Source organism: Hyaena hyaena, unplaced genomic scaffold, assembly GCF_003009895.1.
Source record: "Hyaena hyaena isolate Hyena2069 unplaced genomic scaffold, ASM300989v1 scaffold_1727, whole genome shotgun sequence".
Classification (NCBI taxonomy): domain Eukaryota; kingdom Metazoa; phylum Chordata; class Mammalia; order Carnivora; family Hyaenidae; genus Hyaena; species Hyaena hyaena.
This window is the reverse complement of record NW_024082361.1, coordinates 133,024-205,112: the sequence shown is the minus strand read 5'-3', so window position 1 is coordinate 205,112 and position 72,089 is coordinate 133,024. Positions and strand designations below refer to the sequence as shown.

General features: G+C 40.5%; 1 protein-coding gene and 1 long non-coding RNA gene across 2 annotated transcripts in view; one reads left to right on the top strand and one right to left on the bottom strand.

Annotated features, from left to right (window-relative positions):
• The first annotated feature begins 19,204 nt into the window (after positions 1 to 19,204).
• On the top strand, positions 19,205 to 46,468 carry TBX18 (T-box transcription factor 18). The gene is made up of 8 exons (XM_039224706.1): positions 19,205 to 19,511; positions 20,688 to 20,892; positions 23,030 to 23,131; positions 26,956 to 27,127; positions 34,877 to 35,044; positions 38,014 to 38,078; positions 44,108 to 44,202; positions 45,744 to 46,468. The coding sequence occupies exons 1-8, from the start codon at positions 19,205 to 19,207 to the stop codon at positions 46,466 to 46,468; spliced, it is 1,839 nt and encodes a 612-aa protein (XP_039080637.1).
• A 22,197-nt stretch (positions 46,469 to 68,665) lies between these two features.
• LOC120226518 overlaps positions 68,666 to 72,089 on the bottom strand; it is a 3,913-nt gene continuing 489 nt past the window's right edge. Inside the window, exons 2-3 of the long non-coding RNA XR_005527038.1 lie at positions 71,398 to 71,555; positions 68,666 to 69,095 (exon numbers count right to left, since the gene is read on the bottom strand). This is a non-coding gene — a long non-coding RNA (uncharacterized LOC120226518). The remainder of the gene's footprint in view (positions 69,096 to 71,397; positions 71,556 to 72,089) is intronic.

Genomic DNA, 72,089 nt, shown 5'->3' with positions numbered 1-72,089 from the left:
CTTATGAAACCTGATTGACCTCCCAGTGCCTGGACTCCAGTATTCATGAGACGGGCCCTATACACTTGGGTTCTGCTGGGCATTTCACACCCAGCATTCCTATCCTCAACACCATTTTAGATCCTGCTCCAAATTGCATAAACTATAGAAAATGATGATCCTAACTCTCACCCAGTTTTGAAAACCCTCATTACCTAAAAGCCACCACTGCAGCACTTTTCCTTCCTCAACACACACACACACACACACACACACACAGTGGCAAAAGAAGTGTAGGCTCACACCAAAACCTCTTTCTTTTAAATCAATTGTTACTCTCTACTAGCCTGACCAAGTTGTTGAAATCACAGAGTTACTGCTGAATTTTTTTCAAAGTTTGGTTTTGGTAACTGTTCACACCAGTAATTTTCATAGATGACTTGATAGAGTAGCTCATTTATCATTTTTCCACGTGAATCACGTTTCAGATGCTGAAGAAATTCTCCAGGACTCAACATGAAGATGTGAATGGATGAGCTTTCCTTTAAACACGCTTATAGACTTTTCTATTTCTGCAGGTATATGCCCTGCCCGTATCTACCTCTGCTGGTGAAAAGGCTCTTTACAAGCTTCCCTCCACCTGGTAAAAGATACATGCTTGCTGGTTTCCTGCAACTGTCAATTTGGCAAACCGATTTTCAGAGAACTGGTCTACTGTCGCCACTGAGTGCCACATCCTACTGGAGTTAAACTGTGTTTCTATTCATAGAGTAAATGATTTCAGCAGCTGTAAGAAAATTTTTAGGGAAAAAAAAAGATCTTCACCAAAAATCACTGTTTTTACATATACTTGTGGTGCTAAATAGCATACAAAAACAATCACATCCACACCACTGCCACCCAGAAGTGTCTCTTGCACTAGAATAAGGAGCCCCAGCAGTTTGTGTGTGGATGAAGGGTGGGGGACAGATGAAGAAGAGAGGAGAGAGTACAGAATTAAGGCCTCTCTTTGCCTTTTCCTTGATGTAGCATTTTACCATCTTAACGCACTTTCAAATATACTGTTTCATCTGATCCCCACAGTCAGTTAATGTGTTTGCCAGGATCCACACTATTTTTCAGTGAAGTAAAAGGAGGCTCATAAAGGTTAAAGAACTCCCCCCCAGTCAGAGGCAATAAGTGAAGGGCTCTACACCAGAAAGAAATTCTCAACTCTTACTCCTTGGCCCTGACTCCTACTTGAACATTTTTTTATATTTCCACCTGAAAGGATATCAGCCAAATAATTTTACCTATATTTCCTTCAGGTATTACTGGTTCACCTCTGACCATGCTTATCCTGCTCTATTAATACAGTTAATTTATTTTTTTTATTTTTCATGCAGTTCATGTGGCTATAAAGTCTTGCAGATGAAGGCCAGATCTTCTCCATTGTCAGCATAGTTCACAACATATGTCTCTGGCATTCAACGGATCTACATTTAGTTTCTCTCTTTGGCTAGAGCTTCCTTGGGTACTTTATTTTTATTTATTTATTTTTTTGAATTTTATTTATTTCTAGGAGAGAGAGAGAGACAGCGTGCGCAGGGGAGGGTCAGAGAGAGAGGGAGACACAGACTCCGAAATAGGCTCCAGGCTCTGAGCTGGCAGTCAGCACAGAGCCTGACGTGGGGCTCGAACCCACGAACTGCGAGATCATGACCCAAGCGAAAGTTGGACACTTAACCGACTAAGCCACCCAGGCACCCCCTTCCTTGGGTACTTTAATGGCCAGTGAATACTAACCAATCCAGCAGTGTCTAAGGCTCTGGGAGGACTTCTAAGACCCACTCACATACAAGTTCAGGAACGAGAATAATATGTCAGGCTATTTTAAACAATAAACGCAACTGTTCTAAGGACAGACAACACAATGGTCTTTTCTAGTCTCTCTGAAGACTAGAAATACAGAACAATGTACAGTATCCATCATCTCTCCTAGAAACTGAAGATTTCAAGCTTTCTTCTCTTAACTATCCATCTCCTCTGGAACATTTGAGCTGATTGGTGTTGAACCAAATATCCTAAAATGCTATTACAAACACTGTTCAGTGAGAAGGTAAAATGCAAAAGCGTGTTGGGTAAAGAACTTAACGAGAAGGCTGCAACCGCTTTAGAAGTGTAAAACTCCTTCCACAGGGGAGTTGGGACACTAAAACTTCCATCAAAGCACATGAAAATGACATCAGTGGTCTGTTAGCCCCTCATAAATGGACCAGACCTGGGCAAAGATGTTTGAGCAACATCAGCCCTTGTCAAATCCATAACAAAATTTGACATCTGTTAAATCATTAAAGATACAAATAAAATGTTAACCAGGACCGAGAAGGAAGGCAGAGTGCTGAGAGTATGTATTAGGACTAAAAGTAAAAGGCCGGAAAAGATGTGATTAATTCCTGGACTTTGGAATATCACTATAGCTTGTTGGCTACACCTTCCCAAGTTTCAAGTCACTGGAAGTGACTCTGGTAATAAAAAGACTATGGAAATCTGTACTGGATGGGTTTAGGGCTTTTTCACACTGATATGGCTGTGTCCACAAGAAGGGGATATCTTTTGGCTCCTCACATCCTCATCTTCCTCCAGATACCCGGTTTCAATTTCACAGAATATAATTTGCCCTGACCTCAAAGAGAACTTTGTCCTTGAACTAGCTCCACAGAGCAAAGCCCAACTACTGGCCTATTGTATTCATCTTAGTGTTTGTACCTGATCAAACAGTGTTTTCTATTTTCCTTGTCCTGTGAGTATGGGTCACACTAGCTTGGAAGTTCCTTTGTCCAGAAAGGAGAAGAATTTTTCCTCAAAATTTGTGACAGAGAAAAAGATACTCAGATATCAAATTGTTTTACTTTCATTTTCCTGGGAAAACGAAATACTACATTTTCCATATTCCTCTGTAGGTACATGGTGTTTTGGGAATGATTTCTGGTTAACAGATTGTGACCAAAAGTCACACGTGTCATTTTGAGGCTGAGGTAATTTAAGAATGGGTATGCTTTCCCCACACATTCTCTTTTCCCTTTCCACATCAAACTTGGAAGTCAAGTTCTAAATGGCATAACTACAAGAAGGGGTCAGCCTAGGTCCCTGAGTCAATAATTGGAAGAAAGATGACACCTGACCCACATGGGGATCTTATGTAAGTGAGAAGTAAACTAGTATTGGGTTATTCCACTGTTATTCAGAGACTGTCTGAGACTGCAGTTAGTATTAATTTCTATGACTAATAAATAACTTCTAGGGGTACCTGAGTGGCTCAGTTGGTTTAGTGGTTAAGCTTCTGACTCTTGGTTTCAGCTCAGGTCATGATCTCATGGTTCATGAATTCGAGTCCCACACAATGCTCTGTGCTGACAGCACGGAGCCTGCTTGGGACTCTCTCTCTCCCTCTCTGTCTGTCCCTCCCCTGCTCTCTCTCTCACATGCTGTCTCTCTCTCTCTTAAAATAAATAAATAAACTTTAAAAAAAGAGAGGAAAAAAATAACTTCTAGAATGTTGAAATTTTCTAAAATAAATAAGTGTGAGTCTTACCTAATAAATTTACCATACATAGATGGAGATGAATATGCAGCCAGTTGACCTCAAGGAAACCTAACTGGCCCAAAGGGGAATAGATTTCAGCCTTCATATGTGGGTACATGGCAACTTATTGCACTACAAAGGTGCCAAAGAGGAGAGGTGCACAAGAAGTACTATTCCATACCCTTGGACCTGCCAATCAAAGAGGGAACCTTTATAAGGAATAGCCGGAGTGCACTAATTCACTAACAGGGACTTTTACTGCTGTGCGGGGGTGGGGCTGGGAAAGGAAGACAGAGAATCAGCAGGAGGAAATCTGGATCGACACAGCCCAACTCCATACCAGTAAGAGGACAATACGTCAGCAGGGCCTCCAACATGCAAGACCCAAGTGTGCGTCCAGGCCTGGCAATGAGAAGCCAGGATGACTATGGAGATCATATCAGTATCTTGAGGGCAGGGAACAATAGCAGCAGAGGCTGCAGAAGCCCCAGTGTGCAAAGCAGAAGTGCAAGACTGTGGAGCCAGCTGGGGCAGGCTGAGGCCCTGGGAGGGCCACAGTATGCAGGGCTGCTTGGATGGGCTCCAGCTGAAGGTGAGCATCGAGGATGGAGGAAGGGGCAGGGCTGCAGGCCCAGCGATCCCAACGGTGGAAGAAACACGGAAGTGCCTTTTTGTGAGAATTTACTAATCCTTCTCCCACCAGGATTGGTCTAGAAAACAGTTTACTGGTTCTGCGTTCAGCCATATTCCAGAATCTATTAAAGACAGGAAAGGAATCCAGATGCACATACTTTACAGGGTATGGCTGTCTTCTGTCTCTTCCTTTCCACCTCTCTTTCCCTGGAGAGCTTCAGGGAGTTGGCAAAAATGGTCAAGAAAATCATGCCACAGTAACAAGTAAGCCTCGCTGAACCCCCTTCATGAGATGGGTGGACCCCACTGCTGGCTGTATATTACATTGCTCAATACCCACTATCTACACTCATGAGGGTGAAAAACTTCTTCCTCATGTGCCTCTGTCTTCTGTTATCATAAGGTATATTTTCCTTCTGTCACATTCTGTGCATTTGCTAAAAAAAGGAGCTGGATATTTGTTCTAGATCATTTGGCCTGTACCCCAAAATGACAAACACAAGCCTGACTGTGCACCCTGGCTGACATGGAGATAAGGTAGCAGGACTTGGCAGAGAATGAGGCCTGGGTGTGCCAGCCCTCCCAAAGTTTTTAGCCTTCCCTCTTTTTACACCAAATTCGTGGATGTTATGAATAAAGGGTAAGATTTTATTCACTCAAAAATATTTATTGAGTACAGTGGTGCAAAACCCTGGAATAGCTCTTTTGGAAACACTGATGCAGACACGGTTCCTGAAATCAGGGTGCTTGTGGCATGACAGAGGTAAGAAATAGCTTCCAGGAACTTTAATGTAAGGAAGGATGTGTTATGTGCCTGAGAGATGGAGAAATAAAATGCCACGAGGGCTAATTCAGAGAAAGATGAGCTGACTCTCTGCTGGATTCACTATCATTCACAGTATTGGTGCTGTGTGGTATCACTGAGTTCACCTTACCTAAAAACTTTAGGTAGAAGCTAAGAATGTTAGATGATTATACAAGATCATGGAGCCAGTGACAGAGACGACAAAGCCTTGAGCCCCTTTCTTCTGAATCCCAGTTTTTGCCCACCCTGCTACACCATGCTATTTAGTAATGGGGCTGCCTGAAACAAATTGCCTGCTGTTCTAGCGTCAGTCAATCAATGCATAAACAGCAAGAAGTTCATGACTCTGGGAAGCTTACAATCTAGAACACGTCAAGTATGTACATATACATTTCCATACTTTTCTAAGTCACGACCAACCTCAGAAAATATAGACACTTATCACTAGATTGATATATTTAACCCAATATCAACCTGCAAGATTTAGCAGGAGGAGAAGGGTGAGAGTTTAGTGGGTATTGAGCAGGTAAAAGAGAGAAGAAGGAAGAGGGACAGAAAGAGAAGCTCTCCGAGGCCATTTGCCTGGGGAGCGCCAGAATGGTGGTAGATCCAGGCAGAGAACTGGCCTCCATAAAAACCTAGAACCACTTCTGAGTCCTCAGCAAGTACTCAGTTTAAAAGCTCTGCACAGTAAGAGACAGAGTGAGGGAGTATGGTGGAAAGGGAACTAGCACCTTATATTCTGTTCCTGCCCACAATCCCCATTGTTTTTTTAATGTTTTTTATTTATTTCTGAGAGTGAGAGACAATGTGAGCAGGGGAGGGTCAGAGAGAGAGGGAGATACAGAATCTGAAGCAGGTTCTAGACTCTGAGCTAGCTGTCAGCACAGAGCCTGTCATGGGGCTCAAACCCACAAACTGTGAGATCATGACCTGAGCCGAAGTTGGACGCTTAACTGACTGAGCCACCCAGGCGCCCCTATCCGCATTATTTAATAAAATGATGCCTTTCTGTAGTGACTTGTAAAACCTCAGTGCTCCCAACCTGCTCCAAAATAATACTCTGAGATCTATCAACCTCCTCTTGGAACTCATTCATACAGTGACTTATCCCAGTATCAGGCTGATCCAGGCAGCTGTCATCCACTGGTGACTAGGAGTGGAGCTGCTGTATAAAACCCACCAACAGACCTGCAGCCTCTGGACCCAGTCCTTCCCTTGCTGGTTCAGGACAAGGCCTATCTTACGAACACCTCTTGTGTATCCAGAGGTTTAACCACTATGGGCAAGAAAGGAGGGTAAGGGAACTCAGAAACCTTGTTCACTTAACTGTACTGAAAGATCTTCAAGTCCAGACTTTGGTATTCTCATTTGCTCTGAAGCCCAAAAGTACTAGTACCCTTGAATACTACATTGCTGTGGAAAAATAGAAAGGAACCTAACATTTGTGTTATGTTAATAACAATAAAAAAACAGCAGTAATAGCCTACCACTTATAAAAAAAAGTCTCTTAGTGCCCGGCTCTGGAATATTCTCTCTATAAACCTATGAGATAGATTGTCTCCATTTTACAAAGAAAACTGGGTCTCGGAGAAAGAGATTAAGAGCCTTACCAATGGTTACAGCAGAACCCTAATTGCAGAAGCACTGATTTTAGGTCTCTCTAATTCCAAAGTTCTTTCCAGATACCAAACTGCCTCTATGTAGAGAAACAGCTTTATTATTTACTTACTTACTTACTTATTTATCTACACTCAGTTTGGACCCCAACTCAGGGTCTTGAACTCATGACCCTGAGATCAACACCTGAGCTGAGATGAAAAGTCACACACTTAACCAACTGAGCCACCCGGGTGGCCTGAGAAATAGCTTTATTTTAACCAAAACAAAGTAAAAATATCCCAAAAAGAGTATCATGATGGGGGCTGGTGGGTGAGGGGAACAGCTGGTCTCACAAATGGAGCAGCATGTGAAACATGCTATGGTGCCTCCAGTATCATGGTTAGCATCACCACCACCACCACCACCACCACCACCACCACCACAATGTAAGGAACTGATATGATTTCTCCTTGTGCTCATTGAGGATCATGTTTCACTTTTCACTCTTGCTGCTACAACGTTCAGAGACAAACTTAAAGTTCCTCTTTAATAACTGTCTAGTACTCCACATACATCTGGATTCTTATTTTCTTCTTATCTTGACCTCAGCATGTGATTTCTATTTTACCTTGTTCTAATCATTTACTCATCATTTTCATGTTTATTTATTATGTGGATTCTCATGAGAGTCCTCAAAACTTTCGTGGAATAAGATAAGGTATGCATGACATTAATTAAAAAATAACTTACCTGAGTAGAGCTTTCATCTGTAGCATCACACAGATTCTTTAGTCCTTTGAATTCTATTGCTAACAAATCTGAAAAAAGAAAAAAAAAATCAAGACACCATCTGGCTGTCTTTGGAAAGACAGAGGTAATTCAGGTCTTTGATCTGCTCTGCACATGGACTGGGAGAGGCAGAGAGGACCAAATCTCCCTGACACAGACAATCACTTGCTTTATTAAACAAATGTCTTATATTATACACAGAGAGCAGTGCATTATGTGGATGCACAAGAAAAAGTTACGATGAAAAGTAGATACTGAGCATACTGAGTACTCTGGGTTTTGAAACATTAACGTCACAGCTGTTTCTAATAATTTTTCTCTAACTGCAAGCTTATTTCCACAATATGTACTAATGTAACTGTAACTGCCCCAAAATGTTTTTTTTTTAATTTTTTTTAAACGAAGTCTTCTTAGAAATAACTATACATCTGAGAGCCCATGACCATCTTTTAGATCACTACTCCATACACAGGTTTCGTTGCATTCTTTGTTTGGTCTGCTAGGAATGAAAGTGGGGCAGTTTGAAACAGCTGATCTGCTTAAAAACTTGTGAAATGTGCCTTTCTAAACAACAATAATAAAACAAACAAAAAGAGAAATCAAGAACGTTATTAGGTAGTGCGCCCTGGGATTTTAAATGGCAATGGCAATGGGGGAGAAGTTCATTCCTAACCTGTATCTGGGACGATGATAATGGTATCAGGTCGTGTGGGAAGCTGAGTGAAAACTATCTGGTGGCTGACTCAGGGCTTGGGGAGATTTAAGTCTTCTGTTTGAGGGTTGGGTTCATTACAGCATTAAAACTCTGGGGTTTTCCTGCATTCAAGAGCAAAGAAAATGTGTATTACTTAGTCCTTTCAGGTTCCTCCTTCTAATTACCTTTTATTTTCAACTGTCTCCATCCAGATAGATGCTTCATTTTCCAGATGATTTTTTATTTTTGTGAAGGGTTGGGAGGCTTCTTTCTGTAGAGACTCTCCGCGTAGGTTTGGCAGAGTCAGAAGCCAATGCCTTCTCTGAGGCTGGTTCTCCGGCGCAGCCCCGGGTGGTCTTCACCGCGTCCGCACGTCGGGACAACCTAAACGGCTTCCCTTTCGGCCTAGGTTGAGGAGGCCTACGCCCAGCTCCTGCCGCGGGTTGCGGAGTCCCACGGCTGCTGCCCGCCGCGGTGACGAGGTGCAGGGGTCAGCCCGAGTACGGGGCGCGGGGCCGAGCCCGAGCCTGCGGGACCTGCCGGGCCGGGATAGGGCAGTGCGGCCCACGCTGCCCAGGGCGCCCGGGGCCGCAACCCGGCGCCTGGGCCGCGCCCACCTGCCGGAAACTCTGCGGGCTACGCGGAGCCTAAAAGTCCATGAGCCCTCTCCCTCCAGGAGGTCGCAGGCCAGGGCCTGACTACCTCAACCTCCACCCCCCACCCCCCAAATCTGGGCGGGCTGTGAACAGGCACACAGAGGGACAGTTGACAGTCTCTCTGCCAATGCCTCTCCTTCCGCGTCGAGATATATTACCCCCAACAGTCGGGCGAGCCCAGCAAAGATGATCCCAGTTGTAACTTTGAGGAGGTTAAGGCGGGGACGTGGTCAAGGTCACAAAACAAATCCGTGCGGAATCGCGTCCTGAGCGCAGCCAGTTCTGCCACCTCCACCCTACCCTGTCCCTGAGTGCTCAGGAAGGGCGGATCACTGGCCTGGGCGCTGGCCGAGGCTTGAGGCCGGGGTGGATTGGAGTTTACGCCCCGGGGTGAGGAAGCGACGGGAGGCGCGGCTGCCGAGGTCGGCGTGGGCCGGAGATGGCGGGGCGGAGCGCGAGAGGGGCGTGCGTCGCGGAGCCTCGGAGCCACAAGGAGGCCCAGGCTCCGCCGGAGGCGGCAGCGCGCCTCTGCAGCGAGCGCGGCGTGCGCCCTGCCCGCGGGCGCTGCCCGCTGAAAAGCGAGGCCCGTGCTGCGCTGGAACTAAAGCTCCCCGCGGGAGGCGGGGGTCTCAGATTTTCACTCACTTTGTTCTGTAACCTAGTTTTTAAAGGAAATTGTTAATTCAAATGGATAGAAGACACGAACAGGCTTTTCTCCCCCGCCCGTTTCCCTCCTCGGCTCCACTGGGGTAACCGAGAGGGACAGCTCTAGACGAACCCACACGCGGGCGCGCGCACGCACACGCACACACGCACGCACTCTTTAAGCCTGGGGTCGTCGTCGCTTCCAAGGCTTCCCCCCGCAGGGTGGTGCGGCCGTGAGTGTGTGTGGGGGGGGGGTTCAGAGAGGTTGGATGGTTCTTAGGATTAGTCTTCCAGGAGGAGGCGGACGCCGTGCCAGGCGGTGGCAGAGGCTGCTACCCTCTCTTAGACAAGGGGAGGCGTGGGGGGAGAGCGCGGGCGCCCCCACTAATCAATAATCTCCTACGGGCTCTGAACAGCAGGGGCCTTTTCAAGACAGATGCCCCGGGAAATGATCTATTTACTGTTCTCACTTACTGTGCACTTAGCACCGCGAGGGTTGTTCTTTACACTTATCAACAGAAACCCGCGGCTGGGATTCCCTTTGGCCGCTGAAGCACGAGTCCGCCGGCAGCCGCTCGTAGCCGCCGTCACAGGCTGCGTAGCGTCTTCGGCTTTACGGTTCCAACAGGTGGCGAGGGCCTGCGGCGGCCAGTCGGGGCGCCCCTTGCCCTGCCCGACCTGCGGGTCCCGGGGCGCCGTGGCCAGCCGCCCCGCTCCCGGGAAGAATGCGAGGGCTTGGCAAGCGCGGGGTTCCCAAATGGGGCGTGTGCACTGAGAGGCAAATGCGCGGGCGGGCGCCGGACAGCCCCCAACTGCGGCGCCGTCGCAGAGACCTTCCCAGGGAGCCACCCTTGATTTCCCGTAAAAAGAGTTAATTGTGAATAGCTAAGAAGAATATTCCTTTCAAGTGACTTGAGCAGAGGAACTCCTCCGGGATCCAGACACAGTCGAGGTTGTTACTCCATGCCCGTCACCCCCCTCTCCCCCGCGCCAAGTTTGCCTCCCTTAGTCCTCTTTGATTTTGAACGCGCGCGCGCACACACACACACACACACACACACACACACACACAGGAGAATTCTTAATGGTGAATGGGGGGAGGGGGCGTTAAGGCGTAGCCATGCCGTTCTCCCCCAATGTTGTGTCGCTTTACTGGGATGACTCTGAACTCGGGGCCGAGTCCTATCCCCCCTCGGATACCCGCGGCCAAACCCCACTCACTTAGGCCAGGCGAGCCCAGCGGCTGCTGAAAGTCGAGGCTGCATGTTGCAGGCGCGCGGCGCCGAGCGCGCTGCGTCCCGAAGCTGCCCGTGATGCTGATTTATGCTTCAGCGGCTCACGAAAACCCCAACGCTTTGGCTGGGTTAATTTTTGTCAATTGTTCTTCATCACACTGAGATAGTTTGCAGCTTGAGGCGGGTCTTATTTATCACCCTGCACATTTGAAATACAGTCAGACATAAAAATAACTGACTCTGGGACTCTGGCGCAATATTGGAGCCGTCGGGGAATAATTTGGCTAACTGACTTGGACGTTTCACCTTCTAAACAGAAATGCAACTCTCAGTCAAACTGTAAATCAGATTGTCTTCGGCAACGGGGGGGAAAAGGCACTAAATCCAGAAGGAAACACAAATAAAATGAAAGAAAACGCAGATATTGACCAAAGCAAATTGAACGTCAGAAATCCAGACTGGATTTTAATTTTAGGCGTGGAACCTCATCGGAAATGTGAATTCCTAAATGTTTTACCAGCCAGATCAGTCCCAGAAATTCTAGGGCGCCCCCGAAACTGAACTGATTTCTTTATTTCTTTTTACTGTTACTGCTGTTTTTGTTATTAAAAAATGATGAATAATAAATGCTTTTGGGGAGGTCTCCTTGAAGAGCTCTAATTATAAATGTTAACGGGAAGGTGCAGAATGGTTTGGGAAGGAGACAATGGGAGCTCCAAAGTGACCTAAAACTTGGAGAAGAAGAAAATCAGAAATTGTCCTGGCATTCTCCTTGTTCACAAAGTTCTGTGAATAGATAGAAAAGAATCTGATATTCTTTTCTGTGCCTCAGCGATTCCTTTCTCTGCCTAAGTGGAAGCCCCCAATAATGAAAGTTCAATTTCTTACCGTCCCACGTAGACCAAGTGGTTAAAAACCTGGCCAGGACTAGCCTTCTGTAAGGAAGGAACTGGAAAAAGAGAGAGAGATAGAGAGATAGAGAGGGAATCCATGCAGGCGACCACTCAACCATTGATCACAAAGGGAAACTCAAAACACAACCAAATAAAACTTAAGCCCAGAAAGGGCGCATCTGATATCATTCTGCATTATTTCTACCCCAAGTAAATTTCATTCTAACACAACAAAGCGGAGATCAGCCTCCTGCTTTCACAGGGGGAAATCTGAGGACCGTTTTCTTGATCTGAACTCACAGCGACCTTACCTGTAGACAGTTGCCCCACTTTTAGGGTATTTAAACAACTATATATTTGTTTAAACTCCTTTTTGACCAAGCTCTTTCACATAACTTGCTTCTAACATTTCTCCAAATAAACTTGAACAAGAGAGCTGTGACTCTTAAAATCCACAAATTAAAATTAAACTTAAAGATACCACAGGGAGCTTCAGGTAGAAAATTGGAGGGATTATTTTAAAATAACTTAGAAGGTTTCAGGAAAGATACCTTGGTAGTTGATAGTACTTGGTATCCATTGATAATACTGAATATATAATATTATGATTGCAATCAAAATATGTAGTTTCAAAGGTGTTAAATGAAATAAAAGTAAATCTAATCTTTTGATGGGAAAAAATCAGAGAGTAGTTGGGTTGTTTTTTTTTTTTTCTCAACAGTAAAGTGAAGTGGTGTGTTTTTGACATTTGCGGGATCCGGTTCTTAATCTGGTGGTTTCCCCATCGGTTCCAAACTGGCTTTCCCCAAACTGACATCTCTGCTTCTTCGAAGAGGGATCTCTCTCAATAAATTCAGAACGCTATGCTGGCGGGCAATACCCCTGTTGTGAGTCATCCTTTGCCAATAGACGGTCTGATGTCCTTTTCAGTATAACCAGCTGGGAAATTAAAAGAAGCATGTTTGCTTCTCCACATGTTTATTTTTTGGGGTTTTCCCCCTTTATTCCTAACACATCAAGATGAGTTCTTTCTCATAGAATCCCAAACCACAAATATCTCCAAAAACGTGTATTTCAAAAATTAAATCTACAGATGTAATACATACTGTGAACCCTATAAAATGCGTTTACAATGCTGACTTAAAGAAAGAAATTTATAACTTTCATATGTACCTTCCTTGTGCAATAGGCAACTGCCATATGTTTCCGACTTCCATAATTCAGTTTTTCCTGGACATCTGTAGCAGGTAGTGAGTGCTTCTTAAAGTACATTTTATGTAATATGAGAAGGAACCCGCATCAAAGACTAAAGGTTAACATAAAAAAGCAGAAGTCTTTCTAGAAATGCTAGTTATTCTAAATTTACATCACCTATTACCAGTGGCCTGAGATAGGTTTTTTTCCTTCTTCTTTCTTCATGAGGCTGGATTTGGAAATACAGTATTGCATGCTCTGAGGATTCTTTACAAGCAGCATTTCCCAAACATCGAGATGTTTTGGTAGAGTTCCTCTTGTCATTACTAGTCTTTAGGCTTTTGCTTGAAGATTCTTATTTGGCTCTTCCTGAAAACCCAGGTTGAAAATGTATTCCAGTAAGCTTATTTTATTTAGACAAAGTTTAATATTTTTATATTTCCCTCTATAGTTTTAGAGGGAAAAGAATTCTAACCTTTTAATTTTCCATTTATCTTGATTGTTCACGATACACTTCTTAAAGAATGAGAGAGTTCACACAATTAAAAGTGAAAAGAAAACAACCAAAAGTCATGCAGAAACGTCAGTTTGTTGTCAAATTTTTTGCCCACGTGTTCAAATTCAGGGTTCATTCCCAATGCTAATAGTATTTTTCTGTAGTTCATTGCTTTTTGTGCAATTCCTGTGCTAACTTTAAAGTACTCTGGTAAAAATCTTTTCATTCAGCTGAAACTGAAAGGTCTCTTCTGTCAGTAGAAAAAGTTGAATAAATTCCAGTCACATTCTTCATTATTTATACTTTCAGCAGATTATATAAATGTGCACAAAATTTCCACTGTTTAAGAACTTTGGTATCTACGGTTGTGAAATATGAGAACAGGCCCCAATTTACAGCCAATTAGAGGATGTAATAATTTTTACAAAAAGCTAAAAACCATACCTAGTATTTCTTAAATGGAGCTTAGACAGAGATGCTTAGTTCCATTTTCAATTCATTTTAGTAAAGCAGCAGACTCAAGATAATCTTTGATTATAGGGAAATAGTATTATATATTTAATTGAAAGAATATGAAGGTATGTATTTTAAAAATAAATTTAAGCATAATATTATATAGCATAAGCTACTAAAAAGCCCATTAACTACTTTGAGGATATTATTTAATTTCCCTGTTCATTGTCTCAGTTTGATTTATATACAAATCGACCTGTTGCAATATTGGTATTAGCAACATCCAACTACCCATCTTTAGATATTCATTTACATCTGGATGTTAATTCCATTACTTCCTTCAAGCCATCTTATATTTGAATCAGGTTTTAGTGATAGAGAAAGTGTGGCCTTTCTTGAACATTTCCGTTACTACCCCATAACTGTAGGGTTGTGGGAGGAATGTGGGTCCATGAATGAGGAAGTGAAGGTAGCAATTGTTTTTTTAGCATAGGGTGAAAAATAATTGCAGTATCCTTTGTAGGCAGACAGCAGATACTGCTAGAAATTGGGCATGAATGGGGAAGCTCATTAGCCAGCAGAGTGAGTTTTGCTATGTACACATTGCAGGTCCAATGCCTCCACTTGGTAGGTCAGAGGCACCATTCTCTCCCTTCCTTCCCCTTCTCGATGCTGGAGGACTTGGAGATGAGAGGGACGGAAGAAGGAAGCTAAACCTTAGAGCATACTCTCCTTTGGCTCTACCAAAACTTTGGACCTCCTCTAAGCCCCAGTGAAAAAATGATTCTTGATTTAAAAACCAACACTACAAAAAAATCTCTCTGGGCCCTGAGGAGCCCTGAAGTGCTCCTTTGATAGGCTGCTGGAGTTCTTTTGTAGACGGACCTCTGTCTCAGATGATTAGAATTGGGAAGAGAGTGGTTGTGGAAGAGTAGAATGGGTAACAGTCGTCAACACATGTGGAGGTGCGTGTCTGTGTGTGCAGTGAGGGGGCAGTGAGGACTTGTGGTTCTGGATCGCTTTCTCCGTGGGGCCCGGGTTTATAGCAGTAGCCAAGACTCCACAAAGACGGCGAAAGCCCAAACAGACCCTGGGCACCTGAATTTATTCCTGTAGACTTTGGAAGCTTGCAGATTGCAACTTATTATTTTTATTAACCCAAATAAGAGGGAGAGGCAAGAAGAAGAGTTTGTACAAGAAGAAAAAAGAGAGTGGGGGAAAGTAGGGGAAGGGATGGAGGAGAGAGAGTCCTAGACCAAGTGTGTGGCGAAGTCTGGTGATGCTGGGTGGCTTCTGGCATCCAAAGCCCCCAATTAGGATAGGGCGCCTTCCCAGATCAAGTTACAAAGTAACTCAGCCAAATAAGAATCCCTCCTGGTAATTGGATTGGGCCTTCCCTCATCCCGACTCTCACCTCTATTACTCTATTTCTTGCTAGGTTAGTCTTTTAGCGAATAATAAATGTCTTTCTATGCGTGGGAAGGAAGTCCAGATCTTGCCTGTTTGGAAATTCCGAAACTGCGTGTTATGCAAAAGTTCAGGGGCAAAAAACAGACTCTCTTGTATGCCAGGGTAAACCTCCTTGTGTCAGATCTTCCGTCTAGGAAATCAGACATGAGGTTAGAAACGCTTACATCGATTGTCAAGTGTAAAAGAAAAACAAAAACAAAAAGGGGGAAAAGAAAAGTCTATTTAGAGAATGAAATCCTGACTCGTAGGATTTTAAGTTTTGGAATTAAAAATAAACAATTGTTTATAAATAAAATACAAAAATATAAAATACAGAACGAAATGCAAAAATATAAACAATAGTAGCTTAGGAAACAGACAGCAGCAAGCTATCTCCAAACATAGATAGGTATATAGATAGATACATAGTGCAAGTCTAGGCTAAAAGCACAGCAGGAGCCTACAGAAAGAATGAGCTAAAAAAAAAAAATTCTTTCTGAAGGATACAATTTTAAACTGTGAAAGAAAAAAAAAAGGAAGGAAGGCAGGAAGAAATAAAAGTAGAGAAAGAAAGAAACGGGACGAACCAGATATGCTTTTTAGCCTACCCGCGCCTAGTTTTGCTGTCTGGCTGGATACAGATTCCACTAGGTACCATTCTCCCAAACCTGGAAAGGCAAGGCTCTCGCGTCCTTTCCCCTCTCGACAAGTCTCAGAGACAGACTCACGCTGATAATGTTCTTCCCTGGATAACTTTTATTAGAAATAGAGCCTGGCTAGTCTTTCCAGAGGCCTGACAGTTTAATTCAGTTTTAATCATTTCCTTAATGTAGCACGACCTGGGAAAAGGCATTTTTCTCTCTTAAAGTGACAGGAGGCGCACGCTCCCTGTACATACGCTCTCATCCACGTTTACACTCGCGCAGGTGCACACACGCGCATCCGCACACGGGCACATATAGACGAGTGCACACGGGCGTACTCACGTGCACACAAGCACATACAGACATGTGCACACGCGCGCACGTATTCCACCGAGCTTTTCTTCTGTCAATTCGCGTCCTGTCCCCGTTTCTTTTGCTCCCTAGACCCGCGACTTGCAATGATGGCCCTGGCTCGGCTCTGGCACGCGCAAGCCACGCTTTTGGGAAAAAGCCTTGTAAGGGCGTTGGCTCCGCCATCACTGGAAAGGCCGCGAATGCTTCCCCGGCCCCCTCCCTCTCCCGCCCCGACCCTGCGGACTCCGGCCTTCTTTCCCTCTCCTGCCTGGGAGAAGTTCCGCGTCGCTTCTCCCGGAGCAAAGGTCCGCGTGCGGTGGGGTCTGCTACTTGCTGCTTTGTGGGGTCGAGTACAGCTGTCCTGCTATTTCCGGAAGCCTGATCCACGTTCGGCGCGAATCCGAGGCGGCTTGAGGCGGTGCCGGCTCTACGGTCATGGTTCCCAAAGCACAGCCTGGACCTGGACTAAAGGGACCGACGCTTCCCCTTGCCTTCGGCGCCCAGCGCATATACCTGGATTATCTCTATCCGACATCCTGGGCGTCTGTGAGGCTCAGCTTTCCAGCTGGTCGTCTATGTGGGCACAAGTTTTCCCGTGTCTGTGGGTTCCGGAGTCTGCGGTCCTTTCTGCCCCAGGTAAAGGAAAGAAGGAGCAGGGAGACAGAGGAGGCCTTGGAGCTGCGTGATCCTGACAGCGCTCTTACAGGCCGTCTAGTTCCTCGTACATGAATTTGGGCTTCGGAGCAAATAGATGGACAGGAACTTGTCTACAGAGCAAGCTTCGCGTCTGGAAATTGAGTTCGTCCCTGCGGCCTCAGGTTTCTCAGAATGAGCCGCTCTCTCTCGGGCCACTGGGCCGGAGTAGGCCCGAGAGCCCCGGCGACTCCACCCATGGGCCTCAAACAATCCTCCGAGGGCTCGAGGGCTGCTCGAAGGAGCCGCGGGTCGCTCCTTCGCGTGCTCAAGATCCTGGGCCTGGGGCTGGGCGCTCGGACCTCGCGCGCTGCAACTGCGGGCCTCAGACGGCGGGCGCGCGGAGCTGCCGGCGCAGCCTCCAGCCGCACGTGCGCAGTCGCCTTCCACCCCCACTCCCAGCGCAAGCCCTCCAGGTGGCCTCCGCGCCCTCCCAGGCCCGCTTCCCCTTCCGCCAGCCCGAAGACACCCGGTGTGCGCTTACAGTTTAGGCTGTATTACCCGCCTGGGGCGCCCTCCGGGGTCCGCACCATTCCAGACTGTTTGCAAAGACATCTTTTACAAATGCAAAACATCTCCTTCCAGTGGAATCGATTTCTTCAGCGTTTAGAAGAGCCCTCTTCCGCGAGGGTGTTGCTGAGTCGTTTTTGACTCCGGCTGCTTTGGCCCCGCAGGGCGGCACCGCCTGCTCAGTTTCCTTCTCTGCTAGAAGGTTACCTCGGAGGAACCGCGTGTTCCCGGGAGCTACGATACAAAGATTTCAGTGGCGAAAGCTACTCCCTGTATTACTCTACTGAAAGCTTAGAGAGAAGTCGGAGCTAAGGAAGCCGGCAGTTGTGGAGGTTGAATTGAGCGAGCGAGGGAACGAGAGCGAGCGAGAAACAGCCATGTGTCGCTTCTTTTATACCAAAGATTTAAGAGAGATATGTATGAGGAATTTTATTCTACACGAAATTTGGTCTTTATGCCAAACGCACTTGGGGCTTAACAAAAAAACCGAGTTGAAAGTACAAACAGTACAGATGCATGTTTGGGGTTATTCAATTAAAAAAGCGTTTTAAAAAAAATATTTTAAAGAAATAAGTGGGCTCTTTAAAAACCCGAGAAAAGAAGTGGCAAATTTTCTAAAGCAAGACAAATATGGAGTTAGGTTAAATCATAGAAACTTTTTGAAAGTTGCGATGGAAATTTTAATGTGCCTTAAAACTGATTTCACCTTGATGCGTTTTTGGGAGTTTGAAAGCTAAGTCCTTATCAATGAAGCCTTACATAATTAAAATCCCAAGACCTACGTTTTAAAATTAGTTCACATGCTTTGAAAGGAAAGGGAGGCTCCAGAAAGGACGTGCTTTTACAGACTAGTAAATATGAGAGATTAAGCGGTAATGTAAAAGTTTGCTCTCCTAAATATAAACGGCTTAAATATATCTTGAACTCCCACACGTTCCCCAAGAAAAATCCGCTGAGTAAAACATAAGTAAAGAAACAAACACAAATAAGCAACCTTACTGCCTTTCGTGGCACCGAATGGGCGCTACTAAATGCGGGAATGTTTAAATGAGGAAAGGCGGGCCTGGCGGTTGTGAATTGTCCCCACCCAAAAATGTTATGAGTTGTAGCAAAGTTAAGTGATAAGGGAATGGGGTTGGAGTTTAAGGTTTCTTGGAAGATTCTTGATAGTCTATGTTTGGTGATCATCTCGGTTTAAAACCAGGAGCCTCACACTTTCCAGGTCTGGGTGACGAAAACTAGAGACTCAGGGGCTGGAATGGGCTAGGGCAGCCAGAGAGACTGACCCGGTTCAGAGCCCCGGGCTGGCACTTCCAAGCCAGACGGAGGCGCTTTTCACTCTTTTTTTTTTTTTCCCCTGCGACCTTGTAAGGAAGTGGGCGCGGGCTGAGCGAAGTCGGCACCTCCTGATTGGCTGGACTTCCAGGTGATTGACAGGACCTCAGACTCCACCCCTGCCGCTTTATTGACACTAATGAGCAAGTTCTTCCCACCGCTCTCCTGCTTGGAAGTGCTGACAGATCAAGGCAACAAATTTCAATTACAATCCCTAATTTGTGTCTGCAGAGTGTTTTTTACCCATGTTAGTCCTCTCTGGCGCATCAGTCGAAGCAGATCTTGGAGCAGCAGGAGGAGGTGGAGGGGGTGGGAGCGAAGGAGTGCATCAGTGAGAGAGCGCGCGCGAGAGACCGAGGGAAGGAAACTTGGAGGGCGCGTCGCTGGTTCCTTGGATCCCGACAAGAGCGAGAAAGAGGAAACGCCAAATTTGTTTTTGCCCGCGGCGGGGAAGGGGGCAGATCGGCCTGCGGGAGGCCCCGAGAGGCGTTCAAATTTTGGTGGGGGAGTAGAGCGAGTGTGTGCGTGTGCCCGCTTGAGTGTATATGCGCGAGGGGCGGGCGGGCGCCAGGCGGCGGGGATGGCCGAGAAGCGGAGGGGCTCGCCGTGCAGCATGCTAAGCCTGAAGGCGCACGCCTTCTCCGTGGAGGCGCTGATAGGAGCCGAGAAGCAGCAACAGCTTCAGAAGAAGCGACGAAAGCTGGGCGCGGAAGAGGCTGCGGGGGCCGTAGGTGACCGAGGCTGCAGCCGCGGCGGTGGCGCCGGTGAAAAAGGCTCCTCTGAGGGAGACGAAGGCGCTGCACTCCCGCCACCGGCCGGGGCGGTATCCGGGCCCGCCCGGAGCTGCGCAGACCTGGAACGGAGCTGCGGCTCCCGGGGAGCCGCGGGTGAGTCGGCCCTTTCCCGCCTAGCTTCTTACCCGCGCGCCCCTCCGGGTCCCACCGGGCCGCGCGGCCGCGGGGGACCTGAACTTCGGCGAGTTGTAGGAGTACGCGCGCGCGGTGCCCCCCTGTGCCCGAGGCAGTTCTGCCACCAACGCATTGGCCTTGGGTGTCCGGGCGCGAAGCTCACGGCCGCCCTGGCAGTTCTTGCCGTTCAACTCTGGTCGCCCTCCAGACGGTTCAAAGGCCGCTCCTAGCCTCGCATTTCAGGCTGCCGCAGCCCACTTGGCGACCCGCGCCCTCCTCCGCCGCTGTTTTCGGCTCTCGGCAGTGCGGGGCTTTGCCTTCCGCATCTGCCTCCCTTGGGGATCCAGCCAATGGGTGCTCTTTTTTCTTTCCTAACTTTTAAAAGCAAGGGGGTGGGGGGAGCGACGGCATAACCCCCCCCCGAAACCGGAACGAATGCCCTAAACAGTTTTGGCAAACCAGGAAGAGGGCGGCGTATGTGCAAACGTGGTTTCCCGAGGGGTAGCTGAGCCCTTCCCTTCCCCTCTGGATTCCCGACACCAAGGCCGACGGCCACCGTGGGCTGGCTTTTGGCGCCTTTCTCGTCCCTCCGTTGCTTGGCTAAGGAGTTCAGGGCGGTCGGGGAGTTTGGCGGGAGTGCAGTCTGAAGAGCTTTCTAGAAGATGCCTCCGGCCGGGCCCAAAGCGAAGCGCCTCGGAAGCCTAACGGGAAGGGAGGCCCAGGCACTTCGGACCAGGGATCCAGACGCCAGGCGGTTTTGCAGCGTGCGTTTCGGGTGTGCCAGGGTTTGCACTGAGGTCCTGGACTCGGGAAGCCATCTCAGGCTCTTTGGGGCACTTATCCTAGACCCCGGCGGCGGCGCGAAACTTATTTTGGGGCCTTGACCCGCGGAGGCCCGGAGGGAGGGATGGACGCGGCCCTCGCGCTTTGGGCCTCGGGACTTGGGGATCCCGCTTGCACGTCGAGTCCTTCTGGCGGGCAGAGCGGTCGTCCACCCCTGGACCAGTTTGGTAGAGGAACCCGAAGACGCGAAAGCTTCCCCTTTTCTCCTGGTCTTTTCGGTCTCTCCAACCGCCCTCCGGGAGTCAAGTCTCCCCATCCGACTTCCCCTCTCGAGCCCTCACCGGTTACCCCTCTTTGCCCTTTACTGCCCAGGCGGCTGTGAGGACGGCTTCCTGCAGGGCGCTTCCCCGCTGGCGTCCCCGGGAGGATCCCCGAAGGGGTCACCGGCGCCGGCCCTGCCACGGCCCGGGACCCCACTGCCCTCGCCGCAGGCCCCGCGGGTGGATCTGCAGGGAGCAGAGCTCTGGAATCGCTTTCACGAGATCGGCACTGAGATGATCATCACCAAAGCGGGCAGGTAAAGGGCGATCCGACAGGGGTCAGGAAGCAGAAGGGCCTGCAGAGCTGTGGAGTCTCTGGTTAGCTCTTTTGTACAGACAAGACGAGGCCCGGGTTGTGGTTCACTTTTGAGGCTGGCTTTGCCTGTCTACACCGCAGTGCAGTCGGTGTTGGGCACAGCCCCGCCGCACTCTCGGATATTAGGGAGAAAACCACCGTCCCCGCTAGTGCGGTAGCGGTTGAGATTGATACTCCGTATGCTGGGTAGTTAGAAATTCGTGTTTCTGTTTACGTCTGTCTAGGCATTTATTTAGGCTCTAGTTATAGATTCTGGAACCACGAAACAGACGACTCTCCTTAACCTCTCCTTTTTTTAAAAAGCGCAGTTTACTCTTTAGAAAACTGATTTTTTTTTTTTTAAGATTCCAGACTGCCAAGTTGGTTCTTTATCAAAAGATTTCCTAGCAGTGTAAGAACGTCATGTGCTATTTTGATGTTACACTAGAATGAAAAGTTACTGGAATCATCAGTAATACGTGTACAATTCCTGCAAAAATAATTACCCGGTTTCTAAAAACCATTCTGTTTGTGGATCCAGTTTCATGGTTACATTTTTTTTTTCTAAATGAAATCCAACACATTCGCCTAAATTTGCTGAAGAGTACCACATACTCAAAAATGTAAGAAGTTATATCTGTTTTTTCAAAGTGTGAAATTTGCACATCCAGTTAGTAAAATAATTTTGTTGGGTAGATACTGTTAATTTGAGGAAAGCACAGCCATATTTGCATTTTAAAGTTTTCAGTTCATTTAGTGCAGTGAAATCTATGAATAATATCTTCCTAAAAAGGAACTTTAAAAAGCACAGCAACTCTTTCAGGGAGTACACATGGCAAAAACCTGGATAGCATAAAAGTATCCAAACTTATTAGAAATTACAAAAACATATTTTATTGAATCCATATGCTACCTTCTACATTTTCACAGAGCTTTTATTAATGATCCAAATTCAGTCTTCAACAACACAAAGCAACGGTTGTCTTATAAAGGATGTAGTTAAAGACCTTTACTCTTTATCTTACAGGTGCACTGAAATAACACTAAAACAGCCAGCATATTAAACTGTTCTCATGCCTAGTTAGGAATAATGGACTTTCTTTACTCTGGAAGTGGTCTTTAATGGCATTATTGTTATAGAAAAAGGTTTTAGTAAATAACAGTACTAAAATTTGCGTTATAAGGTTAAATTAGGAAAAATTAGATTAACTGGCAGGGTCCTAAACATAAATCACTAGATGAAAGTTTAAAAAAAGAGAACTGCTCTACTTGTTTTTTAATACAATAATTTGCTGTTATAGTCATGCTACTGTATCCTTTTTAAAGGATAGCTGGGTGTACTTTAGCATCTCTGATATGCATCTCTGGAAGCCTAGAGAAATGCAGATTTTCATTTGTTTTAATTAGCAAAGTTTTGAGTAAGTGTAGCTAAATAAGAAAGTATTTCCAGGGTATAGTGAGGGAAGGAATGATTTGGTAAATATACATTGTGTTTAGTTTCTGCTTTCAATAAAGAAGTTTTACTATACCTTTCAAATTTAGAGCAACTTTTGCACTTCACCTTTACCATGCTGCAGACAGGAAGTCCTGTCTCAATAAAGAACATATTGTTTGGTTATAGCATGGCACATTGGCTCCTTGTGGTTTTTTATAACCCTTTTAAAATTTCACATTATAATATATTTTATCACTTGTACAAATTCAGATTTTCTATTTCTACCATTTGGAACATTTTATTATTCATATCATTAAAGTAAATATGCTTATTTAGATTTTTGTTTAAAAAATAAAATTCTGGTTTTTTTTTTGTTTTTTTTTTTTAGTGCTATTACTCCTTCAGTGTACAATTCTTTTCCTTTTAGCTGTACTGACATTTCAGTAATCACAGTGCATGACAGGGTACAGCAAATTACATTTAAGTCTCAGTTTTGATGTGTCCTATATTCTGATCCTTTGAATTACATTACCAAAGTGAATGCTATAAACTTTTCCGCATGAAAAACAGAGAGGTTTCCCTAGGTTTCTTCGCTTATTCATTGTTCGTGCTTAATCACAAACAAACAAAACCCATACCCTGTTTCTCCCCTCCGTATGCATAGGCGCATGTTTCCAGCAATGAGAGTGAAGATCTCAGGACTAGATCCTCACCAGCAGTATTACATTGCCATGGACATTGTGCCAGTGGACAACAAAAGATACAGGTACAGTGATCAGATGGATTCAAGAGGATAAGAAAATGCTAGGATTTTACAGGCTATGCCTGTTTCATCTGTGATGACTATGATGTTTGTTTCCAGAGCCTGTATAATTTCTAGATCTATAACCCAACTCCCGACAGATCCAGTAGCCCAGATGGTGCCTTCTCTTACAGTTAATGTGGAAACTTAATTTTTGTTTTGCTTTTAACAGATACAGAAGAAGTGTTTTTTAAGCATTAAGAACTTTAGATAAAGGCTAGTGTAGCGTTGCTAAACTGTGTCTTTTATAATGATTCACTTTTCAATTAGGATTTTGAGAGGAAATGTTAAATTTGTAGGTGTACATAATATTCAATGAAATGTTTCATTTTCTTTGTGATTGTTTTGATCTTTAAATAAATTCCCTTTACCTTGTTATGTTCAAAATTATAATTGTTGGCAAGCTTTTTTCCTTTAATTTTAGAAAAGTATTGAAGATTTTTATACTGTAGGAAATACAGTCTTCTAATTCATTACGATATTAGAACATCTTTAAACTGGTAATGAATTTGTTAACTTACTCTTGTTTTTTAGTTGGTAGTTAACAGAGTAGATTTAAAAAGAATGTTGTAATAATTAGATTTTGAAAGAGTACATATTTACTTGGATGTTAGGTAAAGTTGGAAAAGATACACATTCTTCAGTTTCAAACCTACGTTTGCTCTATTTTCTTCTGCAAATAAGCCAGTCAGCAGTTTTCAATGACAATGCTTTTTACTTTCCTGAGGAGTTAAAAAATGCTAACATTTAAAAAGAACTTTTGAGTAGAAGGTCAGAAGAAGCTGCTTTAAATTTTGTTCTTTGTTTCTATATATTTTTTAAAAATTTTATAAACAACTAGAGCATTTAGCAAGTTTTTCAGTGTAGTCAAATTTGGTTTTCATCACTTTTTAAAACTTAGGGAGTACTTTTTTTTAAACAGGATTATTGTGTCAAAAATATATAGATTTAATTAGTACAGGCGCACATGGAATGCTAAAAGAATGGGCAATAAAAAGGACAGTTTTATTATTTGTGTTTTGTATTATATTACTGATTTTAATTAAATAACTCATTAGGGAGTTTGCTAAAATTATCTACGACATGGTAGAAACTAGAAGGCATTTAGTCTTTAAATATACTTGGCTTAAAATCCATATTCTACTCTGGGTTTTGTGTTGAGAAAGATAATGTAATTCTTAATGAACTTAGAAATTCTTCCTTTCTCTTCCATATTTTTCTAAATATCTCTCATGTATTTTGGGTGGTTTCTTTTACTTAATTGATTCTTATTATTCTCACAAAGAGCAAGAAAATCTTCAAGTATAGTATTAAGATGTCAAATTTTGAAAGATCGAATTGTAAATCATTAATTTGTTCTCACTTATAATGCTTCCAAGGAAGTTTGGTTTTAGCAATTGTATTAAGAATATTTCACAAAGAATATGTAACATGTAGTGTGTATTCTGTTGGTGGTGTGGATTTTTGAACTATTGAACATGTGTACTTTTTTGAGGTCTGATAAAGCATATTACTCTATTTTGTGAATAACTATAGAGGAGTTTTTTCCTTGCATTTCTAAGATTTGCATTTTATTTTCTAACATTTTTAGGAATAGTAGAAAAATTTTTTTGGTTATTTTCTGTTGTCAAAGTGATATTTGGTCAAGTTAAAAATGTTTGTGATTTATTATAATATAAAATTAATATTCATAAAAGCCCATGCACTTAGGAACTTATTTACTGAAATTCACTATACCAGTTCAGGGAAATTTTTAAAAATCATTTTTAATTTTGTGAGTATGTACTTTTTTCTCCAAGAAAAGGACTTAAAGAATAGAAGGCATATTGAATCAAAAGAGAATAAAATATGTGACATTAGTCAAAACAGAGAGACTTACTAGAGATGTTATAAAAATGTCTCATGCTATTTATGAAAGAAATTTGCATACTACACCGGTAGAATTCTCTGAGACTATTCACACATTATTGCTTTAAATTGTATGTCATATTTTAAAATACAAATGAAGGAAAACACCTAAGTATGTAATTTCATTTTATACCCTTTTCTAAGTGAATCATCATATACTAGTTTCTAGTTTTTGTAATAGTGAATTTTAGATTAACATTAATAAATGATAATCTGAATATAGGATTAAATATTAGAATCTTATTTATTACCTGAAACATTATTATTTAAATGTATTGTTCTTATGGAGTCAATATATTTGAAATGCTTAAATGAGCAGAAGAGAATGTTTGGTCTCTTTATTTGAGAAGTAGCATTAATTAGATATACCCTGATTTTCAAAGTTTGATGTATATTTTGATTAGTGGAATTTGAAAACTAAAGAATCTTCTTGTAAGGATTGAGAAAAAGACATAAAGACCTATATTTTTTGATTATATAAAATTTTTAAGTTAAACTTAATACACCGTTTGCAATTTTTAGCTGAATTGAATTAGAAAAATGTTTTAAATGATAATAGCTAAACCTTTTTTCCTAAGAAAATGAAAATATGGAACTTTTGACAGTTTCCACTTGCCTTTCTACCATTGATTTCATCAGCCTGTACATTGTTTAAAATGTGGAGTGATCTTAAAAGAAGCAGGACACTTTAAAGACACCACTCTCGAGGTTTTTTGAGATTCATTTAAAGATGTGCTCGACAACTTAATAGTTTCTTCATGTCAATTGAATATCCAGATGAAAAATGAAAAATATCAGTATGCAGATGGAATGTCTATTGTGAATAAGTGTGAATCATAAGAATGAAGATACTTGTATTTATGGTGGTGATAGTGTGCATAAACCCTTAACACATCACTGGCTCTGAAAGGTCAGTAAACCACGGCTGCCTCAGTTTTTTTTTTTTTTTTTACAAATAGTTTATTGTCAAATTAGTTTCTACATAACACTCAGTGCTCATCCCCAAAGTGCCCTCCTTCATGCCCATCCCCCCCTCCCCCCCACATCCATCAGTCCTCAGTTTTTGTCAGCATTCAAGAGTCTCTCATGGTTTGCCTCTCTCCCTTTCCCCCACCATTTCCGCCCTTCTTCTCCCCCTTGGTCCTCCGTCAAGTTCCTCCTAATCCTCCTATACGTGCAAACATATGGTATTTGTCCTTCTCTGCCTGACTTATTTCGCTCAGCATAACACCCTCAAGGTCCATCCATGTTGCTACACATGGCCAGATTTCATTGTTTCTCATTGCCATGTAGTATTCCATGGTATAGATAAACCACATCTTCTTGATCCATTCATCTGTTGATGGACACTTAGGCTCTTTCCATGTTTTAGCTATTGTGGAGAGTGCTGCTATGAACATTGGGGTACATGTGCTCCTATGCCTCAGCATTTCTGTATCCCTTGGGTAAATTCCTAGCAGTGCTATTGCTGGGTCATAAGGGAGTTCTATTGTTAGTTTCCTGAGGAACCTCCACACTGTTTTCCAGAGGGGCTGTACCAGTTTACATTCCCACCAACAGTGCAGGAGGGTGCCCGTTTCTCCACATCCTCGCCAGCATCTAGAGTTCTCTGATTTGCTCATTTTAGCCACTCTGACTGGCGTGAGGTGGTATCTCAGTGTGGTTTTGATTTGTATTTCCCTGATGAGGAGGGATGCTGAGCATCGTTTCAGTTTTTTTGAAAAGTGCTTGAAATCTTATTTTATGTGTATTGGATGTAAAGAGCAAGTTGTTGTTTTTTAGACTTAAAAAAAGAAGATACACAGTTTGTCTGATTCTACTGACTTGGAAATTCCAAGAAAGCAATATTCTATATACTGAGCCTTGTCATTGCCTTCTAGGTATGTTTACCACAGTTCTAAATGGATGGTGGCAGGTAATGCTGACTCCCCTGTGCCACCTCGGGTGTACATTCACCCGGACTCGCCTGCCTCGGGGGAGACTTGGATGAGACAAGTGATCAGCTTTGACAAGCTGAAGCTCACCAACAATGAACTGGATGACCAAGGCCATGTGAGTAGATGACTTCCCTAAGGTGCCACCGTCGGTGATGTAGACATACCTATACTGTGTCTGCCTGAAGGGCTTGAACTTCTCTCAGATCAGAATATTCCTCTCTTGGTTGGTCAGCATGTGCCTGATTTGTGCAAAATCAAGGTTATATTTGCATCAGAGACTATACCTGGGCCTGAAACATACCCTATGAAACATTTAATAGGTTAAAACTAGATACTGCATTTATATTAAAATGAAAGAATCTCAGACAGACTTTTTTTGGCCAGAACGTATGTTTGAAACCCTATAAGATGCTAATTATTATGCTGTGAATATGAATACTTAGGAGTTGGGTCAACAGGGATAATGGTTTATTGTGTCCCGCCTGCATCTAGTCCTTTTTCCTGTTGAAGCTTATTGCTTCCCAGTAATGGTCCAGGCTTTCGCTATTTGTGTCCCAGTTTTGTAATGCCATCTAATGTGTCAAAATATGTTACAGTAACAGTTACTTTTAGTCTTAAAACTGCTGAAACATGATATATAGATCAAAATTAGTCATTCCAATAATACAGTGATTTTTAACACCTTATTAATTGTTATGCAATGTTATTCCTAGGCAAGACTTCTTCATTATTAATTTAATAAATAAGTAACTCTGGATACATGCTAATTTCTATCAAAAGCTAGCATTTCTATTAGGATTTTGTTATTTGAGATGGTTTTGATTGAGGCAGGACTGAAATGCTTTCTGAAGAGTTTATCATACATAAAAGGTATATCGAATATCAACTAGTTCATTTCTCAAAGTGTGACATAAAGATAGCATATTTATGAGCAAATCTTTTCAAACAAAAATGCAGATTGTCACAACCTGTTAACAGTTATGACAGGATATGATTTGTAAGTTGCTAGACAGTATCTTAAGCAATTGACCTTAATAAAAACATTCAAGTATAAATTTCTTTGTGATACTAATGCAGTATCTAGATTTTTAAGACACATATATTTTACATTGCTTCTGTTTTTGCTTTTTATGATTTAAAACAAAATTAGAGGGCTTAGTCAGTCTGACTCTTGATAACAGCTCAGGTCTTATCTCAGGGTTCTGACTTCAGGCCCTGCATTAGTCTGTGGTGGGTGTGAAGCCTACTTAAAAAGAAAAATCAGAAAAGCAACATAGTAGATTTCTGAATCCACCTTCATCCCCTCTATTTTAGTGCATTACTTTATTTTTGTTCTTTTTATTCTTCATTTACACAGTCAAGTTGTAACAGTTAGTTTTCACTTGACTTCAGGGAAGGAAGACAAGTTTCTTCTGTCTCACTGAGGGAACAGACTGAAGTATTGCCAGCATGTTCATTGAGGTGTCTTTTGTTTTTGGAATAGAAAATTTAAGAATAATACTGTTAAGTGTGACCTGTTTTCAAAAGCTTAAGTATCCTCTACTTTTCTGAGTTCTACAGTTTGAGAATATATCTTTTAAAGAGATAATTGGGTCTAAAAACTATACACTGTCATATATAAGGTACATACTTCTTTCAGTAATTTAAATACATTATGGTCACTTTCTAATTTAAAATTTTTCACTTCAGATAACCGGCTTTATATCTAATACTTAATGTATCTGCAATATTTGATGTAGATACAGTAATCTATCTGTATAATTTAAACTTTGTAATTTCTTTAGACTTTCTGTCAAACAGTATTCTCCAGAGGAGCAAAACCAGTAGAATGTGTAAAAATATATACATAGAGAGAGATTTATTTAAGGAATTGGCTCACATAATTGTGGGGCCTGGTAAGTCCCAGAACTATAGCAGCAGGCTGGAGACCCAGGGAAGAGTTGATACTGCATCTCAAGCATGAAGGCAGTCTCAAAACAGAATTCCTTTTTCCTCAGGGGAGGTCAGTCTGTTTCTTTTAAGGCCTTCAACTGATTGGGTAAAGCCCATCCACATTATGGAGGGTAATCTGCTTTACTCAAAGTCTACTCACTTAAATGTTAACCTCATCTAAAAAATACCTTCACTGGGGTGCCAGGGTGGCTCAGTCCTTGAGTGTTTGACTCTTGATTTTGGCTCAGGTCACGATGTCATGGTTTGTGTGTTCCGAGTTCAAGTCCTGCATTGGACCCTGTGCTGACAGCATGGAGCCTGCTTGGGATTCTCTGTCTCTCTGCCCCTCTGCTACTTGCTCTAATGCTCTCTCTCTCTCTCTCTCAAATAAATAAATAAATAAATAAATAAATAAATACATACATAAATAAACTTAAAAAAATTACAGATTCCTTCATAGCAACATCCAGACTGTTTTTGCCCAAATATCTAGGGAACATATCCTAGCCAAGTTGACACATAAAATTAATCATCACATAGCATTTGTTTAAACATAAAGAATACATTGCAATAGAAATTCAATTGCTTATACCTAAATAATTATAATATTTCACTTTTATGAAAAATAAAAACATAGAAAACAATAAAAATCTAGTGAAATGTGTCATTTATCAATGAAGTTTTACTTTTAAGTGTGTGGCAGGGTATAATATTTTAATACAGGGAGGTAATTAATGAGTATGTGAAATAGGGAGATAAAGATAGGTACCTGTTTTGGAAGTAAGAAAATTGCCTTTGTGCATGGTAAAAATATATGAATCAGTTGATACTAGAGAAGAATATAGGAGGGAAAATGCTCTTTTCCATTATTTATTTTTAAAAAGTATATATTTATTTTTATTATTTTCAAGTTTATTAGTTTATTTTTGAGATAGAAGGAGAGAGAGAGAGAGATGAAGAGAGAGAAGAGAGAGAGAGAGAGAGAGTGGGGGAGGGGCAGAGAGAGAGGGAGACGCAGAATCTGAACCAGGCTTCAGGCTCTGAGCTGTCAGCACTGAGCCAGATGTGAGGCTCAAACCCACAAACCATGAGATCGTGACCTGAGCCAACCTGAGCCAAACTTGGATTCTTAACGTACTGAGATGCCCCTTAAAAACATATTTTTTAAGACTTTGTAAAATGTATTATAAAATAAAAAGCCTTAATATCTGCCTTCAGTGATCTAGCCTAGATGGGGAGAGAAGACATGCACACAGAAGATCATGCTGTCAGCCTAGAGAAATACAGATGTCACATATTTCAGGTAGGAGAGATTAGGAAGGCTTCATGAAGAAGTTGTGTGCTGTATTTATATACTTGGTTTGATGATCCCAAGTGAGGTTAGATTGGAGATTAGGAAATTGTTTCTTATTCTATTGTTTATTTGTTTATTTTTAAGTAGGCTTCACACCTAGTGAGGAGCCCCATGCGGGGCTTGAACTCAGGTTCCTGAGATCAAGAGTTGGATGCTTAAACGACTGAGCCACCCAGGCGTTCCTCTTATTCTATTGTTGATATGATTCAGCATGTAGAAAGACAGTAGTACCATTTTGGTAGGACTTTCTAATTCACTAGTCCTTTTCTTGATGCAGAGACCTCTCAGGAGCTCACCCCTCTGCCATCATATGGTTAAGGTTGGCCTTCCTGCAGTTAATTTCTAACTAAACAAACTATAGACACAAATGAGTGATGAATTTTGGTTTCTTACCTTTATTGGCCTCTCCCCTCCCAGTTTTACTCTTCTAAAAGTATATAAGCATTCAACATAGTGACCTGAGAACTGCATTGTAGACTCAGGACTTTTATTAAACACAGTGTGTTTAACATAGGAATCAAATCCTCATGGGGCTGTGACTGGACGTAGAACTGCATGAGACATGAGGTTATGTGCCACTAGGTTTTCCTCAATGTGACTTCATCTTTCCAAATACCAGGGATTATTTAAAGAGGAATATTGGAGAGAATGTAGGCTGGAATGTCTTACCCCTCCACAAGTAATCCTTGAATGTTGTAAAGACTTTATAATCTCTACATATCCTTGGGGAATTCGTAACCAGCTTTATGTTGTATTGTATACAACCAAGACTGGCCCGTGGGCTACTCATGTGCAGATGGTTAGCATGCTTGGGTAAGGTATTTCCTTCTCATCATGTGCATGGTTCTCTATTCATCTGGAGTTTGTTGTCTGGAGGGAAACATTTTACATGAACATCTCTGAAGAATTAGAAGACATTCAATAGGTAATGGTGTCTCTAAACCTTGGCAGGACTCCCACTCACAGTGTTGAGGTGCTTTGGAAGGTGCATGACCAGCCTACCATAGTCAGGAGACCTGTGGAGGATCCCTTTCTCATCTGCCAATGCATCGGTGACATAGTCACCCTAGCTCTAAGTTTGTCCTCACCCTCTTTCCATTTCTGCTTGAGAATCAGGTGGGGAAGTAAGGTATTACAAGGGGGATTGCCAAGATCTCTTTGAGGAAGAGACTTATAAGAGCTTGGCGATTCAACATGTTCATGTTCATGAGCACGTCACTTTGGCTCTCCCAGGCTTGGTTTTCTCGTGTGTTGTATTAGAACCAGAGGATTTTGAGTGAATCAGATGAGCTGGTGAACTTGAAAGTACATATTTGTAAGGCATGTTTTATATTCAGTGTCACATCTGAGACAAAACCAAGGCCGTCTTGCTTTGGAGCTCGTGATCAAACGTTACTGTCTTGACCTCTCCCATTTAAAGTGAATCAGTGCCAGTTATCACCAATAATGCAGGGAGCTGCATATCTGTTCCTCCTCGGCCCTTTGCTTGACTTGTTCCAACACTGGCATTTAGGTCATCTAGAAAATTTCCAGAGTCAGCAGGTAATGTTTCCTTATTGAGCTGTGTTGTTAAGGCACAGCTGGCCTGTCTGTCAATCTTCAGGCAGTTTAGGCCCTTGACTTTAGACGTAAGTAATATCATGCTTCTTTTGACTCAAAACTAGTGTCTTTAAAGTGTAAAAGACATGTATTAAAAAAAACCGTTCATGAACATTAGTCAATGTGACTATCTGTTACTAGGTAATGCCAGAAAGAAAAAAAAATCTTCCATTTAAACAGAACAGAGGGCATGGTACATGCAGATCCAATATAATTATTTGAGTTTCAGCATTATCATGCTGGCCTTCTTGTTTATAGGGCCAGTAGTTCTCCTGGTTTTACTTGTTTTATTAAATAAGCGAAAAGATATTGACCGCTCATCATCATAAGTTTGATAGACCATTAAAAAGCAAATAATGGTATTTTATACAGAAGAACTGAGGTGTGTTTAGCATTACCTGAAAACGTCCAGGAATATACTAAATCCCTATAGATAAAATTGAAAACATGTTATTTTGCTTGAATGATCTCCAGTTAACTGGAGTTAATGGCAGTTTAAATGGCATTTGCCATTTAATGTGCAAACATAGGCATGCCTCAGCTACTTCTGTACTCTACCCCAGCATACCCCACTTTAGGTCATTTTGGAAATTCTGTAAGGATATAAAGAAGGAAATAAAATTTAAACATATATAGCAATATGAAGAAATCTGCTTGAGAGAACAAAGACTTCATAAATTCAGAACCTGCATTCATGGAATAGTAAACAGAAACCCAAATCAGTTTTAGTTTCCTTTATTCCAAGTTAGTTTATTCCAGTCTTCTGAAATGAGCTATGTATTTATTTTAGTTTGTTTGATGTGAAGTAGCTTTCTCCATTTTTCCTTCTATTCTGGAGTTACTGATCATTACAGTCATTAGAATAAATCTTGCATTTGTGTTTTTCAGACTTTATGATTCACACAACCACATGCACATATTACATTATGATCTAGTGTAAACACACACAAAGTGAACAGTGTTTTGCAAAACAGTACTTATCCTTACTATAAGGAGCACACTTGATGTTTCTACTTTATAATTTTATTTATTTAAATAATTTCTTGTTGAGGCATATTAAATTGATTTTTGTGAGCCACTAATGGGTTATTGAAGTTCTGTCCTTTTTTTAGACCTGGAAAGGTTATTGAAGTTCTGTCCTTTTTTTAGACCTGGAAAGAGACTTCCAGAAGTTGCAGATTCATGTGTGTGTCCACACGTGACCGTGAGAGCTATTGTATTCTCTATCCTTTCCTTAAACTCACACCACCTCCCCATCAAGTGGATCTGGTGGGCACTATCATTAGATCTGCCATCCAGGCATTTCCTCTCCTGATAGAAAATTTTAGGGTGAGGGGTGTCTGGGTGGCTCAGTTGGTTAAGCGTCCGACTTCGGCTCAGGTCATGATCTCATGGTTGGTGGGTTTGAGCCTCGCATCGGGTTCTGTGCTGACAGTTCAGAGCCTGGAGCCTGTTTTGGATTCTGTGTCTCCTTCTCTCTCTGACCCTCCCCTGCTCATGCTGTCTCTCTCTGTCTCTGTCTCTGTCTCTTTCTCTTTCAGAAATAAATAAAGCATTTTTTAAAAAAAAGAAAATTTTAGAGTGAAAACCAAAACAAAACTGACCACTGTGCTGGTTACTGCCCTAGAGTAAAGACATCCTCTTATGGTAATAAACACGCTTTCTGGGTATAGAGCTCTTTGTTTTTGGGCTGACCAAATATTCTGAGTTTGGCTTCCAATAAACTGCCTGCACCTGAAAAACACGAGGCAGGTCAATCACTGTGCTTTTCCAAGACTTTGTTTAAGTATTTTTCTCTCAACTCCCAACCCCCCAAATCTGAATTCAGATCATGGACGTCTGGAAAGATAGAGTTTTATTAACTAAACTAATTAATGAATACCTGACTATGGACTCCCAACAGCAAATAGAAAATTTCATTGGATAAGGATATTTCTTTACTCCACCTCCTATGCCTCGAAAGCATAAAATGTATACAGAAGGAGAAAAAAAATTCACCCACAATCCCATTATCTAGACGTGATCACTGTTCATATATTTCTGTGGGTCCTTTTTATTGTCTATTTTCATATAGTTGTGATAGGTTTATAAACAACTCGGATCGTTTAACGTTTAAATAAGCATTTTATTCTGTGGTTAAAAATGTCCTGAACAGCAGTTAGTAATGGCTGAATAACATCTGTCCTATTGTACAGACTCTCATTGACCTAACTAATCTGCTCATGTAGTTTATTGTTTTTCCACTGTTATAAATGGTGCACTGCCCATTCTACATGAAGTGCTTTTTTGGGGTTTGAAATATTTCCTTAGGATAAATTCTCAGAAGTGAAATCATTGGGTAGAAGGTAGTTGAACCATATTATCAGATTTCCCTAGTAGAGTCTGAGTGCATTAGCTTTTCCATCCCCAGGTGCCTGGGTTTTGGAAGTTTCATTGTGATGAAGGTATGGACACTGGGTTCTCTGGGCAAACCAGGGATGCTGCAAGCCACAGACAAAGCAGACCCTTGGGTCTTCTTAAAATTCCTTTTGCTGTGAATAGACATGTTGTCATCACCAATAGAGGAAAAATGCTCTCTTAAGAAAAACCTTGGTGTGCAAATACTTACTTTTAGAGGATGATTGTGGTGGAATTTAAATAATAATTTTAATCTCATTTTTGGTTTTATTGATTTGGACTTTTATATTCCATTTGGCTCATTATAAATGCTGATGAATTCTTGTATTTTCAGACATACATAGAAAATTAGATGTTAAGTTCATGGTTATTCACAGGGTTCTACCAAAATAATGACTTTCTTTTCCCTTTTATAGTTTTATGCATATTTTACAAATAACTTCTTAGCCCTTCCTCTATAGTTTTGATAGACTTTATTAAATTTGCACTTTTGCCAGTTTTTCTTACACATTAAAAGTTTAGTCATGGTGTTAAGCTTAGGCAGAAGTTCTTGATATATTTGGCCTTCTTTCCTTGACACAGATTATTCTTCATTCTATGCACAAATACCAACCACGAGTCCATGTCATCCGTAAAGACTGTGGGGATGATCTTTCTCCCATCAAGCCTGTTCCATCTGGGGAGGGAGTAAAAGCATTTTCCTTTCCAGAAACTGTCTTCACAACTGTCACTGCCTATCAGAATCAGCAGGTATTGTTCTCAGAATTGGTATCTTTCTACACTTTTCATTTCGGGTGTAAATTGAAAGCTAGCAATCCTTTTCACCATATCTAAATGTTACCAAGTGTCATAAAGCATTTGCCATGTAAGACATGTAGGATGTGTGTGTGTGTGTGTGTGTGTGTGTGTGTGTGTGTGTATAAAAACAAATCCTTATCTGTGATTCTCCAAGTAAGGCTACTATCACGAGATTTTCTTTAGATAAGAATGTGCTTCATGACTGACAATGTAAGTTTACTTTCCATTTTGAGGTATTGAATCATGAAGTCATAATTAAAATTAAAAAGCATGTGTATTGCCTAGGAAATACACAAGAAGAATATGAAAGATAACACATTATTTTAAAACTATAATCCATGAATTATAGGAAATATTTCAGAGGCATTTATCTTATGTAGTCATTTTGGTACATATGCAAAAGGGCTGTTTCTTTCAAGATATGCTTTAATTGTGACAATAGGTGATACACATGCTTATAAGCTGAGAGAACAGAAATTGTGGAATAATCTTTTCATAAAATTAGTAATAATTTTAGAGGTGAAATATTTTTGATATTGGTAAGTATATGTGTTTCTTTAAGGCTGTGTCAAGTAAGTGGAAAATTGATTTGAGGCAGTTTTTTAGTCCATGCAGTTATGACGAGTTTGCATAAAAAATAGTGATGTAGTTGTAGCTAATGTGGTCTGTGGTAGATTTTTTTCCTTTTTAATTTTAGTGATCAACAGAATTATTTTAGCTTTCTACTTCTCATTACGTTTATTTACATCTCAGTTAAATGTTAATCTCTGTTGTGGTTTCTGTTGTTCTATAGCTTATAAGGAAGTTTGGATCTTGTCCCCTGCATCTTCCTTTAGGGCTGGGAGGCTCATCCACTCTCATCCATGAGGAGTTGCTGGTCCCACAGCCAAAGCTGTCCTGTTCTCTCATTCACATTGCCGCGCTTTTATATAGACTTTAAGAAAGAAGTATGAAATTAACCTTTAGAAGGACTGGAGATAATTAGGAACATATTCTTAAAATATATTAGGTGCAGAGAATGAATTTTTTTTTGTTTTAGGAAAAAAGCATAAGGAGAAAAGAACTAAGACATTCAGTACCTTTTAAGCAGCCCCAGGTTATCTTCTTTCTCTGTCTCTGCCTTTCTCTGTCTCAAACACAAACAAATTAGCCATGTCAAATGTGAGTTTTCCCCCACCCTCTGTGTTATAATAAACAAGATATAGTAGGCTTTTGGTCCATGTTGGTGACTACGCCAATTGACAAACATTGACAAATCAATCGATTAATGGAGTAAAAAAAAAAATAAAAGGGAAATTGATAATGACAAAATGCAATGATATTCATTTTTTATCTTCTTGGCTACTGTTTTTAAGAATTCATTGAAAATTGGTAAGCAGCTTAGACCGGTGTTTAGCATGGGTTCTGAAGCCTAGAGCCCCAGCCTAATTCTACGGCCAAGTTACTTTATGAATGAAACCATAGGAAACTTAAGCCCCAGTTTAAAAGAAAACATAAAATTGTGATAATAACTACATATAAGTTGCCATGAGAATTAAATGAAATATGTGCATAAAATTCTCAGTACAGCGTACATAGTATGCACTCAGTAATACAAATAATGATAATAGTAGCATATCTCTGTTCAGACAAGTCACCATTATATAAATCTGTACTCTTTTTTGAAATACTACTTTAAATGAACATTTAAATTATTTAATGTTATTTAAATATTATTTAAATGAACAAAGAATTAAGCTATAATGAATTATAAAGAACTCCTTCAATGGCAGAATGGCAAACATGCTGAATTAATTAGCAAACCTTTACATTATATCCTTTATAATGTAGTTTTATCCACATACTAAGACAATATCATATAGAGCACATATATCTCAGGTGGTGCACAGAGCACACAGAGGACAATATAGGGGACTGCAGATGACTTTTCAAGGATGCCTTTTCTGTGCCTTAGTGTTGTCCAATAGTGGTCATTTGTCTTTAGCAAAATGGTATCATCAGAAGTATGTTCATTAACTTGGTAGATACCATTAAACCAAAGAGCATAAAAAACAAAGCACGATGTGCTTCTTACAAAATAGGCCTATAAATTCCTTTGGGCAAGGTGCAGATCTGTTAAAAAATAGATGGGATGTTGTTTATTAGTGTCAATTACAAGATGGTATAACTAAAAAATATGTTTAATGGAGATTATTAGACCATTTGTAAAATTTCCACCTCCAAATGTGAGTTAAAATTGAGACATCATTTAGTTCTACTACTTGAATAAGACTTAATCTCATTAGAGCCTTCCAGTAGTGTTTATCCCTGGTAAGACATTCACTATACTGCTCTGCTCAGGTCAGGATTCAACAGAAAAAAGAGGAAAGAATAAAACTTTCAGATGAGACCCATAAAGATGATTCAAAGAGAGACAAAGAAAAACACAGAGACAGAAAATTTAAAGAAGTGTATATTGCCTTCAGAAGAAGACAGGGATATGTAGAGGCTTAATAGCATTCAAGTATATAAATAACTTGAATACAGAGAAGTTGGTTATTAGCTGTTATCCATTACCAAGAAAAATAGGATTAAGCCATGTCACGGAGTTAAAGGGAAGAGCTTTAGTTCAGAGGGATTGTCAAAGGACAAGTTATCAAGAGAAGATTCAGAATTTCTTTCTCTAGTGATATTAAAAGCAAAACTAATTTTATCTACAGAATTTGGATAGGGATGAGGATTGTCTTTTTCTTAACAGATGAATGTCTAGGTGATTTCTAACATTTTCTTCTAGATTTGCAGCTAATAATAATAAAATATCTGAGAAACAGGGGAGAAGAACACAGTGAATTTTGGAATTACTTGTAGTCCTACCATTTTGGTCTTTAAAAACCTTCCTTGACGTTTCAAATATTTGATATAACTTTTTTTCTACCCTGCAGATTACTCGTCTGAAAATAGATAGGAATCCATTTGCCAAAGGCTTTCGAGACTCTGGGCGTAACAGGTAAGTCTTAGTGAGGAACATTCTGGCTCTGATAAATATATCTGATTTTTTATTGTGAATTTTCCATTACAAAGTAAAGAGTTAAATTTACTGACATGGTTTTGAAATCATTTTCTGATGAGGATTAAAATTTGTCGGTAACACTGGATCTTGGATGTAACTTATTTTGGGGTGTAGTGCTATGGCCTGCCCATTCCTAAGGTGAACTTTGATGTGTGATGCTGGCTGAAAAATGGAAGTTCTCAGATGCACACTGCATGCCACCTTCGAAGGGGCCTTGAGGAAACCTACCCTTTACGTACAGGGCTTCAGTGTTCCACATCAGTAAGTCTCTCTGCATCTGCTCTTGGTTTAGAATTTGCTTAGTGATGTCACGAAAATCTATTGATTCTGTCTTTCGAACATGATGGGTTTTCTCTTTCCCACAGGTTTCCAGTTAGAATATGAAACTACTCCCCATTGCCAAGAGAGCTGATGTTCTTCAGTTTCCAAATTTGTCTTGGCTCCGCTGACAGCCACACACTTGTTTATTTTTTCTGTGTCGTGTTTTATGGTGTTTGTACTAAGTGGGAGAGCTACAGTAATGAATTCTGCTCTATTACGTTTATCAGAAAGCAGATCACCCTAGTCTGTGTGCCAAGGGTTTTTGAATTTATTGATATGATTCGATTCCAATATAGTTTGGTGCAACATTTTCTAAAATAAGTATTGATGGTAATAGAGAGTAATAATAGACTAACGTTCTCCAGATGCCTTTTCAGGGTAAGGCTTTGCCTTAAATGTTTTTAAAAGCATTTTGCTTTTAGGAAGAAATACTGGAGAAAGTTTTATCATTTTACTCCAGAAATTATTCTAACACTTCTTGAAAACTTGGTATGCACAGGCTATGTCTGCAAGAAGTCAAATCCCCAATTATCTTGTTTTAGGGACCATTTGATTTAAAATTGTAGAGTGAAAACAATCAGGTAGTAGTCCAGATTTTTCATTCTTACAATTGATTAATCAGGCAAGGTTGGTGCAGAGATTTTTTTCTCAGAGTATACTCAAGTGCCTGCAGAGATTTGATTTCATCTTCATATTCAATGGCATTATTTAAACACTATGCAATGGGAGGACTAAAATGCAGCTGAAAGGCATTGAGAGTAGAGTATCCTTTAATTTAGTGCAGGTAGATCAACAAGGCTGATGAATAATAGGACTAGCTAATAATTCCCTCTGAAATTCTTCATTCTGTAGGAAGATTTGCAAGTATTCCTATAATACCTGTTGTCTGAGATTTTGAAATTATTCTATCTTTTTTAGATGTCTGTTTTACTGTGGAGAACAGCTCTGCTTGGCTTTTGCTGTTACATTAGCTCTTGGTTACCTATGCTGTTCAGAGGAGTTTCTAAAAGCTGAATAATCTAGTAACTGAGATGGTCACTGGTGAGGGACTAAAGGGAGCCTTTGGGGGGACTTCTTTTCTACCTTGACAAGTACTTTGATGGGATCTTCTTGTGCTTTTGGTTATAGCAGTATAGTATTTATCCATTTAAGAGTCTTGCATACTTCAATTCATTATTTTTTTAAAGCAGAGAATACATTTATTAAAACTCCCTGAAACTCCAGAAAGGCAGCATTGAGGCTTAAAGAATATATAGCCAGGAACTGTGTCTAGCTTCTCCTGTACCACTGACCTAGCAAACACATCGCTGCTGTCGATACTGGGAGAATCACACTGCTTGTATACTGTCTGTTCATTTTTGAAGCAATACATTTAAAAGTATTTTTAAAGGTGTATATTGGATAGATAACAATAGTGAATAAACCTATAAACAGAAGTGAGATGATAAGATGCATATGACAAGTTTTCAGGAAGAATTCTAGAAATGTCAGTGTAATGAAAAGCCATTGGATTTTTAAAATTTGGTCAGTGAAAAAATATCTGTGGGATTGATGAAAATAAACTAAGTCCCATGTTTGGTATCATGAAGTCAAAATGCTAGGTTTGATACGAATTTTTTCCTTCCCTTTGTTTGACAAGTATAGAGTTGTGGCATCCATGGTGCTCGCTACCATTTCTTTCCTGACTCAAAAATTTTTAGTTTTTTTTTTTTAACTTTTTAAAAAATTTATGTTTATTTAGTTTTGAAAGTGAGAGAGACAGAGTGCGAGCAGGCGAGGGGCAGAGAGAGAGGGAGACACAGAATTCGAAGTAGGCTTCAGGGTCTGAGTTGTCAGCACAGAGCCTGATGCGGGGCTCAAACTCACAGACTGAGAGATCATGACCTGAGCCGAAGGCGGACGCCCAACCAACTGAGTCACCCATATGCCCCTAAAATCTTTAGTTTTTAACGGACATACAGAACATAATGAATTATGTTTTAACACTTTTTAAATTTTAACACTTTGTTAAGTTTTTTGTTTTGCTCCAAATATTTAAGCAATATTATAGTACAAGAAAAACATGCTGAGCTTATACATAACTTTATTAGTGAAATAAATAATTTCACTTTTTATCTCATTAAAATTAATTTTTCCTACTTTTCAGGAAATAAATAGCTTTTCAGTCCTTATTTTGGGATGCTAAATATTTATAAATCAATATCCTCTATTTAAAAATTTAATTTTAACATTTTCTATTGATATATGCAAATATGCATATATAGAGGACAGGGAGTTTGGTCAGCTTTAAAGACTGCTAACTTATCTATTATTTTCCCTAAGAAAAGACTCAGTTATAGGTAAGACTTGGAAGGTGCATTAATGTTGGAGGCTTGGGGAAGGAGTGATATTTTTTCATAGAAATAGAGAAGAAAGCCCATGAGAAAAAGTTAATTATATTCCCATAATACCCCTGGTTCTGTTGTCTTGTTGTTACTACTTTTTAAACATAAATTTTGTTTTTATTTTTGCCGTGCACATGAAATAAGCAAATTAAGCAGGACAAGAAATAAACATGGACTTGTGATTTTTTAAACTTTATAAAACAATTTGCTTTAATTAAAAATTATCCCTTCCTGGTTATTTATGGTTCTACAGCCTATTTTATAGGAATCAGTAGCTTCAACCCTTAAAAGCTCTCCTGCAAGACATTTGCTATGTGAAAGAGAATTTATGTGCTGAGAATAGTTTCATTCTTCAGTTAGGCCTTGGGTTTGACCCTATAAAATTTTTTACTCAGGAAGGTACAGAAATTTCTCTGCTTTAAATACTTCAGGAAAAACATAACCATTTTACTAAATAAACTTGGCCATTTGATAGCATAAATTAGGGTGGCGATAAAATGTGGAAATTGTTCAAAGGCATCTTGTATAAATTATCGCCTTGGCCACACTCCTGCAGGAGGTGCCTTTTATCTTTTCTTTAACTAGATGGGAAAAGTCTCCATTACTGAAGAAAATGAAGGCCTTTTTTAAAAAGTCCAGATTCAGCTAATAAATATTTTATAACTGTTTCCTGCACAATATCTGAAATCCTTTTTGGAACTTGCAGTGTGAAACAGCAGCCTCAAGAAAAATATCAATAGCTCTGAGTCAGATCACTTGTCGATATGTCACCTTCCAGAGCATCCCTTTAGAGCTTGGGATTATACGTTTGTGATGATCAATAACGTCTCCCCCAGAATTTGGTCTGTGGATTTGTATTTGAAGCATAATAAAGTTTATGCTTTACGTAAACAATATATGTGGCTAAAAATAATGTGGCAATGCACATCTGTGTAGTTAATAAATGTCTAAGTCCAGTGGATGCTTATTAGTTACCTCTTGGCAAACTCCCCTTGAGACCACTCCATGACCACTTTGGTATCCTTAGTATTAAATCCATGATTACTAAAACTCATCTATGTGGTAAGAAAAAAGCAGTTTTATACAAAAGTGCATCCTAACATTCTTGAGCATTTAAAAAGCTTTTTTCTATAAAGTCATAAAAAATGAGTACAAACTAAATATAGATGAAACAGATAAATAGTCCCCAGCATTCATTAGTTGAGTATTAAATGCATCCTGCAGGCTACATGGGTTTTGAGGCTGACCAAGCTGCCAAACTGCCCCCAAATCAATACTTCATGTACATAAAATATTAGTGAGTAGAGTGATCTTGCACTTGGCGTGTAGTCAGCCCCAGATATGATGTCTGGTTTTGGAAAAATCACTTAGTAGCAAACAACTTTAGAGCTAGGAAATGAGGCAGAGCTTTTGTATACGAATCCTCACTTTGTGAGAAACTGAAGTCCAGGGAGGTTAAAACATTTACTTAGGGTTACACAGTGAATTTTAATGAGTTGCAGCCACAGCTCAATTCTCCTGACCCCCAGTCTAGTGTTCTTACTATAAATAATCCTCTCTCTGTAGAACACTGATTATATCCAAAGCCAGATTCTACCCTTCACTCTCAGTGCAGCCCAGGTATAAGGCAGGTGCAGATCCACTCTGTGCCCCACTCTCCCCTTTGACAGCCCAGTACTAGCATCTATGGGGGGCTGGTGATGGCTCTTTGAAGTGCTCCAAGAGCAGCACCCCCTGAACTTGTGACTCGAGAGATGAGTCAATCCTTGTGTGGGCTCGTGCATGCATTCACACTACCCATCCACACACATATCGCTGTCCCTTCTGTCACTAAGATGTGGTAGTGATGCTCCGTGGAGTCATTATAGACATCAAAAAATTAATAGATTCTACATTCTAAACACTGTAATAAGGTAAATCCAGTGTGTAAAATCTTAGAACTGTAGGCCAAGTTGTATAAGATGGTTTTATCTGCACATAGAACTTACTATAAGTGTTTAGACAGTTTTCCCCATGTTGTGTAGGTGATATGACTCCAGGGCCAGGGGATCCTCTAGTCTTAGTTCATAGTTCCTTACTTGGGGATGCAAGGTATCCAGAGGAGGTAGCAAGTTGAATGCAGGCTATTAGAGAAAGACCTGATCTTTAACATTTGCTTTAAATACAAATTATCTGTGTTAAATAAAAGTGTGTCTGACAATCACATAAGATGTCTGAGGATTGCTGGACACTCAGAAAGTAGGCATTTCCTACAATGGAGCTCAACGTTTCATGAAAGTCACAGTGTTATTAAGATTAACAAATTGCTTAGGGCTGTGGTAGTTGAGGGAAAACTGAGGTCTTGAGAATGGGCCAGTTGAGTGAAGTCCCTCATTTCCAGAACATAGAGGACTTAGTTAATCTGATAGAAGGAGAAGATGATTCTGAATCACTTATGGTAGGAGATACATACCTTTATGTCTGTATTTAGAGTAGTTACCCTTGGTTTCAAAAATACATATGTCATGTAAATAGTTTACAACCAACTTGTCCTGTCTCTTTAAGTATTCGTTCATTAAGCATATGTAGGGGCCTGAAAAGAATGACGCTAATACTAGCTCCAGATACTGCACCAGCCTGTGAGATCACCTTCCTGTGTTCCTCCTGCATGCTGGGCTGAGAAGTCAGTGCTGCCTTCTACCCACCTGGACTCTCTGTTGTTGGAGGGGGAGCCCATCCTGGCCTTCCTGGGTGTGGTGAAGATTGTGCCCCCCAGAGAGAAGTCAGTTTTCTTTGGATGTTTTTCTAAAGCTGGCTATTGAGACACCGAATGATGGGCAGAAATCCTTCTTCAGAAAAATTGGCTTTACAGGGTCATGCTTTTGTGGCAAAGCCTTGCTCATTAGAAGTAATGTTACAGGGAGAGAGGTTGGATTCCAGATCCCAGCAGGTCCTTGGACTCACATCAGCTAGGATGGACCACTTCACCTCAACTCCTTAGCACAGAGGGACAGCTTTTTATTCTCCGAGATCAGCTTAGTTTTCCCGAGAACATTAACAGGACATCTTGGGTGGCTTCCATCATCCTGTATGCCTGGTGGCAGAATGTAGCCCTTTTCTGAAGCATTTCTTTCTATCCGTGCCAAACTCCTACCCTACCAACATAGGGGGGCCCACCGTCAACACCAGTGATGTTTTCTGCGCTGCTTATTACTGGCGAAAGATCCAACTGCTCCTAACTAGGCTTCTTTTGTCCGCCTCCATCCCGATCCTTCCATTTAGAATGGGTTTGGAAGCCCTTGTGGAGTCATATGCATTCTGGAGACCTTCACTGCGGACTCTCACCTTTGAAGATATCCCTGGAATTCCCAAGCAAGGTAAAACACAAAGTCTCCTGGTCATAGATACAGCCCATTCTTGACTGGAAGCTCGGGCACTGAAAAATGAATGAGTTGTCATTTGTGTCTACAATGGTGACCTCATTACCACCGACCTCTTGTGACAGGATCCATCTCTTTTCTGTGTGGAAGGTGGATGGGGACTAGAAAAATGGCTGTTGTGGTCCATCGGTTAAGTCTGGGATGTTTTAGGCTGTTTATATATTTTGTGACCCTTACATCACCCTTAAATGTCTTGTTAAAATTAGCGTCAGACTGTGGGCTCTTGTGCCAGGTGCACTGCCCAGGGAATTGCCAGTGGTGGTCCCAGTTCACCCTTTCTTGCCAGCCTCTTTCCTCACTTTCTTCAGCACCATTGCCCCGAGTCAGGGTTCTCCTGTTGGATTTATGCTGAGAAGGGCAGGCACACTCAGGCAGACTTCCCTGGGCTCACCTCTGAGTATTTCCCCCAAACTCAGGCTAGTGTTTCCTCGGGAAGCTGCATGCAAAGGAATGATGCTTCCTTCTTGCTCAGTAGGTAGGACTCTCAGCCCACTTCAGCACTCAGGCTTTTTATGCTTGATCCTGCCCAGCACCCCGGTGACAATTAACATAGCTGGGTTTTAGATAATTATCATTGACCAGCTCGGGCTTTTAGATTATTTTGAGAAGCTATATAAAACACTGTTGCTGGAGCAATGAAGGCTTTACAACCTGTCCAGCCTGTTGGAATTCTCTCCCCCTAACTTCTGTCAGGTTTGCAAACATCAATCTGCCAGCAAATCCAGAGAGGAGGAGTGGGCTACCACCACCATTATTGATTGGACCCAATCAATCTCTGTTTCACAGGACTGTTTCTTTGGTGAGCCTCTGCTCTCGTATTAGCATGTGAGCCACCAACCTGTTTTCTGGTTGGAAGTAAGATTTTTGAAGTTCTAGACTCTTGTCTTCTTGCAATAGCCCTCTGGGTTATAGCCATTGATGCACACAAGCTTTCGGTGGGAAGCTACAGATGTATTTGAAGCAGGATGTGTCTTTGACCAGTTTGGGTCTTTCCTTTGATTTCCTTCTATTTTCTTGCAAGAAAATCCAGAGCAAGGTCTGCTGAAAGAGTAAAATTGGGAAAGAAGACCAGTGATGGCTATACTTTTGGAAGAAGATACAGAGTGAGATGAAATTTATAAAGTTGTTAGGAAAGTCAATATTTTATATTAGAGAAAAATCTAAAACCTTTGGGAAAGCTAATGGAGAGAGAAAATGTGGAAATTCTGTGTTGCAGTGTCCTAGTATCTTCTGCAATTAAAAAAAAAAAAATGATCCTGGGGAGATCATTTGCCTTGGAAATATTGAGAGGGCCTGTGTCTGAAATGTTTCAGTTGGAATTCAGTTAAGTTCTAATTCCTTGAGAGACAGAACCATCTCCTTTTCATCGTTCAGTGTAGGCTTCCTTGTGACAAGCTGTGTCTAGCTCAGGCTCACAAAATCGGAAGGCAGACATGGCTGTAGAGTCATTGCTCTTTACATTTCAACTTCTTTTGTAGGAAATACAAGTTCCTCCACATTGCTCCAAGGCTCTGGGAGTGGTGTCCCTGCCACCCACCCTCATCTTTTGTCTGGCTCCCCTTGCTCCTCTCCTGCCTTCCATCTGGGGCCCAACACCAGCCAGCTGTGTAGCCTGGCCCCGGCTGACTACTCCACCTGTGCTCGCTCTGGCCTCACCCTCAACCGATACAGCACATCCTTGGCCGAGACCTACAACAGGCTTACCAACCAGACCGGCGAGACCTTTGCTGCGCCCAGGACTCCTTCCTATGTGGGCGTGAGCAGCAGCACCTCAGTGAACATGTCCATGGGCGGCGCTGATGGGGACACTTTCAGCTGCCCACAGACCAGCTTGTCCATGCAGATTTCGGGGATGTCCCCCCAGCTCCAGTACATCATGCCTTCACCCTCCAGCAACGCCTTTGCCGCTAACCAGACCCATCAGGGTTCCTATAACACTTTCAGGTTACACAGCCCCTGTGCCTTGTATGGATATAATTTCTCTACATCCCCCAAGCTGGCTGCCAGTCCTGAGAAAATTGTTTCTTCCCAAGGAAGTTTCTTGGGGTCCTCACCGAGTGGGACCATGACCGATCGGCAGATGTTGCCCCCTGTGGAAGGAGTGCACCTGCTTAGCAGTGGGGGTCAGCAGAGTTTCTTTGACTCTAGGACCCTAGGAAGCTTAACTCTGTCATCATCTCAAGTGTCTGCACATATGGTCTGATGAATCCTTGAAGTTAAAGCATATTCAGATTGGTCTAATGTATTTTCTTTCTTTGTTTTCTTTTTCTTTTTCTTTTTTTTTTGAAAGCAGTATGAAAAGAAACTGTCAGTAGCTTGTAAGATTTACATATAATAGGAAATGAAGACTCACTGAGTGTTTTAACTTTCTCATGGTGAGATTGTAATTATCTCTGGTATATACATATACTGTATATAGCATGTGGAGTTTTGCAGCCTACAAAACCACATCCTCCCTCTTCCCCCTTCCCCCATTTCATCTAGTTGCACACAGTATTGGCATAAATAGTGTAATGTTTAACCAAAATTCTCAGACTCTTTTAAAAACCAAACAGCAAACTTAAAACTTGGCAGTGATACTAACCAGACCGAGACTTATAACTTAATTTATCAGCAAAATGCTCTACACAGTTTCATACTTGAGTGTTGATAACTAACAGTAACCAGCACACAGAGTCTTGTGATTTCTGTTATTCTTGGGCACAATGTGAGAACCTAAAATGAAAAAGCCAGTTGAGGTCTTGGTTTAGTTCTGAGGTATTTGTAATCATGAAGGATTAGCTTTTGTGTTCTTGCTTGCTCTTGTTTGTCACAGATAGTACATGACCTTGGTTCTGTAAAAATCCATGACCTATGATAATTTTTCACTTAAGTAAGGTGAAAGAGAGGCTTGTACTTTCTTTTCACTTTCTGTTGGGTATGTAAGAGGTACTTATTCATCTTCAGAGAATAAATTCCTAGTATTTTGGATTTTTTGCTCATTTTATTTAGCTTAAGTAGACCATTAAAGAATGTTCTAATAAATATTTTCAAATTCCAGTTTTCACCAGGGAAGGAATATATGATATGAGTGGAATGGCAAAGAGAAAATAAATCCACCTCAAATTCTTTGATTCCAATGAGAAATGTCTGTCTTTTTAAATCAAGAAGAATAATGTTGTCAGCTATCCCTTAGATTTTTATAGTGTGGCTTTTCATTCAGGATATTTTTTTCTATTTTGCTTTGAGATTCCTGATCCATGGTCTGTAAGTAAGGAAAAAAGCATTTATGCTACTTATTTATGTCTTCATAACCCCTACAAATTGAAACCTCCCTCCCTCCTTAACTTTGTTTCTCTGAATCTTTCCTGAAACAGATAGATTCTAGGCTTTTATGGTATTAAATAACACTGTGAGGAATTTCAGGGGGTTATCTCCAGCAATCTGTCTTTTGGGGGTTGTAGTGCAAAGGCCAAAGCCCATTACTATAAAGACCCTCTTAGAGGATGAAGGAGGAAGATACTAATTATGATAAAGGATCTATAAAACTTTTAACCTCAGCAGCATTTTCGACCTCAAAACTGGGAAAATAAAAATTAATTTTTGAAAAATTCCTAAATAATGTATACATGGTTTAAGATTTCGAAACAACTTTGATGCATATTATGAGATGAGTAAGAAAGGCTAAGAATGCATGGTGAGGAGCATTACCATATGTCTGTTGAGAAACTAAAGTTATACGTCTGTTCATTGACTCATTAATGACCTTTCATATATTTGTCAAGCTAAAGCAGTGTGATTTCCTTTCAGTTGTAAACAGAAGTGCCTTAACTCTTCCCTAGTTTAGATGGGGAAAGGGTGTATTTCCTGATTTGCTTCTTTACTTTAAAAGAGCATTGCTGTTAAATATTTAGGTTGATAACTATTTGAAAAGTATTTGCACCAAATGTGATAACATCTGTTTATGGGTATTGATAAGCTTGCTCGTGGATTCTGTAACAGTTCATCAAATTATATTGATTTTTAAATTGACGATTACCGTGAAGGGACACAAAATATTTCCAGTAGGTAGATCTATGTAAGATATTTGTGTATGGTATTGATTGCTTGGCAAAGATTTGTGAGGAGTCCTCATGAGTACATCCTAGCCTTAGTGCCTAGTACAGTTCAAGAACAAGAGTTTTCTGTCTTAAGAAAACATGGAAATTAATGATCCATCCCCATATATGTTAATAGGGAGAGCATTTTCCTTTTTAGCTGTTGGTGATTTGAAATGATACCACAATACGAGTAGAATTTTTTATTGATTTTTTTTGATTTAGCAATATTGTACAAATTGCTGTTTCCTTTAGGCTTTACTGTAAATATTAATCACCATGTCACTTCAAAGACTAGCCTTTTATCATTATATTAAATGACATACATGCATTGATAATTATAATTATATATCTGTATTTTATTAAAAAAGTGCTTAAGAAATTATATATTAAAGTGTGTTACTAAACCCTTTTACGACTTTGGAGGGTAATCATTTAAAGTGTCTATAAATGTTGTTCCAAGAACAAGCATACATATGAACACCCCAAACACAGATTTTGTAGCTTTCGATTACAAGGCATGGAGAAATGGGTCTGGCATTCATTTTTCATGTGTTAAATATAATTTCTTGGTGCCCTGACCATGTCATTGAAGGTGAAGCCCTGACAAATGTTGAACACATGAAAATTCAAATGTAAGAAGAGGAGGACATGGTGGTATGTTTTGTTTCTGGTCCAGGGGAGAAGGGCAAGCATACAAGAATGAACCGCTTTTACCACTGACCAGTGATGACAGATCACTTCTAGACCCCTTGACTGGAAAACATTCCAAGGGACATTGTGATGAGGTGATGTTGCTGCTATCACAGCCAGTCACATTTTGAAAATTAACACTTGCTCCTATACAAGCTCCTTCCCAGAGGTCAACAGCTTTTCACAAGCAGGGCACCCACTTGCTGACCCCTGATTTCTGGAATGTAGGGGGTCAGGAGACTTTTGTGGTCCCCAGAAGAGACTGGAGCACAAGATTGCTGATCTAGCAAAGGATCACACTCACTCCTCACGTTAATTAATGGAACTTTGAGCAAAAGAAACCTCACTTTAAAATGTGAATTCCTCTCAGGGCACCTGGGTGGCTCAGTCGGTTGAGCATCTGACATCGACTCAGGTCATGATCTTGCGGTTTGAGTTCCAGCTCCACGTGGGTCTCTGTATTGACAGCTTAAAGCCTGAAACCTGCTTCAGATTTTGTGTCTCCTCTCTCTGCCCCTCCTCTGCTCACACTCTGTCTGTCTCTCTCTCAAAAGTAAATAAACATTTTAAAAAAATGTGAATTCCTCTTGAGACACCACTCCCCAGATTTAAAACCATCAGCAACTTGCACCTCACTATGAATTAGATAAACAGAAGCTTTGGAGGTAGCCAGAAATTTGATTAGAAGAAAAGAGTAATTTTTGGAGCAGGGCAACTCTGGGAAGATTTGGAAAGGAAGTGGAAGGTGCAAGGAGAAGGCTGTCTAACAAAACCTGGTGTAAAGCCATTAAAAGTAAACATTTCATGAGCTTCTTTCAGGAGTCATGGTAGAGATGGTGGATGCTATGCTGATGTTCTAATTAGACATGTTTGTAAAGAATCCTTTCAAAGTGCAACGATGCCGTGTTTCCTCATGGGGAGTTTATTGACTCATTTACATGAAGGTTTTCTAAAGCTTTCCATTGGAAATTAAATAATTGTAGTAAGTTATTACCACATTGTGTTTTAATATCCTTGATCGTCATTCTTTAAAATATGTGCTGAGTGAGGGGCGCCTGGGTGGCTCAGTTATTAAGCGCCTGACTTCGGCTTAGGTCATGATCTCACGATTTGTGAGTTCGAGCTGCATAAGCCTCTGTCCTGACAGTGTGGAGCCTGCTTGGGGTTCTCTCCCTCCTGCGCTCTCTGCCCCTCCCCTGTGCTCCCTCTCTCTCTCTTTCTCTCAAAATAAACTCTAAAAAAATACATGCTAAGTTGAGAGTAAGGCTGACTATGTGAACAGTTAAGTAGACATACTTGAACGCAACCTTCTAGGAGCTCAAACTTAAAAACATCAGTGATGGAAATGAACAAATAATAGATATTCAAGTATAAAAACATCCAAGACATATATAAATGTAGTGTCCTTCTACATGCTTATAAACTTTAAAATAATAAATTTTCCTTGTTTTGGAAATTTGGTAAGGTGAGAACAACATTTCCTTGGGAATTAGGGAGCTTAGTTTCAAACCATAGACTTCCCAGTTATGATTTTGGACAAAAACTTTACCACCTTAGGCCTCATTTTTTTTTTTTTTAATGTGTGAAAGGAGTGGCTGAAATGAGAAACTTTACTGTTCCTTTTGGTTTGAAATTCATATGACAGTTTGTAAATCACATTCAGCTTAATAATAGGAAAATAGTTTTATAAAAATATATATTTATAAAGATAAGTCTTTTGGAATATATATATATATATACACACACACACCCCAATACATATATATATGAGATGTATTATATATATGAGATGTATGTGGGTATATATATATATATACACACACACATATATTTTTTTTTATTTTTTATTTATTTTTTTATTTTTATATGCCATTTTATTTTATTTTATTTTTACAAATAGTTTATTGTCAAATTAGTTTCCACATAACACTCAGTGCTCATCCCCACAAAGTGCCCTCCTCCATGCCCATCCCTCCTCCCCCCACATCCATCAGTCCTCAGTTTTTGTCAGCATTCAAGAGTCTCTCATGGTTTGCCTCCTCCCTTTCCCCCACCATTTCCCCCCTTCTTCTCCCCCTTGTTCCTCCGTCAAGTTCCTCCTAATCCTCCTATATGTGCATACATATGATATTAGTCCTTCTCTGCCTGACTTATTTCGCTCAGCATAACACCTTCAAGGTCCATCCATGTTGCTACACAACACACACATATATTTTTTACAAAGAACATACTATAACCAGGATTGTTTTAAATTTATTGAATTACTTAGAATTTATCTTTTATTTATTTATTTATTATTAATTTTTTTAGTGTTTATTTAATTTTGAGAGAGAGTGGGAGACAGAGCATGAGCCAGGGAGGGGCAGAGAGAGAAGGAGACTCACAATTGGAAGCAGGCTTCAGGTTCTGAGCTGTCAGCACAGAGCCTGATGCGGGGCTCAAACTCATGAACTAAGAGATCATGACCTGAGCTGAAGTCGGACGCTTTAACCGACTGTGCTTTGTTAGATATAATACATAGGACATACTTTAGTATTTTAGTATTTTGAAAATTTTGAACAATGTATTTGCTACTTTACAGTGAAGAGAAAAAGATGTTAATAAAATTTCTTTTCATAATGCTTTTATTGAATGGCATAAAATTATTTCACTTTGGAATAAGTATCTAGTAAAATACCTAGAGATCATTCCATGTACATTCAAAATAAATTTAAATCATCATCCAGAAAATACTCGGATGTGTCTTTTTGAAGGGTATAATTTATGCTGAGACTCCTACGCAATAATATAAAACAGTTGATTATTCTCTAACTCATTGAATTTATACAAGGCTGGATCTTCATATACATCCTGTGTCCACATTTTACACTATATTGATCAGGTCCTAGAATAACTTAATAAGGCCAAAATATTTTTCTGAATAACAGCTTTGTTAACCCACAATTCACAAACCATACAATTCACCTATTTAAAGTGAGAAATTCACTGTTTTTTAGTATATTCAGAGTTGTGCAACCACTGCCAAAATCAATTTTAGAACATTTTCATCACCCTGTGAAAATCTCTGTGCCAATGAACATTCACCCCACCTTTCCCTCTACCCCTTATTTACCCCAAAATGCAGTTATTTTCTGTCTATAGATTTGCTTGTTCTGGACATCTCATGTAAAGGGATGGACCACATACACCATGTGGTCCTTTGTGATGGACTTCTTTCACTTACAATGTTTGCGAAATTCATTTGTGTTATAGCATGGATTAATATTTAATTTTTAATTGCTAAATAGTATTCCTCTGTAGGTATTTTTAACATTTCATTAATCCATTCATCTGATGGGCATTGGCTTGTTTCCATTTTTTGGCTGTTATGAATAATGCTGCTAGAAACATTGGTGTACAAGTGTTTATGTGGGCATATGTTTTCCTTTCTTGGGTATGTGCCTAGGAATGAAATTGCTAGGTCCTGCTATGTTTCATAGAACTTCCAGACTGTTTTCCAAAGTGGTTGAACCATTCTACATCCTGACGAGCAATGTGTGTGGGTTCCAATTTCTCCATATCCTCACTAACAGTTGTTACTATCAGTCTTTTTGATTATAGCCATCCTGCTGAGTGTAAAGTAGTATCTCATCGTGGTTTTGGCTTGTATTTCCCTGATGACTGATGATGTTGAGCATCTTTTCCTGTGCTTTGTTAGCCAATTATGTATCTTTAGAGAAATGCCTGTTTAGATCCTTTACTCATTTTTAATTGGGTTGTCTTTCAACTATTGAGGTGGAGGAGTTCTTCATATATTCTAGATTTTAGAGTCATCAGATCTATGATTTATAAATATTTTCTCCCATTCCATGGGCTGTCTTTTAGCTTTATGGATGATGTCCTTTGCATTGCAAAAGTTTCTTACTTTGAAGAGATCCAATTTACCTACTTATTTCTTTTGTTGCTTGTGGTTTGGGTGTGATGGCCAAGAGATTTTATTGAACTTTTAAAATTTGCCTTTTCACATTCTTAGTAGAAGTAGTAGTAATAAAAGTGCATTTTAAAGTGATTATTGGGTGTAGAAATTTAATAGTATTTGCTAAATTATACCTCCTCCCAATACACCTGGAATGTTCTTGGGTAGATAATGATATATCCTTCAGTGTCTTTTTAAAAAATTTATCTATTGAGAGAGGGAGAGAGCAGGGGAGGGGCAGAGAGAGAGAGAGAGAGAGAATGAGAGAGAGAGAATCCAAAGCAGGCTCCACACTGTCATCATGGATCCCTATGTGGGGCTTAAACTCACAAACCATGAGATCATGACCTCAGCCAAAACCAAGAGTCAAATGCTTAGCTGACTGAGACACCCAGCTGCCCCTACATCCTTCAGTGTCTTAAGGGTAAGGTAAAAGGATCTCAGAGCATCATGAAATTTTTATTATCATAGAAAAAGTTTTTGGGGGGTGCCTGGGTGGCTCAGTTGGTTAAGTAACTGACTTCAGCTCAGGTCAGTATCTCACGGTTTGTGAGTTCAAGCCCCACATCAGGCTTTGTGTGGACAGCTCAGACCCTGTAGCCTGCTTCAGATTTTGTGTCTCCCTCTCCCTCTGTCTCTCCCCTGCTCATTAATTCTCTCTCTCTCTCTCAAAAATCAATAAATATATTTCTTAAAAGTTTTGCACTTTCATTATTTATTTAATCAATAAATATTTATTGAGCATCTCTTATTTGCTTGGCATTAGACATTTTGTGTATAGCAGGGAACAAACTTTTGGTGTCTTCAAATGCCTTGTAAACGTTGAAATGTTGGTTTCCTGGAAAAACCTTCATACTAGAATATATCACAGTTGGCAGGAAAGAAAGTGTTGCCTCTTGGCTTCTCTATGAGTTGGTGCCCTTGCCCTTATTTCGATGTTACATATCCCAGATGGTCACTGCAAAACGCTTGCTCCTTTGCCAAGGTACAACAGGGATGCATTATCGCCTTAACTCAGAGTTTGTTTTGTGGTTTTCTTTGGAAACCCTAACATCATTTAAATGCAATTTTTTCAATTTGGCTCTGTTTACAGAACTGTAATAAGATATTTCTCTATTAATAGCAGGAAGGGAAAACCTTGCTTGTTTAGGGTTTTGGAAAACTCCTGCACATTTTTCTTGAAGGCATTTGATGAAATGGATTGCAGGAGATTTGCAGATTCCTTTTTCTTAATTTGCCTAAATGAATTTCAAGAGAAAATTAGTTAAACTACATTTTTCAAACAAATAGAAGCTCTCACTCAGCAACAATAAAGAGAATCTTAAAGGAACATCTATCAAGGAATGTTACATGGTTCCAGTAGTGCCTGGCCTTCGGGAAGGTTGGCTCAGAATGAAGAAACATCACAATGGGTCCCTTACAGCTTCTGCTCATTTTGTTTCTCCAAATGTGATAACATAGGTATGTGGGGAAGAAAGGAGCTAGAAATGGTATATGTTTAACTGTATGCTGTCTGCTCAGTTTTACCTTAAGGAAATATAACACTTTAGAGCCAGAGATCCTGAGAGACCAAGTAGGATAGTTGTGAAGAAGCAAGTGACCATCAGAGGTAACCCATGTTGACTCATCCACAAGCTTTGAACAAGATGTTCAGCAAATTTGGTGGTGGTCTCCAATGAGATCAGACATTTTCAAACTTCTTGTCTCTCCTTATGTTTATCCCTCAGTCCTAAATGTCCTTCAAACCTACATTCTCAATTTTCAAAAATGTAATCTAGTCTTTCTTCAGTGAAACTTTCCCAATTTCTATTCCTTCCATTTTCCTTTCCCCAGGAGAAATAAACTTTCCCTCTAAAATACTGTCACAGCACTCTTCATTCTTCTTTTAAACGAATACATCTCAACATACGCTTTTCACGTAGGTCAGCTAGTTCAGCTACAATGGAAGATCCATGAAGGAGGGAGGTGTATCTCATTTATTTTTGCCACAGCATATGGCAAAGATAAAAAATGATTAATGAACAAGTGCATATATGCATAAATGTGTCAATAAATGAATAAAATAATGAATGCTTTTTGTAAACCCAGAATGGAACCTCAAATTTGGTAAGTCTGGAGGTTTTGCTTGGTAAGCTGCCATTTGCCATTATTAATGGAGACGCAGAGGACTGTAGCTTCCTCATGAAAAGATAGTATAAAGAATACTTCTCTCTCTCTTTCTCTATTTCCTTCTTTTATCTTCCTTCCTCCCTCCTTTCCTTCCTCACCTCCTCCCTCCCTTCCTCTCTTCTTTCTTTCCTTTGTTCCTCCCTTCCATTCTTCCTCTCTTTCTAATCTATTATTCTTTTCCTTCTCCTCCCCTTCCCTCTCCTCCCCTTCCCTCCCCTCTCTTCTCTTCCCTTCTTCCTTCCTTCCCTCCTTCCTTCCTTCCTTCTTCCCTTCTTCCCCCCCACCCTCCCTTCCTCCATTCCTTCATTCCTTCCTCTGCTTGAACTGAATTTTATGAAGAGAGGATCATGGCCAACACCTAAATAAGATTCTCCTTGCCAAACTGTAGGTATTTTATTATGAATATCTCTGAAAGATACTGGGATATTATGTGAATTCAAACGGGGAGATACTACTAAGGGAATAATATGTTACATGCAACTTGGAGATCATTCAGTGTAGAGAGGTTCAGTGAGCTGAAGTTATGATTTCAGGAACTGACTGTTTCTGTTGCAGGTACCTTCTAGAGTCTAGTCTTGAAATAACAAGGGGGATAGTGAGGCTTTCTATCTTATCCTGCCATCCAGCTAACCACAGATGTGTTGCTGATTGTTGCGAGATAGGGTGATAGAGAAGCCCAGGCTTTACAAGAGATGGGCATATTGTGTCCTGGGAGTTATGGGCCCAGTGGCTTTAAAGGGATTGCTGTATTAGGTTTTACTAACATGTTGACTTCCAGGTTATTAGTTGTATATCTATGCAAGTGAGTTGATATTGTAATAAATATTATTTGATCTAGAAAAAGTGCTTATTTTGTAATATAAGCAATAAAACTGCAGAAGAGAACCCTAGAGATCTCTCCATATACCATGGATGGGGGGTGATCTATCAAGGGAAAACTATGTTTTCTCTCTTGTGGAGACCCAGGACACTTTGGGGAAAACCTTTGCTGTGAGAGGAAACGTAACGATGGCTGTTGACCCAGAAGCTGGTGCCATCTTAGGGACGAGCATCTTAGATGAGTGGGTCACTGCATATTGAGACATACATACTCCTTCTTTCCAATCCTTTTTCTCTGGAATATAGGATAATACTTTGGTTTGTTTGTTGGTTTGCTTGTTTTCATATTCTAGTGGTAAGATCCAACTAAGAGTTTGGGGGTGAAATAACAATAGATGGGGGAAGGAGTATACGTAAAGAAGGAGGGCCTACTGAGTTCACGAAGTATCTTTTACCATGGTTCTGTTTGGGGCTACCAGATATCTGCCCAGATTGATAAAACCATACTCTGTATTTCGTGCCTCTGTATTTTTTCCTATTTTCCATGTTTGTGATGCATCTTTCAGAACCCCAGGGAGAAGGCTGTGAATGACATCCTGAGTTCTTAATCCATGTGTTTGATTATTTTCATGAAGTTTACCCATTCATTCATCTCTGGATTTAGAGTTTGTGAAGCACTTGCCACATGACTGATTCTGCTGCTAGAAATGTGACAATGAGCAAGAAAAATTTGTTCTTTTGGAGGTGCCTCATCATAGGGTCACATGTGCAAATACATAGTCAAGATACAATGCAGTAAGTGTTAAAATAGAGGTAGTACCAAGAGTACCAAGAGGTATTGCCAAGTACCAAGGGAACATCGGAGGATGTGATTAAGATTATACGGTGGCAGGGGGAGGAGAGGGATCAAGGAAAGCTGTGAAGGTGAGGCTCTGTTTGACAAAGGCCTGGAGGACTGGGGAAAATGGGGGATGAGTATTTTAAAACAGAATACTCAAGTAGTCCAATGAGCTTTCTGTAATAATGTAAATATTACCTATCTGCATTGTCCCATACAGTAGTTACATGTGGCTACTGAGCGCTTCAAGTGAGACAAATATGATGGACTGATTTTTAAATTTTATTTCCTATTATTTCAAGTTTAAATAGCCGTATGTGGCTAGTGGCTACCATGTTAGACTGCAAAGCTCCATAAAACTCTGCAAAGCAGAAAGTAATACACGTCCTAAAAGAAGTATGGATAATGGGCAATGGCCAGAATAGCTTCTTCAGTACGTAGTTCACCTCCTGTGTGGATGATGCTTCTGGAGTGCTATTATGAGTAGGTCATGGCTCTGTGGTCACTAAAAGCTGACTAATGCTGTGTAATTGCCAGGCAACTCATTTGTGAACCCCTGCACAGTTCTCCTTCTGTCCTCCAAGCAATTGGTCTTATTATATAATCACTCAGCAATGACCCAGGCCTCAAGTTGTTTCCCTTCTATCAGGCAGAGGCCAACGGGGTATTTTTTAGGGAGTATACACATTGTAATTCCTTTTGACAAGGTTTGCTTTGGGAAGAGCTGTTATTAAGTCTGAAACAGGGAAGGTCGTTTACAGAATCAGTGGCTACCTTCCTGGCTGGGGTGACTCTGCCACCCTAACTCCTTTCTTTTTGCTCTACTTTCCCACTTTTGGTACAGCACCCAGAAAGTCATTTATTGGTGAGTGTGATTCTTTCTCTTGCTTTACTTCCATTAAGTGAGTTAAGAAGACACTCTCAGGGAAAGATGGGGAAAAATTAATGCAGAATTTTCTTCATGGAAGGTACATGAAAAAGACAAAAAAAGACAACTAGAGTTTGTGCAGCATTTTTTTTACTGCATACTGTGTATTCCTGTACATGATTTCATTTAGTCTTTACAACAATCTTGTAAGATGTGTTGGACCTCACATTATATATAAGTGAGGAAACTGGGCTCATAGAAGTTAAGAAGCTGCCCACAGTCACTCCCATCAAGTGACAGGCTGGGGCTTAGCTTTAGTCTTCTGATGCTTAAATCTTGTCAGAACATGGAAGAAAAGAGAATTACGACAGTAATAATGATTGGGGATAAATTCTTGACTGGGATGGGAGGAAGAGAGAAGAGAAGGGAAAGGTAGGAAAAAGAGGATAGAAGGAGGTGCTCCTTGCCGATTTTAACTAAAACACAAAGCTCTTGTTAGAGAAAGCAATTGATTGACAGGAACAATCACCAAAACATATCCTTCAGTACAAGTTCCTCTTGCCACATGCTTCCCATAAATAGCCCACACCATGAATTGTTAGCTGAAGGATTCAGAGCTGGAGCAAAGCTAGTGGGAAAGTCTTGGTTATGTTAAGAGTATTTGAAAGATAAAATAGGCATATTAAATACTTTGAGTTTACCTGAGCAAAAATTGATTCTAACCAGGCAGTACAAAGTCAGAAATGGTTAGGAGCATGCTATGTATGGGAACTTAGGGACAGACTTCTACAGAGAAGAGTCAGAAGCAAAGTAAGGAAATTATTGATTGAATATAGTTTAAAGCCTTGTTGGCTGTTTGTGATTGGTTGTCCTTAGCATTTTGATTTCCTAACCTTAGAGCATTTACAGACTCAGATTTTGGTTTGCTTATGTAGCTACAACAGCTTTAGAGCCACATCAGTCCAGTGGCGTCTTTAATTAGCAGAGTTTACTATTGGGAATTGCAAAGAGGAGAAGTGGAACTGTCAGCTGTTCCTCCAATGATCCCCCTGGAAACACGTATCCATGTTTTTCAAAGTTTTATGGGAAATATTACTAATGGTTAGGTCTTCATTGGAGAAAATTATTTTTTCTACGCCTCTTACAAGAGGGAGCATTTATATTGAGATAGTGAAAATCAGAGAAGAAGTAAGGTATCAACTTGTTTTTTTTTTTTTTTAAATGTTTATTCATTTTTGAGATAGAGTACGCCCATGTGCTTGAGCTAGGGAGGGGCAGACAATCTGAAGCAGGCTCTGCATTGACCGCAGAGGACCCAAAAGGGGGCTCAAACACACGAACCATGAGATCATGACCTGAGCTAAAGTCAGATGCTTAACCAACTGAGCCATCCAGGCACACCAGTACCAACTTGTTTCTTGAAGGAAAAGTTTACCTAGTGCCAAAGTTCTCCAGTTTGTAGCTGTATTAGCTGAAGGAAAATTCCACCAGCTTGAAATTTAAATCTTAAGATTGTTGATGCCATTGCCTGATCTTCTTTTAACATAAACTGTGGTCTCAGAACTCTGTTACCTAATTTCCAAATTAACAAATATTTCTTGGACATCATTAATGAATTAGGCATCATTCTAGGAACTAGGAGTACTGTAGTGAATAGGACACAGAATTGCCCTGCACACATAGTATATGATCGAGCAGAGGATACAGACATTAATCAACTCAAATAAATACGAAAATCGCCAGTGTAAGTGTTCTCCATGAAAAGGGTGGTGCTCTGAGAGCTTAACTAGGAAGAATGTGATTGAAGGAAGGAAGACTAGTGGTCTTGATTTTAAGTTTTAAGTTTAAAACTTAAACACGCACACTTGCATGCTGGGCACACTATACTGCTGCCCCTCATATAACATGGATTGTCCTGGTTTCCCAAGTGTCTCATTTCTGCAAACCAAGTACATTTGTGAAATTGCTTTAGGGAGCATGAGGAATATTTCTTGTGCGACTGCAAGAGTGTGGCATTAAAAACATAGACTGCTGAACAAATTAGCTTGACACACACATGCAACTGGTGTGTGTTTGATTTTTACCTGTCATCTATTAGCAAGCATCTGACTCTCCTGGCAATCATGACAGCCTATCAAGATTATTTAGTAAGTCTCTATGGTCTATTAGAACTTAAGTAAAGAAGAAAGGAAAATTATTTTATTTACTGGCCAGAAGGCATGGAGAAATTTCATCATTTCTGTAACTGCTCATCTATAAAAAAACACAAGTGATTCAGGAGTGCCTGGGTGGCTAAGTTGGTTAAGTGGCCAGCTCTTGATTTCAGCTCAGGTCATGATCTCACAGATAGTGGGTTGGAGCCGTGCGTCGAGCCCTGCACTGACAGTGCAGAGCCTGCTTGGGATTCTTTCTCTCCCTCTCTTTCTCTGCCCCTTCCTTGCACACACGCTCTGTCTCTCAAAAGTAAATAAACTTAAAATCACATGATTCATATTTTAAAATAGGAATCCTTATTTAAATAAGGAAATACATAAATTCCATCCAAACATCCTCTGTGTTAGAAGGAAGAGATGGAGACAGCTTATTATTTGCCAAAGACAAAGAGTCCCTTAGGAGCCTATTACTTGAGCCCAAAATAAACTGAGGGCACAAGCTCTTTACTATCCCCCCACATCTATATCTATATCTATATATTATGTGTCTATATCTATAGCTACATCTCTGTCTATCTATATATAAATTTTCATAATCTAACATGTGTTGTCAGTTTTGGAACCACTAAGAACAAAAACATGATGCTAATTAAACTTGATACAAGGCCTTATCCACAGTCTTGTACAACACATGAATCCATCAGGTCAGTCTCCTATTGCTTGGCAATTTCTTCTGCTGTCCATTGCTTTGTTTGCTATGCAATAGGCTATTTTTTTAAACGTGTCTTCGATGTACTATAAGGTGGCTTCTTTGACTTGTTTAGTCCCATGAAACATTTGGTTGTTGCTTTATATAAGGGCAGGTGGAATTGATGTCATTCTTCCAGTGATGACTTTACTAATGTCAAATTTATGTCCCACCTTTCTGTCTGTGTGCTTTTTTGTAAGCACAATAGCCTTTTGTTTCAATGTTATATCCTTATGTAATTCTAAAGACATTTTATTTTGCAGTTAAACTTGACCTTTGTTGTTTGGTCACAGAACTCAAAGAAAGTAATTAAAATAGCAGCATGGCTAAATAGGCACACAACGTGCAGGCAGCAATGACCTTATTATAGCCTCTCCCTATAAGACGCCATCAACTCTAAGAAACATTTCTGTTTGAAAGATGTTAAAAATGTAACAAAAAAGTCACATATCCTCTTATCTTTGAAATATGGTACATTATAAATTAAATATTTTTACAGAATCTTTATGGAAAGTCTTATATCTGATTGAAAGTTCAATGGAAATGAAATTAATGATGATATCTGCTCTCAATGTACTCACCCCCCGACCCCCACGCTCTCCTTTAGCTTCTAAGACGTCCCTTAGCTTCTAAGAAAGCAGAGGCTTTACAGATACCTCAGAGGTGTTGTCAGGAACTTAAACCTGGTGCCCAGATTTTTGACCAAGCTTGGTGAAAGAGGCACCTCCCGTAAATGCTGAGCAGCTTTCTTTCCTGCTATGTGAACACTTGGCAGAAGCGTTGATGACAGTTGCAAGAATGTGATGCACAGCAGTATTCTTTACAGCAGTTTAATCTGTGTCATCAAATCCCCAGAAACCATGATTAATAGCAGCACTTGAGTTTGTTCTCAAGTTGTATATTTGGCAGTGGTGAACTTTGATCTACAGTTTCACTTTAAGGAATCATTATGACACAAACTTTTCTGCAATCCTTCCATCTAATTAAGCTCCACACAGACACCATGGAGGGGAACGTTTAATGACATTACCGTAAGCTGTGTGTTTATGACACCATTTTTAAGCACTTTCATACTGGGAGACAGTGTGTATGTCATGTCAAGGCACTGAGTCGCCAGAGTCTCACAGAGCAATCTCATCACTCAGAAGTAGCCCATGCAGCATTTTGATTAGGAACACAGAGTGGAAAACTAAACCTATAGGAAATTGTAGGCCAGGGATTTAATCTCAGATAAAATTATTTCCTTTCGTATAGTTTGATGGGCTAAATTAGTAGTTTCTTATCTTTCTCTTCTCTATCCTTCTTTCCCTGCATTTCAGTGTGAAAACTACTCTTCCCATTCTCTTTATAATAATTTTCTAGAGCATTGCTGCCCAATAGAGATATAAAATGAGCCACATATGTAAATTTAAATTTTGAATGGTGGCCAAATTAAAAAAAGAAACAGATAAACTTAATTTTAATAAAATATAAAATATTCTATTTAACCCAATATATCCTAAGTATTATTATTTAAACATGTAATTAATATAAAAATTCTTTTTAAAAATTAATTAATTTATTTTTGAGAGAGAGAGCACAAAATGAGTGAGAGACAGAGGGAGAGAGAGAGAGAATCCCATGAAGTACAGAGAGAGGGAGAGAGTGTGGAGCCTGGAGTAGGGCTTAAGCTCACCCAAAGCAGGGCTCGAACTTCACTTGGTGTGGGGCTCAAACTCAGAAAATGTGAGATCATGACTTGAGCCAAAGTCGGATGCTTAGCCAACTGAGCCACCCCGGAGCCCCATAATTAATATCATTATTAATGGGAGATTTTACATTTTTTGACTAAGTCTTTGAACTCCAGTGTTGATTTTACACTTAACAGCACATCTCAATTTGGATGCTAAATTTTCAGCATAGTCCTTCCAAAACAATAATGTTTTACTTAATGAAAAAGTATTTTACATTGCTTCTTGTATTTAAATTAAAACTTTGATTAAGTTTGAGTAAAATTAAAAACCTGCTTCTACAATAATATTGGCTACTTCTCAGGTGCTCAGTGGCCCCAAGTGACTAGTGGCTATCATATTAGACAATCAGTGGGAACTAGAGTCCCGTGATTTGGGGATTTAATTTAATTCTATTTAACACTTGAACATATGCATCTGGAATTATTGGGAAAAGGAGAAGTAAGAGCATTGAGATCCCTACAAGGACCCGTGTGGGACTTGGAGGTAAAAGGACATCTTCCCTTTAGAAAGTTTAGGACTGAAAAGAGCAATTCATAGAAGCAGAACACAGGATCCCTGTAATCTCTTACAAAGTAGTAGCCATTGTTATGAACTTGTTAGCCTTATATTGATGACATGAATTAAAAATTTTGAGTCACAGAATGGGACTAACACATGACGGGTACTTAGTGTTAACATCCTTTACTTCCTTCCTCATATCCACTGGCATAACCATATAATACTTAACCAGTTAAAGGATAAAAACAAGTCTATTTATCCTCAAGGGCAGTGAATGGTTGTGATTCAGGATGGATTCTCATAAAGACAATCATTGGATAATTGTTGAAAAAAAGAGGAATTTCTTTTATACTTTATGAAAATGATTGTTGGTTTATGATGAGCCTTAGTTATACCTGGTGTGCTGGAGTTGCATGTATTTTGAAAAGAAGACACAGTTGAAATTGGATTTTGGATTTATTCGTCACTCTAATAAAAGTGGAAGGGGTCATGATAGGGCAAGTGGCATGGAGGCAAGTAAAATTGAGAAGGGTGGAGACTTGTGGTCTGGTCAGTGGAGCAGTTCTGAGTGTGGCTGGTCTCCTATGACTTAGATAGTATAGCTTGCTCCCGGCCTGAGCCTGCCCAGGACGGATGTCTTTGGCTTCTCTCTCCGCCACATGGTTTTAGATGCAATCCAGGCTTTCCGAGAGGGCACCAGGCCAAGGTTTCTAGGCTGAAGGACAAGATAGCAACTTTTGATGGAAATGTGCCTGGCCTTCGTGATGCAGTGAGTTAATTAACGATGTTCAAAGTACTAAACTACCATCAGCTGTAATGGTTACAGAAACTGAGTCTCCATGAAGAACATTGAGGTAATGGAAATCCAATAAAAAGCAAAGTTGAGTTGGCATTAGAGAAGGGGTAAAGGGAGCTATCAAAGAAGCTGGACTTAACGTCTGTGCAGCTGACCCACCATAACTTCAAGAAAAATCTGTTGGTCCCTGACACCATCGTTCCTACCAAAGTGAAAATAGGTTGGATAAGGAGGATTATCACTGTGGCTTCCAGAGCATATTATCCCTTTCTGCTGTTACCGAATTTATAAGAAGAAAAGAAAATGTGCTGTTTTGAAACTGACTCATTTATGGGCTTCTACACTGAGATGATTCTGAAAGTTCCTGAAATATGTGAACAGAACTGTTCCACCATGAGGAGTGTCACTTTTAGAGATCAGAACTAATGCACTAGTTCATGAAGATTATGGTTCTATTAACATTATTCTTTAATTCCTCCTGCTCTGTTGGTGTATTTGCCTTGTTTTTTTTTTAAGCACAAAGAACTGTGCTCATTGACCTTTAAAAAACTGGTATTTTCTTCCTAAGTTATTTGATATTTGGTCTTCATGTTGATTCTATTATAGGTATGTCTCTGTTTTCCTGAGTAAACAGCTTGGGGTTTCTCGTTAGCACTCCCCCACCCCCCGGCTTTTTCTATCAAGCAATGAGGAGTAGGCTTTGTCAGGCACTGTTAAGCATCTGTGGCTTGGAAAGAAGAAAGGCAGAGAGCTGGGAGGTTGCTTCTTCTCTTCCTTCTTCCGGTGCAGGCCATTCCTTCCCCCACACCTCCCTAACTAGTGGGTGGCCAGTGGTAATAATCACAACTGCTCTTTTTTGTGCACTTATGATGTTGCAGATACTCTGTTAAGTCCTCTACCTACTTCATATCATATTGTCTATGTAATTGTGCTAGGGAGGAAATAATATTATGACCCCCGTTTTACATACAAGGAAACTATGATTCAACTAGATTAAGTGACTTACCAAAGTTGCACAGCTAGTGAGTACTCATGGAAAGACTTATACCAGGTCTGATTTGCTCCAAGCCCACTTTACAAAGGTTCTTGAATGTTCCTTGGCACTAGTAATTCAGAGTCTTAACTTCAGAATCCTTAGCCGCAGGGCTTCCTCTTCCTAGTGACTTCTCTCCAGGCTCTCATGCTAACTTTTCCTTTTCTATTTTATATGTACAACGTGCCCTTTGGGTTCTGCTTGTGTTTTGGGAGTAGAAAGCTTCCAAACTTTATAATACATAAAAGGTTGGCAAAGGAAGCTTACGTTGATTAAAAGACAAACACAGAAAGTTGGAAAAACAAGGGAATCAGGAAGTCCAGGACAGACGTTGGCCAAGTGAGGGCTGAAAAGAGAAGGATGCAGAAATGAGAGTGAGAAGTTTTGTTTTTCACATTTGATGGCTTTACCACCTTTTATGTGTGTGTGTGTGTGTGTGTGTGCGCATACATGCACACGTGTGTCTTAAAGAAGCAATTACTTACAGTTTTCATGTGCCAAGTAAAATTCTAAATGCATCATGTATATTTTAACACATTTGGTCCTAACAACACACCTCTGTACTAGGCTATTATTATTATCACCCCCATCTTAAAGATATGAACACTGCATACCAAAGAGGGATTAAATAATGTACCCAAGGTCACACAACCTGTGAGTGGCAAAGTCAGGATTTGTACCCAAGGACTCTGGGTCCGGAAGCTTGCTCCTCATTACCCTGCTACCCCGCCTCCTGCACTATGCTGGAGAACTTCAGAGTTCCAGAGCACCTCATAAATGCTCCCCAAAGCATCTGAGCAGTAAGCAGGGCTCACTTACTGCTGTTCATTCCCAGACCTTTTCTCTGTCCAATGCTGTCTATTCTATGTCACGCATGGTAGTTTCATATTTGTTGAATAAATGAATATTCTAGAGGGGAATAGGGAAAAAGTTTTTTTGAACCTTGTGATACTGGAAATGGATATTCTTAATTCTCAACTGTAGGACACAAGCTTCTCACTCCCTGAATACACACACACACGTGCGCGTGCACACACGCGCACACACACACTACACTATTTAGTTTCCAACTGGCATACTATCCAAAACCAACTGATAAGTGTCAAGTTCTTGCACAAATGTATCCCTTGAGAGTTTCTTGCTGTGAAAGAATAAGTGTCATGTTCATGGATTGGCAGGAGGTATTTCTTATTTTATCTTCTTTTTGGGGATCCCCTGCCCAGACCCCAACACAAACACTTAGAGCTCTGGAGTGGACAGAGAATGATCGTCTAGCATTGTCCCTGAGATCCCCCAGCTGAGTGGGGCCCTCCACAGTGACCGAGGACAAAATGTGTGAGCCAAAACACATGAGCTTTTGAATGCAGCCTGTTTCTTTCCCCACAGCTCTGTAAAATCAAAGTTTGAGGCACTGCAGGAGCTCTTTTTAAATGTCCTGGCCAGCTTGCTGCAGCCCAGATGTTGTTCCAGTCACTGCACTGCAAGCTCCAATAATCGCATGACTTGTGCCCCCCGGCTGCAGACCCACTCGCCTCCACTGGCACTGCTCCATAGATGTTACAGATGCCACAACTCATTTCTTTGAAGTCAGTGTGTTTTTTAAAAAAACACCTCTTTTGACAGATTTGGCCCAACTTCTCATTATATAAGCTGATCTGTTGGAACATCTGTCACCATTGCGGCTCCGGCCCCCATCCTCCACTAAAGTATAATAACTTGACATTAATAAATAATGAGGCAGTGCTGAGTTTAACGCACATATTATGAGGCATTGAGGCTAAAATGGCAGCCTTTCATCTTTCAGGAAGACCAAAAGCCCAGATTAAGCAAACAAGGGAAACTCAGCTAGAGCCCAGATGAAAACTTGCAACTATTGCTCACTTAAAAAAAATTATAATGTACCTTGCCTAATTGACTGTCTCTTAATAATACAGATTGACACAAGGTTAATGGGAAGGGCTGAAGCTTCATAGCTGGATGCATATTATACACAGTAACTTTCATTCTGCACCCTCTCAGTTACCACTTCTCTCAATGCTTTCTTCTCCCAGAGAAAGTGTTTTCTTAGCAGAAATAACCATTATAATTCAGTCTTGTGTTGACCTCTACCATAAAGAATAACACCCTAGTGCTATGATATACTTAGGTAACACCAACACATGAGAATCTCATTGATGTTATAAATGTTTGCTCCTTGTTCTTCTGTGGGGATTATCTTGTGTACCTGTTATGTGAATACTTTATGGGCACATGGTAATAACTGCCCTTGGTGCAAATAGAAAAGGAGGCAGAATCTGGTTATGTTGTAGTGTGAAATTCAAAGGTTTTGAAATTCAAATGTATTTCTAAATATTAATGGCCAAAGATAACCTAAAATCAAGGCAAACGCATGAGGTTAAAAAGATGGCAAACAAGATGTGGTTCCAGCTTTTGTTCTTTGCTGCATGCACACGCATTCACACACACACACAGACACACACACACACATACACACAGACACTCACACATGCAAATATTCACACTCCTGTCCTGTACTTATGTGCCAAGACTATGCCTGTCTTTGCATCATGAGAGCTCTCTAAAGCCAGAGAGAGCATCTGTCTGGTTTAGCCTATACATCTCTAACCTGTATCATGCATGTGGATGCTTACTAAATATTTAATGACAAAGAAAACGGTGCTGTAAGTGAGGATGGCTGCTATTATTCCCACTTCAGAGATGAATGAATGGAAGGAGAAAGATGAATTGCCTTGAAGCCCACATGGCAAGTCAGTCTCAACTTGGAAGGCTGAGCTCCTGGACTATACTTGGACTCTCTGTTTCTGAGCGCTTATCTTTGGGATTGGCTCAGAAGCATGCTAAAATTAAAACAAAAGCCACAAAACTCTGGGAGCTTACGTTTTAAAGAGAAGATAGTGCAGAAGTCAAAAGTAAAATGACCAAAGAGTGACGCCCACCCAAATTGGTAGACACTAAAGTGGAAGAAGGAAGGGAAGCTTCTCTGATGGTGCCAAGCCCAGGAGAGATTTGTCCTTAGTTCCTTTAAGGAACTCTGCCATATAGTTCAATGTAGTTATGAAAAAACTCAATTTCCTTAACCTGGCAACAGTTCAGCATCATTTACCAGAGTTCTTAGTGAATGTGACTCGCTCAAGTTGCCGGTCAGATTGGAGACACAATTGTTCCTGACCATCCTCACCCCTAGAGTTGATTTATCTGAAAGTGATTAAGGATAATTTATTATTATTTTTTTTTTTACAAATAGTTTATTGTCAAATTGGTTTCCACATAACACTCAGTGCTCATCCCCACAAGTGGCCTCCTCCATGCCCATCCCCCCTCCCCCCCACATCCATCAGTCCTCAGTTTTTGTCAGCATAAGGATAATTTTTTTAAAAAATAGTACCCTGTCTCAGTTGGTTAAGCATCCAATTTTTGATTTCAGCTCAGGTCATGATTTCATGGTTCGTGGGATCAAGCCTCTTGTTGGGCTCTGCACTGACAACATAGAGCCTCCATCTCTCTCTCTCTGCCCCTCCCCTGCTCTCTTTCCTTCAAAATAAATAAATAAACTCAATAAAATTAAATAAAATAAAAATACCACTCATGTGTTTATTTTCTATTTTAATGTAGATTCCCATGTAGAAACTGATTTATAGCAGTTCTGATTCTTCCCCTTCAGACCGATGCTATGTAAATGTTGGTGTAATTTTTGGTTGACTCAGCACAAAAATATCAATCACCTTAATCTGCCTGGGGTCAAGCTGTCTGCTAAAATGCTGGATAATTTTGATATTCAGTTTTATCCCTGGACTAAGTTTCTTTTAATTAGAAAGAATAATTGAGTAGTAAATGTTATGGTGACTTAACCCTTTTAATACATCTCTTTCTATTTGTTAAAAATTCATGATTTGGTCTCAGAACTCAGAAAGGAGAGCAAAAAGATTATAAAAAAATGTTTACATCTATATGTAGTAAATATAAAAATATTTATATCTAGATGTAATATCTAGGTGTAATATTTATATCTAGATATAAGAGTTTTATATCGCATCTGTCTAGAGTTGACTTGTTATAACAAAATCCTATGTAACTTCGTGGGCTACTATGGAGAGCTTGGCCCTGCATCACTGATGTATTTGTCTATTTGTGTTACCAAAATCCACGCCTGGTCGCGCTGTTGGCTTTGGGCTCTGCAGGTTGCCTACCCAATAACCATCCTTCTGTTCTTCCTTGCTATGAAAACTGCAGTTGTCTTTTGGGAATTATTTGCTTTCCTGAACTTCTTTGTGGCTGTTGGTGACATTGTGAACACTTCAGGCCAATAAGATATAAATGACTGTAATTTAGGGATTTCTTAAAAAATTTTTGTTTTCCTGGTGTAGGATAACTTCTTTCATTTCTTGTTCTCTTCTACTTTTCTTCTTCTCACTTAAAATGCAGATATAATCCTAGAGGTGGAAGAGACATTTTGTGAGCACAAACATTGAGGCATAGTAAAGATAAGTTTGAAATGGAAGATTTGAGCCAGATGTAGAGGATCTTGTATGTCAGGCCATGAACTCTGAACTTTTTCCAGTGGGCCAGTCAGAGCCAGCCACTGGCAGGTTTTAATTGTAAGAGTGGCAAGAGTGGCAAGGTTTTAATTGTAAAGTGGAGTATGGGGTCAGTTGTAGAGAAGGAAGATTCTCCAACAGAATTGCAGATTAAAGACAGGAACATGAGGAGGCTGGACTTTAATTAAAAGACTGTAAAATGGTATTCTGAACCATATTACAGTGAACTACTGAGTCAGTAAGTAAAACTGGGCTGGAGTCTGCTTGATATGAAATTGAGTGTTAATAGAATCTGGCATCTGATTTTAAGTAGAGATGCAGGATTTAGCTAAAAAGCCATTATATATGAATGTTTGGTTTTTAATTCTTGCTTTCCTTCTTCCCCTTCTTCTACCCCCTCCCTCTCTTCCTCTGTCTCTTCTTCTCTGTCTCCTTCCTTCCCTCATTCCTTTCACCCTCCTCTTCATAGCTTTATTCCAAACCAGGAATGGTTATCTTTGGGAAACATAGAGGTTTCATTTTATGTGTGTTCACACATGCACTCATTTAGCCATTGAGCTAGGGTAAAATCAATGGAGAGAGCAATTGAAGAGCTACTATCAGTAGGCAATTATGCCTTATGCGAAGGAGTTCTTTAACTTTAGCTTGCAGTCCCCAAATCCCTCTTCTTTGGACACATGGTATTGCAAACCTGATTGTTACAGGGCACCATAACCTCCTGACCCCACAGTGGCAAAAGCTTGGCAGGCAAAATGGTGGATCTTATGTTCTACTTTCTAATGCTGCTGTCTAGTCTGGTGTGAGTTTTTGATGGGAGATAGCCTAGATGTGCATAAATTAAACTGACTTCTACTTCCTGCTCTTACTCTTCACCTTCCAGATTAAGAAAATCACTGTTTTTTGCTTGTTTGTTTGTTTTTTGCCTGCTGCATATTTGGAAGATATTCAGCTCCGTTGTGGTGCACATTCAGTTGATTATTATTTGAGGGTTGGGCTTGGAAAGTGAGAACATTGCTGTTGCTCTTTCTGGAGACAGTCAGAAACAAACAAACCAAGAAAATCTATAGGCTCCTAACAGATGGGTTTTAGAAAGTAGGTCATGTTATGAGCCCACCAACTTTGATGACATCCTTGTAACAGAAACTAGATTCCTAAGTGTCAGGACAATACAAATGAGGTTCTAAAATGGTCTCTGGATCTGTTACAGCTTCCAGCTACAGCTGGGAAAAAAGTTGGGAGGGAGGTCTCTAAGGATTCAGGAAAGTAAAAACCATGCTGGGAAACCCTGAATTCATTGCTCTGTCTCACTCCCCCTCCCCTCCGCCCCCTGAAAGAGATTGGGATTGACTTAGTCCTGAAGGAATTAAGATGATACGGAGATTTCAGAAAAAAAGTGTGTGTGTGTGTGTGTGTGTGTGCATGTGTGTGTATGTGTGTTAGATGGTGTGAAGACCATTTTTCTTCTTTTCAGTGAGAAACTTACTCAAACAAGGCATATGAAGCCTAAATAACTAGACAAAGAGATTGTTGCTGCTTTAAGATGGTCTGTTTCTGTCAACAGAAAAGCTAGATGGGTAAGGCCTATGAGGAGGGAAGAAATCCACTCATCTTCTTCCTGGCCTGGGATGTATATGCCAGGGAGCCCTTTTTATTAATAGAATTATGTACAGATCAAGTTGATAAGCCTGGAGCTCAGAGGAAGAGGATTATAGGTCTATGAGACCTTGTAAGACTAAGATAAAGTACCCTTGTGTATTTTCCACTCTTCAGCCCTGGAGAGGGGGAAATAAAATACCTTCATAGATCCAAATATCTGTGGTTTCCCAGGCTTCATGCCTCATTGCTGAGTGAGAACAACAATTGGAAACCAGGAGGCGCATTTATACATCAACACAGTTTTGCCTCCAACAGAATGAAGGATGAAATGGCCTCCCCTGATTACGTCTTCTTGATTGTTTGGCTGACCCAACTGCTAGTCCATCGGAAATCTGTTTCCTGAGCTCAACTCCCTCAAAACATTGTTGAGCTAGAAATGCTCTTCCGTTACTTTTTGTCTTGTCTGAAGAGTATTTGCCCTTCCTCCCTCCCTCATGATCCATCTACGGCTGAGATCCATAAATATTTCTTCTTTTATTGCTTTGTCAACTTGAATATAAATTTTGTCCTATGCAGAAATTTAGCATTATAGGCTATTTACCAGGCATTGCTCACACTTGTTTGTTTATATGTTGATTTTTGTTCTGTTATCTTCTTACATCAATTCTTCAGTAGAATAGGTCCACCCTTACGAAGATGAGTGATTTGGGCCTTCCTTTTCCAGTCAGCCTGACAGATGTCAAGTATTTCATGTTCATACTGGGTGAGAAAAGAAAAAGCAAGACAATATATAACATTAGCAATAATTACTGCATATAGTTTAAAAAATATATACATACTATATCTTGATAGTATTTGAATGCACTGGAATTGTTCCTGACCATACCTACTGCCTCTTCGTCTTACATAAAATTACTGTGGGACAGAGCTTTGCCTGGTGTGTGGAAGCTATTGTCCACTTGAGGTAGAGTGGGTCATACCTGAAAATCTTAAAGTATAACTGTTATTGTGTCAGTGGCTCTTGTACTTTGAACAACAAAACTACTATTCATGCAGTAAACATGCCAATAAAAGGAGGTCAGCAAGAAAGACTCAAACTGCTGACCCATAGCATGTCTTGGACATTTTATGAAGAGAAAGAACCTAGACTGAGGGTGCGAGGATTGGATGCCCAATGATTATCCACTGGGGGGAAATGATATGCTATTCACCATGCAGTCACTCAGGATCCATCCTGTAATAGTTCTGTGGGAAGAGTAACAATGATTTAAGACACTTGATTCTACCCTAGGT

Coding starts and splice junctions, on each gene's coding strand:
- TBX18 (XM_039224706.1), top strand. CDS start 19,205: ATGGCCGAGAAGCGGAGGGGCTCGCCGTGCAGCATGCTAAGCCTGAAG. Junction 23,132..26,955: donor GTGGACAACAAAAGATACAG/GTACAGTGATCA, acceptor ATTGCCTTCTAG/GTATGTTTACCACAGTTCTA. Junction 35,045..38,013: donor CTGCCTATCAGAATCAGCAG/GTATTGTTCTCA, acceptor TCTACCCTGCAG/ATTACTCGTCTGAAAATAGA.